Below are 67,844 nucleotides of genomic sequence, written 5' to 3'. Positions count from 1 at the left end.
CATGCAGTCACGTGGTTTCGGTCCATCCTACATTTCATCAGTCCCAGGTAGACCATCACCGGGTGTCGCGCATGATCTCACAGCAACACTGGAACACTTCAGTAGCATTTTGCTCCTTCTGGTGAACCTAGAGACTCAAAGACTCATGGTGAGTAATATAGATGTTTCAGGGATACTAAGAGAGGAAGATCCACCCTCCAGGGCAAGATACAGGCTGTATTCCTATCTTGTGTCAACACTTCAGCTTGTACTGGGGCATGCCCTAGCTGCCTGTAACAAGCTATTTTTCTGTGGCTATACAATTATATCAGGCACCAAAAGGGGTGTCCTGATCTGCCATGGGGACATGATAGCAATAAAGGCTGGAGTGTTGGCCACAGTATCAGTAGGCCATGTACCAATTACCAGAGGGATTACCAAACCTCCCACCTTCAGTAACTTCCCCCAGGGTGCAAGTAGGCCACACCACTTCAGTCCTACCTGCATTTTCCAAGACAATTTTATTCAATGGTTCCTGGTTCTAGGTTCTTAGGGGCAGGGAGCAGAAGATTATTTTCATTGCTAATCTGAGGTCTTACCCAATTATCGGTGCCTGTAATTCAGATCCTAAGTGGGGAGGCCCACGACGTCTGTAACATTTTCAAGGCACTAGATCTGCCATCTCTAGATCTTTCATTCAGCTCTTTGCAGGGTTTCATGGAGTCTCTTTGTCCACCCCTGCAGAGACTGAGTCTGTCTTCAGGGCAGCCTTGAGAATACCTTTATAGAATTCAATAGCGCCTGCCCCCATTGGATTGTATGGCAGGTGGAATCACTATTAAGTGTTGTTGCTTTTTTTTTGTCCAGCATTGTATCATTGCACCAGTAAAGTGAGTCCCTTGGTCACTCTCAATGACTTGAGGTGTCCCATAGGCAGCCATAAATCTGGGAAGTACCTTGATGGTATATGCCTCCTTTGCTTTTGGCACTGGGTAGGTCTGCATTAGCCCACTCACAGTGTTGATGCAGGTCAGGGCATATATCTCGCCCCCTCAGACCGAGAGAGGGGCTCAGTTAATCAACCTACCATTGTTGGATGGGCTGTTGTTTCAGGCAACAACCTCAGTCTCATCTTGGAGCAAGCGTCACAGTCTCAGCATACCTGGACATCAGATAGTTGTATGGGCAGTCCCCATGCTTTAGCAGCTGCCCACATTGTATTTTGCCCAGCATGCCGCAGCTTTTGGTGTAACCAGCAGGCAATGTTCTCAGATGATGAATTCTCAATCCATCGAATTTGGCCAGTGTGTCAGCTTCATCATTTCCTGGTGACTGTAGGGGTTGGTGAGCAGAAATGTGGTAGACACATACAGTCCTGTGTTTAACTATATCCATATGTCTAACTTCATATCTCTACCACAGATTTGTCAGGTGTGGATAAGCCAGTCCTGGGTAGCCCACTGTGCGATCCAAAGAGTGAGCCCCCGTTACACAGCCCAACTATCTGCAGATACTCAGGATACTATCACCACGTTCCTTGGTTATAACCATCCAGACAGCTTATAGCTCTGCCCGTTGGCTACTCTGACCATTCCCCACATCAACAGATTGTGTCAGTGGCAGGATGGTATGCTACTGCTACTGCTCTCCACTTGCTTGGGTTGCCCTTGCTGGACACATCCATGTACCAAGCATATTAGGAATTTTCCCTCCTGGATGGGACTCTTATCTGGTGGAGCGACCAATGTTTCCTTTGGTGAATCACTGTGATAAGTCAATGGGTCTAGGATCTTTTGAAGTTCTTCTTTCAGTGGTGATAAAGACAGACTGCTCCTTTGACTGAGATAAGGCAACCCATCGTGCCACCATCTGTGCCTGGGCCACCCCTGCCTTAGGAAGGTGGGTTAGATCCCTAACCCACCCCTGAATTGGCAGAGTGGTCTTAACTATGATTACAGTTTTTTGTGTTTTTGGCTCTACCACCTGTAATACAGAAGGAACTGGGAACACCTGAACCGTATCTATGATGGCACTGATTACTTTGGTCTTTCCTGGCCAGACTACCCCCAGAAATTTTACAGACAGACCTGGACCTTGCACCTTTTGAGGATTTATAGCCCATCCTCTTTCACATAGTTAGGCAGTTAATGAATCTCCCGAGGCACCTCCAGTGAGTTGGATGTTAACAACAGGAGATCATCAGCATAGTGGTAATGAGATAACATCAGTAGGTTTTCCCCAATTAGCTAGGTCACATACCACTAAGTTATGACAATATGTTGGTGAATCCCACAGTGGCAGGACCTGAAAGGACCATTTTGCAATTCTTCAGCAATGGGAATACCGAAGAACACATTTGCCAAATCTAGGAGACAATGGTAAGTTTTGATTTCCCTACTCAGTGTGTCCATTAGGAAGGCAGTTTTGGATATGGCTGCATGAGTGGGTGGTGTGACTTTATTTAATTCTCTGTAATCCACCATCATTCTCCATGTTCCATCCGACTTTTGCACTGGTCATATGGGGGATCTATATGGGCTGTGTGCTGGTCTTATAATACCCACTTCTTCTAATTCCTGCACCATCCTTGGTTCTGAATGTTTCTGAATACATTGCTTCTCTCATGCCCAGTTCACAGATACAAGTTTGAAGGTCCTCCATATAAGACCATAAACCAGTATGCAAAGGCATATAGATTTTATTTGGTCAGGTTAAGCAGTATGCTGCATTCAATCAATCTATTATGGAATGATTTTCATCGATACATTGAATAGCAGCATATAATGTTTGCCTAAGGGCAGGGTGTGTAGTGACGGACGCCAATCTGGACATTTCTGTCCCATTAACTAAAACACTTTCTGTTCCTGCATCCCACAACCTTAAGAGCCACAATAGTACACTATCTCTAGGTTTTTGACAGAATCAAACTAAGTTCATTAATCCATTTGCCATATATGGACAAGCCGTGACATGCAGATGTGCCATTGATCGGGGGCACCCCACTGATCTATCCTGTACCTTCTTTGTTTTTTTGCATTATTATGGGACGGATCTCAAAGGGATCCATTGCGGATGGAGCTTTGAGATTTGATTTAGAAGTTTTATCTTCTGAATTACCCAGGTCCGTTGCTTCAGGGATCTGAGTGTCATAAATGACTTGGATGTAGGGTTAGAAGATATTTGGAGCAAGTTTGCTGATGGTACTAAACTGGGAGGAGCTGCTGACTCCTTTCAAAGTGGAGGTGCCTTCCAGGGAGAAATCCAAACAAATTAGAGAGCTGGGCAATCACCAGCTACATCTAGTTTAACAAGAGAAACCGCAGGATTCTGCCCCTGGGGAGGGGCAGTCTTGACTGTGCACACACACTGAAATGGTTTCTGTCCCAATGGGAGACCCATGACGTCCATTGGCCACCTGCCACAAAGCCAGAGAGGGGCAGTGGAGCAGTAGAGTGTCCTTTTGCACCCAAGCCGTTCTATAATTCTATGATTCCACGATTCTATGATTCTACAATAATAAACTGAAAGTCATACCTGTCTTCTAGCTGATCATAATCCATGTGTTTTGTGTTCACTGTAACAAGTCCCACATCCTTTTGCACAAGCTATGCGCTACAGAGAGCTCATTTAAGAAACTTGTAGATGCAGTACTTTGGGACATAGTTTAGTTAACAATATCGGTGGTAAGTGGATGGTTGGATGAGGTGCTAAGGGATTTGATTTAGTAGTAGTTGGGTAGGGATAGTGATAGGAGGATGGTTGGACTAGATGATCTTGTAGGTCCTTTCCAACCTTATGAACCTATGAACCTATGGAGCAGATGATCATAGATGTCTTTTCCATCCTTAGTGGTTTTATGATTTTATGGTCTTCAGTCCCAAGATTTGGGCAGATTTGAGATATGAAATAATAGGGTTACGGTCACCTTCCAATGCAAAAATGAAATTTAGTAACCATGACTTTTGAAAAATAGGAAAATTACATCTTGTAAAACTTTTGTCTTTTTATCTTTGTGGGTTTCTTCTAACTCAGGATACTCTGATCCTGTCATTCTGTGAGGAGGAGGAGAAGGGGGACTAGCATTTTTAACCCAGAGCTGCTGTGCAAGTGCTGACTTCAGCAGTTCCTCATAGTGTGACTTGGGATGAATCACCTCATCCTGTGTGCCACTTCCCCCCATGTGAAGGGATCAGGAGATCTCTGTTGTCAAAATAAGAAGAAGCTGCTCTGCCCTCGTGATTCTCTGCAGGCAATCTGTGTCATCCCATGCTCAATGACAGCAGCTCCATTGTCAAAGAAGTGAATGCCCATATACAGGAGGGGGCACATTATTATCTATCCAACATGATTGTAGGGACCATTCTCTGGCACTAAATATTTAAAGAGGAAAAAAAAATCCTAAAGAGAGCAGAGGGACATTCTTCAGATCAGAACAGACCAAGTGCTTGCTACAGGGTAGAGCAATAAAGGTGCCAGATAGAAGAAACTGGATGCGAAGGATTGTGAACATATTTACAGCCATCTGGCACCCTATAATTATCCAAATGATGAGGCTGCCTGAGCGCTTACCAGTGAAGCAAAGAGGAAGCAAAGGCAGTAGTTTGTTTGCACTGAGGATCTTGAATGCTTCATGATTTCAACGTATGTTTTTTGGAAATGTTTTATATCACTTACAAGATTATTTATATTAGTGGAGATACACGGAAATGGTTCCAGAAGAGCATGGAAAGGTTTCTCCTTCTGTATTTTTCCCTCAGGTTTCTAAAAATCAAGCCATAGGAAAGAGCAGGTACTGTTCCCTGGGCAGCACCATCAAGCATGAGCTGGGGAAGGATCAAGAAAGCCCAATTCCTTCTCATATTTCACTGATACACTGTTAGCAGCAGCTGAAGCCTTGCGAGATCTAGTGGAAAATCTGCAACACCCAGAATCATATTTAGGAAAAAAATCCCAGGTTTCAGAACTACGAAGTAAGCATTTGAAAACGATGCCATGGTGCTTACTCACAAATAACAAGGAAAACTGACATTTGTGTTTTTCAACACGGGTATTATACCCATATTGGCCTTACAGACTTTTTTTTCTTCTTTCTTTTTTTTTAATGTCTGGATTTGCCAACATTACGGTTGTGTTACCTTTAAATTGCTTTGTTGTGTTTTCTTTCTGTGAATCAACAGTTTTACTTCTCATGTCCTAGTAAGAGCTTCCAGCTCAACTCCTGCGTATCAACAGCAAAGTTAAACTCTCCCGCATGATGAGAGTTTAAATTTTACACTGTTCTGTAGAAATGCAAGCAAGAGTACAATTTTTGAATTGTAATTATAGTACACCCCTTCTCCTGATAGGAATGAAAAATGAAAAGTGATCATTTATTGTGAAATCTTGAGTATGTTTTTATCTTCTTTTTGATTTAGGAGTTATCATAAAGTCAAATATAAGGCTTAATAATTTTATGACTACTACTAACATCTGCTGCTATGCCTTTTAAGATAAGGGTAATCAAATGCTGCGCTTTGGGGTATAACTGATCACAGCAAGTATGAAACTGTATTTTGCTCTTCTATCGGGAGCTGAACATCACTGAGCTGACCTGCACCGCTCTCATTCAGTCAGGAACTGGACTCTAACGACAAATTGGAGTCATTAATTGTTCTGTAAGGCTTGAATGTAGGATACTGGTTTTAATATGTGATATTTGCAGTTGCTTGCATACCGCAGCAGATACCAAAGTATCTGTTGCGTGCCCTAAGCAATCTGGATTTTTCTTTCTCAATAGCAAGACAAGCACACCTTCCCTATAGCAGTGTTAATGACATTAAGCCAGGACAGTCGTTGCCATGAGCAAACCTCAGGCAGCTTCTGCTTCTGCGCCCTGAAATACAATCGCTGAGATGAACAAGTGGTTTTAGTCTCTTGTAAACATGCACTGCAGAAACAAGAATTAAATCAGAATTCAACATCCAGCACAGAAATGATCATTAGCTAAATAGAGCTCACCAGCTCTGATGGGGAAGAGCAGCTCTGAGGACGGCGTGTTGCAGTTACGGACCAAAGCCATTTGCTTTGGCAGGGAAACAATAGATCTTCATGTTCAAATGTTTTGAATGAGAAGTCAAAACAAGGCTTAAGCACGCTTGTCATCAGGAAACTTGCTGTTGTACCTACTGCAAGAGCAGATACTGCAAACCGCACAGCTTCAAATCACTTATTTCTTGAATTTTCTGTCTTTGATTCTTTCCTGTACCAGATAGCATTGCTTTTCACTCTCCTACCCAAGTGCTTTTCACATTCTTAGTAAGCCATAACTTCTACACAGCATTTTGTCTCACAGTGTCCTTGTCATTAAATCTGTTTGAGCTGGATTCGTGTTTAATATATTCGAGAGGTTTGCATTCGAACTTAGGTAATGCAGTGTAGCTTTATTTTTTTTCCATTTCTGTTACAGTTCCTTTCTTGCCTACCAGCTTGTTTGCCTTTTCTTTTTTGGTCATTTGTGGCATACTGCCAGAAGTGCTGTACCACAGCACCTTCACTTCCTCGATTTCAACTTGGTTTTTTTTACTCATTTGCAAACAAGCAAGCAAGCAAACAAACAAACAAACAACAAAGAAAAAATAATTCTAGATTTAATTTAATTCTTTGTTCATTTGTGTCCAAATCGTTGGTTTTAGTATCATCTTTCAAACAAGAAGCACCAGATCTATGTATGAGGGCTGCTCTGAAAGTAATGCCTCCTAGGCTATGACGTCGGCCCACAGCTCCAAGGGCAGATGGTGGTGGTATGGCGGTAAACAGTGAACCTTCCCAATAATATTCCATTACATTTTGTTGCTGTTCTTTATGAAACAGTGCTATTGTGCTCTTTATATCCATCGTAGTTTCCTTAGAAATAAATGGGAGGCATTTTGAAGAGACCTACATAGCTGATATTATTATCCCTTCTTCTGCTATGCTGTGTCCAAAGAACTGGGTCACCGTTAAGCCATTCGATGCCAGCATTTCCACTTCACAGGCTGATCTCAGTGTTTCTTTACAATGTCACGTGTACGATGTCTGCCTCCGTGTGTTGCCTCTCCTGTAGTGCGTGTATCAGAAACCTTTTGCTCTGATCTGTACAGCACTGCCCATGGCTCTGGGCTGCAGCCCAGTTCCCAGAGACGTGAAGAGCAATGCTGCTGTGGACTGATTGCTTGTATGAGTGCAAAAAAGATGTCACTTACAAAGAAATTGCTCGGTTTGAAGTCCAGCCTTTGCCTTCCAGGGCACTTAGATGACGTATGAGGAAAGTTTTGGCAGTAATTTGACTTCACTCTTCGTCCTGCATGAAGTTTATGGGAAGGTGAATGAAAAGTTGTGTTTCTCTGCCCTCTAATGATGCTTTCGTATTTCTAGCTGTTTGTTATTAGGCATGTCCTGGCTGCATCTCAGAGGCAGGCTTTTATGTTAAAATACATGACAAACATATAGATTCTAAGTGACCACATTTAACAGTACTGATTTTAAGTATCAAGATACACATTTTTGTATCACCCACTTGTTTCCTTGTTGGAAGGAGAATAATAAGGTGCCAAGAAGCTTCCAGGTATGATAGGAAATGGTGTTGATGCTCAGGACACCTGCTACCTAGAAGGACAGATTGATAGCTCAGCACGTGGCACTTTCTGACACGGCAATAATTAACCTGATTGTTTTCATTGCATTAGAGGTGAGTATATGTTGCCCCCTTTGATAACAACTTTCATTATTGCAGTCAGTTATCATTCATTTTCTAGTTTGGCATCCTCCTTCAGGCATCCACTGCTGCTTCATGCTCAGTGTGTGACTACGCATTTTTTCTAATTCTGCTCACAGACCCTGGAGAGGAGAAATATCTCCAGAAATCAGTAGTTCCTAAGCATAAGATTTCATTACATTATTTTAGCATGCATATTCTGGCCCAGATTTTGAGCTGCAGCTGTGTTTTGCCTCAGAAACTGGCTCTTGACTCATTTAGAGCAATGGCAGATTAGGGATCATTATATTTACTATGGTACAACATTACTCCAGCCATAGCTCCATTTTCCCAATAATTAGCAGCAGTTACTGCAGAAAGAAGATGTTAGAAAAGTAGTTACCCATTGCCTGGGGAGACTCCAGGGCAGATAAGAATACACCAGACTGGATCTGGTGAGATGGCTGCTGCTTTATGCAATTAGACAGACCAGGTCTTCCACTGCAACTTACTGAGGTTATTTTGGCCCAAAGGATGTAATTAGTTACTATTATGACTTGTGTATTTAGGAAATCATCCACTAAATTTAGTAAATGCAATAAGATTTGAAGTGTGTTTTCTTGGATGGTATATTATTATAAACAAACTGTAAGCAATCTGTGATAGGACCAGGATATTGAGGAAAGAAGAATGAATTAAAACAAACCCCTAAACCACAAAACCTGGGTACGAGACCAATTTCTGTGTGAAGATATAACTGTGAATGAGGCAAAAAAAGAGATTCCCTTATCACTGTGTAGCCTTGGGGGACTGGAATGTAAACTCTCTCTAAAGATAATCAGTGGGATCGGTAGTAGGCACTGCAAACCCTATCACTTTGGAGAGGCTTGTGGCCTGCCATCATTTATCACTGTTGTTTGGGAAAAGCAATGGCTAATTAAATGATAACAAATTGTTAAATAACAGGAATCTTTTGACTGTAAGAACGGCACAGAAGATGTATGTGGAAAACAGTAAGGCAGAGGAGAATCATTATAAGAGAACTATTCTGATGCTAGCAGAACTGAGAGACTCTCTAACTTGTTGATGAGTGCCGACACATGAACACACCTATATTTCTACCAGAAATAGGAAATAGGAAATGAAAGCAACTGAATGTTTTGGAAGAAAAGTACTGCTGTAAAGCTTTTGGACTAGTAAAAGAAAGAAGTATTTGAAGAAGTCTTCCTAGGAATCGGAATGATATCTGTGAAAAAGTGTGTTAATTTTTGGTACATGTTTATCCTAAAGGATTTTTATCTTAAAGCACAGCTGGGAATTTTACTGAATCCTTTTAATGTAGAACTAGACTGTGCTACACACAAAGCATTCCCAAACATTAGTGCAGCATGCCAAAAATAGCCTTTGTACTTTCAAGGGCAAGTTAAATTGAAGAGAAGTGAAACAATTACAGTATTTTGTAGTCTTCCTAATTAGGCTGCATTAAATGCTTCCTCCCTCCCTCCCTCTCTCTCTTTCTTTCTCTCTTTCCTTCCTTTTCCTTCTTTTCTTCCTTCCTTCCTTCTTTCTTTCCTTCTTTCTTTCTTTTTCTCTTTCTTTTCTCTTCTCTTCTCTTCTCTTCTCTTCTCTTCTCTTCTCTTCTCTTCTCTTCTCTTCTCTTCTCTTCTCTTCTCTTCTCTTCTCTTCTCTTCTCTTCTCTTCTCTTCTCTTCTCTTCTCTTCTCTTCTTTTCTTTTCTTTCTTTTCTTTTCTTTCTCTTCTCTTCTTTTCTCTCTCCTTTCCTTTCCTTTCCTTTCTTTTTTTCTTTCCTTTCTTGGAAGAAATGTGAAGTACTAATTTCACAAAGCTAACACATACCAAACGATGTCATACAGGATCCTACAGGCGACTACATGAATGAGGTCTTTCAGGCCCCGCACACTGCCCTGATTGTTTCCCAAGCTGTTCTTCCTCGTCACTAACACTCAGCTGTCAACTGCAGAGGACTCTGCACCTCGTGCCATTTGTCTGTCAGCTCAAAAAAGGTGGAACTCTCCTTACAGCTGTTCTTTTCTGCACTTCCTACTATGCACTATAGATGAAGACACATGATATCCTGCAGAATTAAACCCCCCCGAGTTTGATGAGCTCCGCTGTCAGGAGCCTCTTGAAGGTCAGCTTTAACCAGTTCAAACTTTCAGAATCCATCACACCTGGTTTGTGCATTCCAAAAAATTCTCCCCATCCTGAGTACATGTTCCTAAGTGAATCCAACATAAATACATTTTCTTAGAACACAGCCTGCTACCACAGCCCCACAAGGGGGAAAACAAATACTTGTTATGTGTAATTCCCGAATGTGGTAAAGACAGAAATTATAGATGAACTTCTGCAGCAAGTAAGAGTGTTGAATACTAAACTAAATCATTTATTAGATTCTCAAGTATCAAGTAGACAGAAATGTGTGATATTAATTTGGCTGCACTTTCATCCTGAGAATAGTGATTTTGACGAAATGAATGCAGCTAATGAGTCCACAGCGAACCAAAATTTGTCACTTTAAGACGTTAACTTGTCTCCTTTATAGATATCTTGATCTGAAATCCTTCAGAAACACGGCGTTCTGCCAGCCATTGCCACATGGATGCTCCCCTCCAGCACTCGCAATTGAGAGGGCCAGATTCTGCCTGTGGGGCCTGCAGACCTTCTGTGTTCATAGAATCATAGAATGGCCTGGGTTGAAAGGGACCAGAATGATCACTGAGTTTCAACTCCCCCGCCACGTGTAGTGCCGCCAACCACTAGACCAGGCTGCCCAGCAGCCTTCCCTGTTCTGTGTGTTAGAAACGCTCTAAGTCAAGAACATAGGGTTAGGCAAAGACCTCAGTGATAACAGCAATCTTAGTCATTACTGCAATAACAGGCACACACCCCCTACTGACAAGGGAGAAATCACCCAACTCATCAGTGAAATCCATTCTCTTATACACCCTGGGTCCGACACAGGTAAAGCCTTTCCTGGCACTCATTGGTCAGGCTCACAATCTTCCGGTGCTGTTGCTACATTTCATTTCCATACGATGTCTGTTACCAACCCCATCATCTTTAGGGCTGTTCTGTACCTTTTACGATGATAAGAGGACAACGTCTTCAATAAATTACACACTGGTCCTGTCCTGTACCAGGCTCTCCCCTACCCTAGTGTCTGATTTGTGGAATCAAACTCTCTAACCCAGAGTTAGGTTATCAGGCAGGTATGTTTACTTGGCGTACGCGCAAGCGTTGGGTGCAACGGGGATAGCTCCACCAAACTTGCACACCTCCCAGCAGAAGCATTACGTATTTATAAGCCAAGCTCATGGATATTGGATATACAGGTTTCATGACACATTTGTTTACATAATCATTGTTTTCCTCCCTCCCCCGGACACATGCGCTTTGGCTTCCTTAGGTGGTCGGTGGATGAAGGCTCAGTGTCTTCCTTTTCATCTGGTGCTTGTTCTTGGATGAAGTAAGCAGTCTTCCTCACAGTGTCCTTTTGAACTCTTGCAGCGATTCCCTTTCTTTCTCTCCTGGTTCTGCTGACTACAGTCCTACTCCTTCCCAATTATCCCTTATTTTTCCTCCTATGGCCCTGCGTCTTACTTCCTTATCTTACTGCCTACAGCTCTGCTCCTTCCTTGAGATGGTCCTGATCCAGTTGCTTGGGGTGGTTTGTGAAAGCGCTTAAACAATGGGTCAAATTCTATCCCCCTTTATCAGTGCCCATGCCATTTTTTCCTAGGTTGGAATGCCCCCATCTCAACTTCACTGTTAGGCAACTACATACGCTACATATAGAAATACTGGAAATTTCCACTGTAAGAACACAATCTACTTCTCCTATGTACAAGATCATTAATAAATGCTGAAGGAAATCAGTGAAGCCATCAGGAGATGTACCATCATGGAACGGGTTTTGGTTTGGTTTTGTTTGGTTGGTTTGTTTGTTTGGGTTTTGTTTGGTTGTTTGGTTTGGGTTTTTTTCATGATGCTTGCTTCCTCTTCCCTCCACCACCTTTCCTGTTCCCTAAGTGGTAAATGACAAAATAAACCTGCTACTGCAGCAAATTGTCAGAGCCTCTTTTCCCAGCACTGCACAAAGGTGTGCATGCGCTCATTGACAGAGAAAGAAGTGCGTGTCAGAGCAGGGAAAGAATAAAGTGTTGGGAGGGTCCCAGCAGCTCGTGTCCCCGCTGCTGCCGCTGCAACCTGCCGGAGCAACCCAGCTGCGGCTCTCCTCCTCCACCGCCACCGCCACCGCCACCACCACCACCACCACCACCACCGCCGCCAGTACGAGCGCAGCGACCAGCACCATTCCCGGCATCTGCCAGACGAGGTCGCCCCGGAGCAAGACGCAGGAGGCTGTCGCACCTCCCCGTGTCTTCCCTGAAAGAGGAAATTAAATGAGAGTTCCAAGTGTTACTTACACTCGTGTGTAAGATGGTGTGGCCAGCAGAAGACAGGACAGTGTCTCATTTGGAAATGTGTAAAATACAGCTCTCGGTGTTGTTTTGAACACTTCCGATTTTGTCAGTTTTACTGCTGCTTTCCATCACTGGAATGATGCAGGACAGCTAGGTTGTAAGGTAAATAACTCCCAATGATGGTACTCTGCAAGGAAATAGTATAGGGGATGGTATATTTTAAGTAGTTCTATATAAACAGTATACAGATAATACAAAAGAGAAGATGGCTCACTTTTATGATGACAAGGCTCACAGGGGACTCCACGTGGGAGGGATCTCCAAGAAGGGATCCTTCCCTGGTGGTGGTCAGCCCTTAAATGGGGTCTGGGAGAGGTGGAGCCAGGCTCCACCCCTTCCACTCACACAGGTATATCACCTTCACCTGTGCCCCCATGGCTGACTCGGTGCTCACCTCAGGTGACCAATCAGTGGTTCAGGCCGTGATTCAGCAGTTCCCATACATGGGTGCAGTATTTGCAAGCGTTGGCACTCCAGTCAGGAGAGCAGTGGCTCTGGGCAGTGCTGCTCTCACACCCAAATAACTCGTCACTGGAACTTTTAGAGCTGCTAATAGTCATGAAGAGATGGGGAAACAATCCTGACTCTATGTTGTGAGCTCCTTCGACTTTCTTCTTTTCTAATCATGCCACTAGAAACATCTGAGAGATAGCAGTTTCCACATACATTTTAGAATAAGTGTATTTTAAAGAACAAAACCAAAATTTTTAAATAACAAAACAACGACATTGCTTGTTAAAGAAAATTGAGTCTTAATAAATGGGTTTGCTTCCACTTTCTTAACTCTGTGACTTTTCTTAGCTTCACCTACTTGTTTCTGAATTCTGAGGGAGGGGAGTGATAGTGAGCCTGCCCATGATGTGTGAGGCAGCATATCTAGGTTAGAGGGACAGGCTGCTAGTGGGATCTCCCAACCTGCTGCCCTGAGATGTGCTGGCCGTACTGCAGCACACTTGAAATCTAACAAGTACCCAGGGACCACTGAAGCAACAGGGAAACTCAAGAGAAATACTTAAAAAGGAATTAAGAAGTTATTCTCCAAGAAGGTGACATGGCTGGCTGCCCAGCTGCCCTTGTCATCAGTGCTCACAGATTTGGAAACAAACAGCAGAGGGTGGAAGATGCTGTGCTGCTAGGAAACAATAGCATAGTTGCTGTCACCAAAACCAGCTGGGGCTGTTCAGCATGGAGAACAGAAGGCACCAGGGAGACATGATAGCGGTCTTTCAGAATCTAAAGGAGGATCATCAGAAAGAAGGGGACAGACTCTTTAGTAGGATCTGTTGTGACAGGACAAGGGGAAATGGTTTCAAACTAAAAGAGAGGAGATTTGGATTGGACATAAGGAAGAAGTTTTTCAATAATGGTAGTGAGGCCCAACTTGCCCAGAGAGGTCGTGGATGCCACATCCCGCAAGACATTCAAGGTCAAGCTGGGCCAGGCTCCAAGCAACCTTCCCAAGCAGTGGGCGACCCTGATCATTGCAGGGAAGTTGGACTAGGTGATATTTAAACATCTCTTCCAACTCAATCTATTCTATGATTCTATTGTCCTTTGTCCATGAGTAATTTCATCAAGTGTGGCCAACTCTTATGGAGACTGAAGATATGTAAGAGTACTACTGCTCCAAATACTACCAACTGCTAAGTAATTTCCAGCATTCAGAGGCAGATTCGGCACAACTTAAGCAGGCTCTTGGAATTTCAGAACAGAGCTCCACATCCATTGCTAACAGCAGAGGATTACAAACATCACAGCCACGTCCACTGGGAGTTCTGCTTTGCTCTTTCTCCTTACCTGCACTACATCTTCTGGTCCCCTGCACCTTGACCCCCACCATAGAATGGAAGCAGCCCATGCCAGTTGCAGATTTTAGGGTGCCAGGTTTTGGGGATCCAGTTGCAAGGCTTTAGGGTGCCAGATGCAGATTTTGGGGTGTCAGGTGCTGGCTTTGGGGTGCCAGATAGCAGATTTGGGGGTTCCAGGTGGCAGATGTTGGACATTTGCAGTGTTTTGTGGTTACAGGTGTTTGGTTGTGGGGTGCCAGTTTTTGGGGTTCCAGTTGCAATGTTTTGGGGGAGCCAAGTGCCAGGTTTTGGGCTGCCAGACTTTGGGGTGTTGAGTGCCATGTTTTGGGTTAGCAGTTGCAAAGATTTTGAGGTGCCAGATGTCAAGTTCTGGGGAGTCAGATGTAGATTTTGGAGTGACACGTTTTGGGGATCCAGTTGCAAGTTCTTGGGGTGCCAGATAGCAGATTCCGGGGTTCCAGGTGCCAGACATCATTGTGATGACATGAAAACTATCGTGATGACGCAGCATCTATCCCAATAGATGATCCAATGGCACTGCATCACCACAATGCAGCATCTGTTGAAATGACACAGCATTAATCACAGTGATGCAGCATTTATCATGACGTTGCATCATCTGCCACGATAACACAGCACGTCACGATAACAAAGCATCAATCACAATGAGTCAGCATCTGTCACAATGACACAGCATCTATGGGGACACTGCAGCATCTGTCACAGTGACACAGCACCCGTCGAGACAACACAGCATCGGGGCTGCAGGTCAGCAGCATCTCCCCCCAATGCTGCACCCCCCTTCCTTCCTCCAGAACTCCACACCACCCCCTCCCCCAAACTTTCCTTCCGCGACCATCCAACCCCATACCCCTCTTTATATTGTCTGATTTCTCGAGAGCCCCTGCTAATTCCCCTGTGCCCCCCATCAAACCCCACGCCGCCCCCTCAGCCTCCCCCCACGTATAGGACCTGCCCCCCAACGCCCTACCAGCAGTGGATGTGATAGGCAGTGCCAGCAGGGTGTCCCCTGCTTCTAAGTACACTTTTCCTCTCACACCCATCAGATTCTCTCCTGCTTTTTCTCTTCTCCGGATCTGCAGAGTTTTTTGCATTTGTACACTGCACCCACGTGGTCGGCGTGTGATACAGAGCCCAAGTGGAACACCTGCCTGCAGAACAGAATAAACTAAGGTCAGCTCTCTCTAAAAAATACTTATAGCCACAAATATTAGTTCCCTTAAAACTATCAGAATACTTCGTCCCTTCCCAAGATAATTCTTCAGTCAGGGGCCTTTTGGTCCCTGATACAGGAGTCAATTGAAAGAATCAGTGAACTTTAATATCTGTTGGGCAATATTCAAGCATTCTCTATTAGAATCATGTGTTGGATCAAAGATGGCGTGTGCCTTTGTCTCAAATGATGCATTGCCATATCTTTAAAGTTCTGATTAGTGGATGAAAGCGGGTGAATGATTCAATAGTACAGGGTCATCCCTTTGCCTGGGATTCCTTTCCAGGTTTTGTCTTGGCAAACTAAGAAAAGGCTAATTGATGGGCTAATATCATAACTGATAATGAAAAGATAAAATTAAACTATAAAAGTTATTTCCATGGACTCCTGCAGTGGAAACATCAAATCCTGTTAAATTTATATTTAATCTACCACTAAAAATAGAAAAAGCAGCACACAGCAATCTAAATAATACCTAATAATTCTACTTCTTAAAGCGACATTGGTAACACAGGAAAATCGCCCATTTTTGTCATTCCATGACCAATGGGTGATCCAGCAGTTTCTCACCACTGACTATGGCATGCATAAGTTATTTACATACAACGATTTACAGAACAGTAAGTAAGAAACACACAGTCCCAGTTCTTATGAGGGCTGGATGCTATTTTCTGCCTTGATGTTGAAGAATTCCTGCAACAGCAAGGTGGACATGAGCTGCTTCAGCTGAGCAACCCAAGCTGCCACAGCGTCTATGGGAAACTTCTGTGATTATGTTGTTCAGCCTGCCCTCAGCGAAGAAGGCCTCACAGACTGCTGATAATTGTAACTACAGGTATTTTTAGAGTAAGCTGTCCTTGGTAGTCTAGTCTGTTTAGCTAGCAGGTGTTCTTCCCTTTGGGCTCTGTTATGTGCTGGCCACGCTGCGTGCACTGCAGAGTACGTGACAGAGACATGTGAGGCTGCCAACCCACTGAGATGCCCCAGCGCAACCGCACAGTTGTGGGTTGGGGAGGAGGAGCAGAGGAAGCCCCCCAGCACACATCACCTAGTGCGTCAGCCAGCGAGAGGTCATCAGTAAGAATGCCCCCAGTGCTGTCAAAGGTGGGCAGCTGTAGCCCCAGCTTCTCCAGCCCCCGCCCCATGTCACTGATCTCCTCTAGAGCAGGAATGGAGATGTCACTGCTCAGCCATGAGCACCAACCACCCCACCCCCAGAGGAACCTGAGAGCCACAGCCCCAGCGCAGGGCCATACTCGAAAAGTCCACCTTCCCAGATAGGTCTTGAATCTGCGGGGCCAGCCCCAGCTTGAACAAGTACAGGCTGTGGGACAGAGCACACCATCAGCTTCCCATGCCCCTCCCCCAGTGCTGGGACAGGAGAGGGCTCTGCAGCCCCATCCCTGAGTGGGGTGGCCCCACCATCGGGGTCACTGGGAAGCCCCATTCCTGCTGTGGCAATTCCCAGGGCTTGGGTGGTGTGGGACCTCCCCCACCTGAGTGCATGGAGGCAGTACAACACCCGTGGCATATTCTTCTTGTCATAGATGTCGGTGGTCTCCGCACAGAAGATCCAAGGGCAGCAGTGAGGTGGCTCCCAGTGTCAAAGTGACACCAAGCAGCCAATGGTGGGGTGTGGGGGGAAGAGGCAGGAAAGGGGACAGCATCAGGATGGGCCACTGAGACCACAGTGCTCAAAGTGGGAGGGGACAGAGGGATGAAGCCTCACTGCAACCCCTCCACTGCCCCCAGTATGCACAAAACCCCATGGGGGCTTCTGCTAGGACCCAGGGATAGGTGGAATGATTACAGTAGGGGGGGACCCAGGGAGGTAATGAGGGAGGGAGATACAGAGAAGACCAGGAGATGGAAGGGGGTGGTCATAGCAAAGTGGATCCAGTGGGGTGTGGTGGGACAAGACACAGGGACACAAACACAGTGAGGGGGAGGACGAAGAAACAGGGACATGGTTGGGGAGGGGGGACTGTGGACACAGTGGAGGGTACATAGGAAAGGGGAAGTGGGGAGGGACAGCAGAAGGGACCCAAGAATGTTGAGGGGGACAAACAGCAGGGGGGGGGATAAGCAGGGACAGGCAATGGTGGGAGAGGGGTGGACGCAGTGGGGGGGATTCAGGTATGAGGGATGGGGACACAGTGGAGGATACCCAGGGATGGGGGGCCCTCATCAAGGGCAGACAAAGGTGGCTCATGGCACAACGCCAGTAGTTGATGTTGTCTGTGTGCCAGAAGTGCAGTCCGCTCACCTGTGAGAGTGGCAGATGAGTCACGATGACACCCACCCCAAATGCCCCCAACTTTGCCCCCCCACCCCCACCCCTGAGGCAGCCCAGATCTCAGGGTCCACGCTCCCCCCCTCCAGTCCCCAATGGTGATGGCACCCATGGGCCTGAGATGCCTACCTCCCTACCCCCAAAACAAAAAACAAGTTGCTCCGCACTGGGACGCTCCCCTGGAGCGAGGACCCTTATGTCACCCCCCAGCCCGTATACCCTGGGTAGGGGGGGAGGGCACCGAGGCACAGCGGTGGCAGCGATGTGGGGCAGAAGGGCACCTCCACCTTCTCCCGTTCCCACTCCACGGCCCTGAGCCACCACCGGGGGAGAGCGGGGGGGCATAGCAGGCAGGAAGAGGTGGAGAGGAAGGTGGCTTTGGAACCGCAGCGTTGGGGGACCCCTTGCCGGGGAGGGGGGGAAAAGAAAGGTGGGGTGTGGTAGCACTCCCAGACCCAAATACCCCTGTTCCAAAATATCCGCAAATGCCTCCCGGCCCCAAAACAGCCCTCATGCGCGCACACATACCCCCTGCTCCCAAATACCCCTTCTCACCCCCCCACCCCGCTCACATTGCAGCCGCTCCGCTCCCTCCATGGCCGCGATTCGAACATCCCGCCGTGTGGTCATGTGATGCCGCAGGGAGGTGTCACGTGGGAGTGCGCCATGCGGGGGCTGCTGGGAGCGGTAGTTCGCGGCGTTGGGACTGCGAGGTGGTCTGGCTTTAGTGGGGTGGTGCTGGAGGGTACCCGGCACAGCTGCAGGCTGGTTGTGTCACCCAGCACAGTTATGTCATTCATCACAGCCACGCACAGGTTGTGTCACCCAGCACAGTTGTGTCACCTGTCACAACCCCAGGCTGATTGTAGCACCCATCACAGCTCTACCATCCATCGTAACTGTGTCACCACCACAGCCTCAGCGCAGTCGTGTCACCCAGTACAGCCGCTGGCGCCGGTCGCCATGGCACGGTGACGGAGTGGTAACCAGAGCCACCGGGGCCATCTCTGGGGGAGGGGCTTTCCCAGGAGCGCACAGTCAGACGGCGCAACATCACCGCCCGGCAGCTGTGGGGTTGGAGTCGCTCCAGGGACCCTTCCCGGGGGGGTGGGGGCTGCAGCCATGATCGCTCCCGTGAGTAAGAGCTAAGGGAAAAGCAGTGCAGGTGGTCGGGGCTGGAGGGGACCCTGAGCGGCTGCTGCATCCCACTGCCCCATCGCCAGTGGGGACACCCATGGCCCCATCCGCCGCTCACAGCCCCGATCTCGGGCGCCTCTGGGGAGGAAGACAGCTCTCCTCCTGTTTTGGCAGCAAATTGGCTATGAAATAATAATGATAATCATGATGAGAAAGTTGGCAGTGGGAGGAGAGGTGATGGGCTTACACCGTGCCAGGGGGGTTGGGTCAGATGTTGGGGTCCATTTATCCTCCAGAACAGCAGTAATTGGAACTGCCCCATTTTTGATGGGGGGAGGGTTACCATCCTTGGAGGTGTTCAGGCACTGTGGAGATGTGGCCCACGGGGACATGGTTTTGGGGGAGCATGGGGTGGGGGTCTTTTCCAGCCTTAATGTCTCCAGGAGTGGAAAGGGTGGCCACGGGCGGATGGGTGGGGCTTGGCAATCTCAGAGGTCTTTCCAGACAGAGTGATTCCACGAGTGGGAGCAGTGGGGGTGGGCTGGATTGGGGTGACCCTGGGAGTCTTTCCCAACTGGAATGATTCTACAGTTCTGCTAAGAGGTGGACCCGGCGGGGACAGGCTCGGTCAGAGCTATCTTCCCACCTTAATGACCCTATGCCTCTACGCTTGTCCCCAGGCGGACGCCGTGGTGCTACCCTCGCAGCCGCTTGGCTCAGCTTTGCCCATGGCTTCTGAGGAGCCCACGGCCCCCGCAGCCCCTGGGAGGAGACATCGGAGGAAGGGGAAGGAGAAGCCTATTTCGGGGGAAGGGGACAACGCAGAGAATGGGGACAACGGCGTGGCTGAAATCGAGGGGCTGACGTGTGCCGGGTGCCGGGCGCTGGGGCTGGGGGACACGCGTGGGGCCCTGGGGTGCTTCAGGAGGGCTATGGAGCTCTCGCTGCGCGCCCCCAGCACCCGGCTGCGCAGGGATTGCGCCTTCCGCCTGGGGGCCGCCTACGTGGAGGCCGGGAAGCCCAGGAAGGGGCTGAAATTCCTCCTCGAATCCCAACCCTCGGAAGGGGAACGGCCGGAGGGGCTCTGTTTCGACGTCGCTGCGGCTCACGAAGGGCTGCGGGATTTCCCGGAGGCTCTGCGGGATTCCGGCGGGGCGCCATCGCGGGCGGGGAGCAGCGTGGCGATGGGCTGCTGCTACCTGGGGATGCGGGAGCCCGAGCGAGCCGCCCGCTGCTTCTTGGAGGCGGCGCGGGGCTACGCGGGGGAACACCGCCCCGAGGCGGCCGCCGTGGCACTGAGCAGGGCGAGCGGATCCATGCTGCAGAGCGGGCGGTTCAGGGCTGCTGAGGTCGCCGGGACAATCGCTCGGTGCCGGGCACTCTGTGAAGGCATCTCCGACCCAAGCCTGCAAGGTAATGCCATAACGGGTCCTCTGTCCCCAGTGCATGGGATGCACGACCCCAACCCATCCCTCTGCTCCCATTGCATGGATGCATGACTGCAACCCATCCCTCTGCTACCGGTGAATGGACGCACAACCCCAACCCAGCCCTCCCCCTGTGCCCCCCAGGGAAGCTCTACAATGACATCGGCCTCGGCTACTCCCAGCTGTGCAACTTCTTGCTGGCTGCAGAGAGCTTCGAACACGCCCTGGCCGCATGTCACAGCGCACCGGGACGCAATGGGGAGGCTGCAGTGCTGCAAAATCTGGGTGCTGCCCGCAATGCACTGCAACACTTCAGCGCAGCCCTGGCCCCACACCGGCGAGCAGCAGCGCTGCATGGTGTGGCATCACGGCTTCGCTGTGTGTGGGGGGGGGGGGTTGGAGGGGCAGTTCTGAAACAAACCCACGGTAACGAATTGCAGGTGCTGCAGGGAACCGGAGGGCGCAGGGGCAGTGCTTCGGGAACTTGGCGTATGCCTTCAGCCAGCTTGGAGAGCATGAGGCCGCTGAGGAGAACTACCTGCACGCCCTGCAAGCCTTCCGTGACTCAGGTAAGGGGAGGCATCCTCAAGAGACGCAGGTGCCACACGTTGGAGCCATGCAGCAGCCAGCATTGCTTGCAGTGAGCCCATGCTGCCAGCAACCCTTTGTCATGCAGGGGATGTGCCAGGGCAGTGCAAAGCATATGAGGGGCTGGGGTCTGCCCGATTCCACTTGGGGGACCCCCAGAGGGCAGTCAGACACTACCAGGAGGCCCTGAGGCTGCTGTCCCATTGCCAGGTACAGGGGACCCTATGGGGATGGACCCTATGGTGCATGGCATGTGCCAACCATCACCTAGGGACAGCTTCAGTGGGGTTTCCTGCACAGGGTACTCCCAAGGTGGACAGCAAGCGGATTGTCACCAAGTTGACCCACACCCTCCAGCTGCAGTTCTGCAACCAGCCCAGCCTGGCCCTGGTGAGCAGCCCCTCTCCCCAACAAGGGCTGGGGTTAGTGGTTGTGGTGGGGTGCAGGGACAGCAGCAAAGATCTGCGTGCTCCTGAGCTGTGCTTGCATGCACCAAGAGGGGTTTGGTAGGTTGGTGGATGGGGATGTGCACGTGCAGACCCCATGCCACCCCATCATCATGCTGTTGCCCCACAGGACCTCATCCCACTGGAATTCTGCTCCCCACTGCCCCACATCAGTGGGATGCAGCTACAGGGATGCACAGTGTAAGATTCTGCCCTGTGCTCCTCTGTGGTGTGCTCCCAGAATCGTCCATGGGATAAATGTGCTCTCCCACATCCCCAGGTCCCCCAGGAATGGTGGTGAGGTTGCACCAGGGGCAGAACCCAGGGGGTCAGGTAAAGAAATGTACAGGGCTGGAGTGTGCAGGGTTGTTGCAATGGGGGATAGAGCCCACCCATGCAAGGGGAAGCGCTGTGTTCTCTCCTACCCTGGGCACAGCCCTGGAAAAAGAAATCTTCCTTCCAGAGATGGGGGTGGGTGATTCTCCCAGTTATAAATGAACCAAAGAGAATATCATGAGAAGTAGGGGGCAGCATTAACCCCTCCTTCAAGCAACGACCCAATGAGAAACCTCCTGCAAACCATAACAATGCATTTCCCCAGCACCAAAGCTCCACCACTCCTTTGCACTCCCACTCTCCATCCCCGCAGTGATAGCGCTGCCAACAGCTCCAGATCACCCCCGCAGCAACAGGGCCAGACCAAGGGACCAGGGGGGCTGCACGGTGCTGTCTCAGCTCTGCAGTCTCCTGTGAGCACTGGGAAGAACATGGAGAAAAGCTGCGTTTCCACCACCCAATGCAACACAGAGCCGACTACTTTCCTTGTGCTGTAAGATCTCCCCCCATAAAGGTGTGTTTTCATAGAATCATGGAGTCATTAAGGTTGGAAAAGACCCCCAGGATCCCCATCCCCATCCCTAACCCTAACGCATTCCCCCAGTCCATGTCCTGAAGTGCCACATCTCTTCAGTGCCTGAATGCCTCCAGGGATGGTGACTCCCTCCCCCCACACACACACATAATGGAGCAGTTCCAGTGACCACTGTCCCAGAGAATAAATGGATCCAAGATCCACCCTGACCCCCCAGTGCAGTTGAGCCCATCACCTCTTGTTCCGACACTGTTACCTGGGAGCAGAGGCTGACTCCCCTGGGGCTGCATGAGGTCTGACACGAGCCAGTGTCCCAAAGGACTTCCGGGCCACATGGGCATAGTGCTGGCTCATGGGCAACCACTGGTCAGCTGTTAGTCAACCACTGGCCAACCATTGGTCAATCATCGGTAAAACACTGGTCAACCACTGGCCAACCACTCGTCAACTGTTGGCCAACCATTTGTTAGTCATTAGTCAACTGCTGGTCAAACTTCAGCCAACTGTTGGTCAACCATTAGTCAATCATTGGTCAACCATTGGCCAACCACGGGTCAACCAGAACACCACTGGCTGTCTGGACTGCCTGGACACAATGCTGGCTCATGGTCCTCTGAGTGTCAACCAAGTTGTGCAGAGAAAGGGATGGGTTGGAGTCATGCACCCCATGCACCAGGAGCAGAGCAATGGTTTGGGGCCATGTACCACATGCATGAGGAGCAGAGGAAGGGCTGGGTCAGGGTCTTTTTCTCCTGGAGTCTCCTTCTCTGCCCCTTTGCTGAGGGCTCATCAGGAGGAAACTGCAATACACCCACTGCAACACAAGTGCAAAGCAGTGCAACACAAAGCAATGCAACATGGTGCAACACAGTGCAATACCACGCAGTGCAACACAACACAGTGCAACACAGAGCAATGCAATGCAGCACAGTGCAACACAGTGCAATACAGAGCAGTAGAACACAACATAGTGCAACGCAGTGCAATACAGTGCAATACAGTGCAATATCATGCAGTGCAACACAACACAACGTAGTGCAGTGCAGTGCAACAGTGCAGCACAGCACAGTGCAATGCAGCACAATGCGGTGCAACACAACAAAGTGCAATGCAGTGCAACACAGTGCAACATAGCACAACACTGTGTGACACAAGTCTTATGAGGAGTGGCTGAGAGAGCTGGGATTGTTCAGTGTGGAGAAGAGGAGGCTCAGGGGAGACCTCACTGCACTCTATAACTCCTTGAAGGGAGGTTGTGATGAGGAGGGTTTTGCCCTCTTCTTTCAGGCAACAAACAGAAAGCGAGGAAATGGCCACAAGTTGTACCAGAGACATAAGGCACAACTTTTTCTCTCAGAGAGTGGTCAGGTTGTGGGATGGCCTGCCCATGGAGGTGGGGGAGACTCCATCCCTGGCAACGTTCAAGAGGCACCTGGATGAGGAGCTACGAGATCGTAGAATCATATAATCACTCAGGTTGGAAAAGACCTTAAAGATCATTGAGTCCAACCATGACCCAACCATTCTGCCCTCAGTCTAACTGCCCTCCACTAAATTATGGCCCTGAACATCACATCCAAATGGGTTTTAAACACATCCGGAGATGTTGACTGCCCCAAGCCTGTAGGGTTGCCTGGGGTTGTTATGACTCAGATGCAGGACCCTGTACTTGGCCCTATTGAAACTCATACAGTTACCCTTGGCCCATCGATCCAGTCTGTCTAGGTCCCTCTATAGTGCCCTTCTCGCCTCAGACAGATCAGCTCTCCCTCCTAGCTTGGTGTCATCTGCAAACTTACCGAGGGTGCACTCAATCCTCTCATCAAGATCATTAATAAAGAAGTTAAATAGAAGCGGTCCCAGTACCATCATGGCCCCTGGCAGATGCCACTTGTGACTGGCTGCCCACTGGAATTAACTCCCTTGCCCACAATTCTTTGGGCCTGGCCATCCAGCCAGAGCACATGCCCATCCAAACCATGGGCAGGCAGCTTCTCCAGGAGAATTTTGTGGGGGACAGTGTCAAAGGCCTTACTGAAGTCCAGGTAGACCACACCAACAGCCTTACCTTCATCCACTAAGTGGGTCACCTCGTCATAGAATGAAATCAGGTTTGTCAGACAGGGTCTACCATTTGTAAACCCATGCTGTCTGGGCCTGATCACGTGGCTGACCTTTAGTTGGTCCATAATGAGAGTGTCTGTTCCAGAGATACGGTTTAACAGCTTGTGGTAGCAATGGGAATGGGTGGATGGTTGGACTGGATGATCTTGTAGGTCCTTTCCAACCTTGTGATTCTATGATATGGGCCCCATAGCATCCACAGGAGAGCTCATAGAGCCCCATAGAGAGCAATGGGAGGACAGGTCAACCCATAGTGACCAGAGGGAGCCATAAGGAACCCCACAGAAATACATAGTGACCCCAGCGACCCTCCCAGTGACCCCATAGTGCCACATAGAGGCCCATAGAGACCCACAGAGGACCCATAGAGAGCAGGGAGGTGGTGCAGTCACTGTCCCTGGCAGTGTTTTAGAGGTCTGGATGAGAAGCAACGAGAAACGGATTATCAGCTTGTGGTAGCAACGGGAGTGGGTGGACGGTTGGACTGGATGATCTTGTAGGTCCTTTCCAAACCTTGTGATTTTGTGATGCTATGATTCTACGATTCAATGATACAACACGGCGCGGTGCAGTGCAACGCAGTACAGCGCAGCGCAGCACAACAATGCAACAGCACAGCGCAGCACAACGCAGCGGAGCCCCTGCGCAGCACCGACCGCTGCGGGGCAGCACCGACCGCCAAGGGACAGCACCGACCGCTGCGGGGCGGCACCGCGACGTCCCACGCAGCTCTGCGCGTGCGCTGTGCGCGTCCCCGATCCTCTCCGCCGCATGCGGGCCCTGGCCGGGGTGGTGTGGGGGCTGCTGGTGGCTGCGGGTTGCCGCTGCCCGAAGCGGGTCTGGGGACCGGAGTGGGGCTGGGGCCGCTCCCCGCAGCGCGACATGCACGGACACAGCGCGGGGGGGCCGCGCTACCTCGGGTACGGAACACGGGAGTGTTTGGGGGGGTGCCGGGGGAGACAACGAAGGGGAAGTCACGCTGCATCGAGTATGGGGCATGGGGGTGCATGGAGGTGCAGGGATGGGACCGTGGTACCTTGGGTATGGGGCATGGGAATGCATGGAGGGGGGGGGGTATAGGGGGATGCATAACGGGGTGTGGGGGGACGGGGGAGGTGAAGTGCTGCCTTAAGGATGGGACAGTGGGGGTGCACGGGGTGTATATGGAGGTGTATAGGGGTTCCGCAGTACCCTGGGTATGGGGCAAGGGGGGAAATTGAGGGGGGTTTAGGGGAGTACATAGGGAGGTGCAGGGGACACAGTGTGGGGAGACAGTGCTTCCTTGCATGGGGCAATGGGGCGGTTATAAGGGAGTGCATAGGGGGAACAGGTGGAGACACAGTGTGAGGGTCCCACACTTCCTCAAGGACAGGACAAGAGGAGTGCATGGTAGGGTACAGGGGGGGCACTACCTCAAGTATGGGACAAAGGAGGGGAGAAGGGAGAGGTATAAGGGCATCCAAAGGGGGGTGCAGAGGAGTCATGCTTCCTCGGGGATGGGGCAGTGGGGGTGCATGGGGTGGGGGGTACAGGAGGTATATAGTGGGTACAGGGTGGAGATGTGCTTTTGCTGGTACGGGGGACAGGGGATGTACAGAAGGGGGTGCGTGGGGGAGGCAGTACTTCCTTGAGCATGGGGGGCACAGGAGTGGGGGAACACGGTGGGAGGAGCAGAGAGTGTGGGATGCAGAGGACCCCCAACTCCACCCCAGAGGTGTCCCATGGGGGGTGGGGGAAGGGGTGGCCACGCTACCTCAGAGATGGGGGGGGGGTGGGTCACAGGCGGCTCAGGTATCAGAGTACGGAGGGCTTGGGGTGTCTGGGGGAAACGGCACAGGAAGAGCAGAGGGAGTGTGGGATACAGAGGGCCCCCAACCCCACGTGCTTTGCGCTGCTGGAGGGAATACTGTGACCCCATGGTGTTGGGGTCCCGCCCACCCCCAGTCAGGAGGAGGCTCAGGCCATCGACCAGGAGCTCTTCACTGACTACAAATTCAGCGTGGACCAACTGATGGAGCTGGCAGGGCTGAGCTGCGCCACTGCCATCGCCAAGGTAGGAGCACGGTGCAGGGAGCTGCGGGGTGAACCCCTGTCCCTTGGCACCACTCCAACACGTGTCCGCCCCAGGTGTACCCCCTCGACTCCTTCACCATGAGCCCACCCGCTGTGCTGGTGGTGTGCGGGCCAGGTAACAACGGCGGCGATGGTTTGGTGTGCGCCCGGCACCTGAAGATGTTTGTGAGTGCCTCAAATGGGGGAACCACCTTCGGAGGTCTGCTCCACACACCTTTCCCAGCACTGAGCCTGGCTATTCCTGCAGGGATACCACCCCACAGTGCACTACCCAAAGCACCCCAGCAAACCACTCTTTGAGGGTCTGACCACCCAGTGCCAGAAGATGGACATCCCCTTCCTCACAGAGTTCCCAGACGAGGTGAGCAGCCACCCCTGGGGCCACACCCACGTCCTACAGCTGAGCTTCACCCTATGCTGCTCCCTAACCCCATACTGCTCCTCACCCCACTGCCAGTCCACTCCCCATACCAGTCATGAGTCAGTCCTAACCCCACTGCTGGGTCCTCATCATCCTACTGGTTCTCACCCCACTGCCAGTCCTCAGCACATAACTGCTCCTTAACACCCTGCTGTTCCTTACCTCACTGCCGGTCCGGTCCTCATCCCATACTGCTCACCACCCTGCTGGTCCTCACCCTATATTGATCCTTACCCATTGCTGCTTCTCATCCCATACTGGTCATCCTCTTACTGTCAGTCCTCACCACCCTGCTGGTTCTCACCCCACTGCTAGCCCTCACCCCATACTACTCCTCATCCCACTGCTAGTCCTTACCCTGCTGCTGTTCCTCACCCCTATCCTGATCTCCCCATGGTGCTGGTCCTCAACCTCACTGCTGCTGGGTGCATCCCATACTGCTCCCCCGCCTGCTGCAGGCTGCACTCATTGATGGGCTGTACGGGCTGGTGGTGGATGCGATCTTCGGGTTCAGCTTCAAGGGAGCGGTGCGAGAGCCGTTCAGGAGCATCCTCAGCACCCTGCAGCGTGTCACAGTGCCCATCGCCAGCATCGACATCCCCTCAGGTGAGCACAGCCACACCCACTGGGGGGTGTGAGGAAAGAGTAGCCTCCCCCACCCCCCCCCCCACTCCAATCATGGACTGTGTTGCAGGCTGGGATGTGGAGAAAGGGCAGGCAGATGGGCTGAGGCCTGACACTCTCATCTCACTGACGGCCCCCAAGAAGGCAGCAATACATTTCTCAGGTCGCTACCACTTCCTGGGGGGCCGCTTTGTGCCCGCAGCACTTCAGAAGAAGTACAGCCTCAACCTCCCACCGTACCCAGGCACTGAGTGCATCCTGCAGCTGCTGTAGGGGCGTCCTGAAGCTGCCCCCTAGCCCATGCTGCAGGGGGCTCAGTGTTTCGCTGGGGTTGGTGCCTCATCAGAGTGCTTCCAGGTACAGACACAATTTGGGCAGCAGGGGCTCACCCTTCAGGATTGTTTGGTACAATAAAAATTTACTAAAAAAAACCCCAACAAAACAAATAAACCCTTTGAAGAACCCAGTACTGCATGGGCTCTGTTCTCACACTGCTCCACCACGGGCTGATGGCAAACAAGTCCCAGCCCCGGGGCCAGGCAGAAGCTGGCATGAGCCAGACAGCAGACATCCCATGGGGCACACACAGCTCAGACCCATGTGTGCCCTGAGCCCCTCTGGGCACCCAGCACACAACAGGAGGGTCCATTCACTCTGCCTCCCTCCGCCTTTTCTTTTTCTTTTTCCTCCTCTCCCTGAGGCTGTACTCAGCCTCCCCTGGCCCACTGGTGTCCTCTGGAGGTACCTCTGTCTTGGCCACCTCATCCTTCCTCCTCATTTTCTTCTTTCCCTTCCCCACTCTCCTCTCCCCCACCTCCTCCTGACCCCTGCTCTGCTCCTGGCTCTGCAGTCCCTCCACATCAGCTCCATCCATTGACCGTTTCCTTTTCTTCTTCTTTTTCTTCTCCTTCTCTGCTTTGGCACTGCCACTGGGGGACTCAGGCTGCCCCCCACCACGATGCTGCATGGCGGTCAGGAAAGCACGCTCCTGCTGCTCCAGCCGTGCCAGCTTGGCGCTCATAGTCAGCCCGTGCCGTGCACCTCTGCAGCAACACCAGGGACACCGTGGGAATGGTCCCCTGCGAAACAGGGAGCACACAGAGCACCACGCCCCTCCCCGCAAAATCAACCACTCACTTGTGTGCTGTACGGCCCCCGCACACTTGCACCAACTCCTCATCTGTCAGCCTGCAGACACAGAGGGGACACAGTGTCACTGGGCAGGAAGTGACAGTGGGACAGCTCCCAGCCGCTCCCCCCCCCAGCTGCAGTACCTCCGGGCTGAAGAGCGGTCCAATTTCTCCTCTTCCTCCTCGCTGCTCTCAGAGCCCACCTGCTGCTTGGTCGGCTCCTCCCCATGTGCAGTAAGTGTGGCTGCCTGCATAGAAAAGGAGAGAGAGAGCGGGAATGAAGGGGTGGTCAGAAGAGAGGGGGTGGAAAAGGGGGGGATAGGGGGTGTGAAAATACGGGGGAGGAAAAGGTGGGATGGGAAAGGCGTGTGTGGAAACGGAGGACGTGGAGATAGGAACAGAAATGGGGGTGGACAGGAAAGCATGGAAATGGGGTGTGTGGAATTGGAGAGATAGGGGAGCATGGAAATAGTGGGGCAAAAAACGTGGCCATGGAAACGGGGACGTGGAAAAGATGGGATGGAAAAGGTGAGTGTGGAACTGGGGGTATAGGGAAGCATGAAATGGGGAGAACGGAAATAGTGGGATGGAAAAGGTGGGTGTGGAAGTAGGGGGCATGGAAATGAGGGGAAGTAGGGGGCATGGAAATGAGGGAAAATGGGAGAAATAGGGAAGTATGGCAGTGGCAAGGAGTGGAAATGGGAGGATGTGGAAACAAGAGACATGAAAATGGGAGGGTAGGGAGCATGGAAATGGGAGGACATGGAAATGGGGGGAGTAAGGGAACATACAAATGGATGAGGAAATGGGGGGGCAGGAGAAGTGATGGAATGGAAAAGTGGACATGGAAACGGGGGAGCATGGAAACGGAGGGAGTGTGGGATGGGGAAGTATGGAAATGGAGAATAGGGAAGCATGGAAATGGTGAGGTGGAAAACCTGGGTGTGGAACTACGGCATGGAAATGGGGGGTGTGGAGAAGGGAGGGGATGCAAGCAGCTGGAAAGCACTGCTTTGGGGGCCATTACCTTGACAAAGCGGCCGTACAGTGCAGTGCCCATGGGGGGGGGAACCTTGTGGGGCTTCTTAGTGCTGACCCCAAAGCGCTGCTCTGAAAGTGTCTCCACACAGACCCCATCCTGGGGGGAAGCAGAGAGGGGGAATGGAGCATGCAGTCCCAGCCCAGAACTGCACCAGCCCGTCACAGAGGGGTTTAGGCACAACAGGAGGTACTGGGAGCTCTGAGAGGCACAAAGAGAACCCAAACAATCCTGTGGGAGCACGTGGGTCTGTACTACAAGGATCTAGGCAGCCCTGGGGGACACTGAGAAAACGTGAAGACATTCTAAACGGCACTGGGGAGCTACGGGCAGTACCGGGGGGAACTGAAAGGAGTTCTGGGCAGTTTCGGGGGGCACTGGGAGGTTACTGAGGGGCTGTAGGCAGCACTGGGCAGTTCTGGAGAGATCTGGGATCATGCTTGGGGTCTATAAGCAATACCGGGGGCATCAAAAGGGGGACCAGAAAGTTATTGAGGGGCTGCAGATGGCACTGGTGGTCTCTAGGCAGTACTGGGCAGGGGAGGGGGACACTGAGGAGGTAAAGGCAGTACCTGGGGGCAATAGGAGGGCACTAGAAGGATATCCAGGCAATACTGGGGAGCACTGGAGTGGTGCTACAAGGTTCCAGACAGCACGGGGAAGTACAGGAAGGAAACTGGGAGCATGCTTGAAGTCTGCAGGCTAGTACTAGGGAGTATGGGGATGGGCTCAAGGAACTACTGGGAAAGGGCTCAAGATAGCACTGGGAATCTATTGAGAGGCTGCAGGGGGCTCTGTGCTTTTCTGGGTGGCACTGGGACTGCACTTTGAGGATGTAGACAGTACTGGGGGCACTGGGAAGTGACCAAACGGCTGCAGATGGCACCGGGGAGCTCAGGAGAGCACAGGGTGGGGGCAGTGGGAGTGAGGTGGGCTCCAGACAGCACTGGAGGCACCGGCAGTTTATCGGGAAGGTCTCTGCACCTCAGAAGGTGCTGCGAACACCACTTTCTCCCCCCTTTTCCCCCCTCCTCCCTCCCGCCCCGCACCTGCCCATCCCGCACGGCGATCTTGGCTGCCGCCTCGTTGAAGACATGGTCCCACCAATGGAAGGAGAACTGCTCGGCCGCGTCGTGCCCCACCTGCGGAGCAACGTGGGGGAGGGGAAAAGGGGGGGTGAGGGTGAAGAAGGGTGGGGGGGTGAGGGTGAAGAAGGGTGGGGGGGTGGGGCGGGGGTGGGTGGCTCATGGCGGCGCTCACCCCCGCGGTGCCGCATTTCACGCTCACGCGGATGGGCTGCGCGATGCCGTCCTCCCGCTTCCCCAGCCCGCGGCCTGCGGACAGAGAAACCCTTCAGCCGCGCCCCGCGGGCCCGGGAGGGGCTCAGGGATCGGGGCTCACCCCGCTTCCACCCGTGCCGCCGCAGTTGGCTCTCGGCGAAGCGCATCCCGGCGCCCAACGGCTCCGCCACGCTCACGGCGGACCCGCTCCCCTCACGGGCGCGGTGCGGTGCGGTGCGGTGCGGTGCGGTGCGGTGCGGTGCGGTGCGGTGCGGTGCGGTGCGGTGCGGTGCGGTGCGGTGCGGTGCGGTGCGGTGCGGTGCGGTGCGGTGCGGTGCGGTGCGGTGCGGTGCGGTGCGGTGCGCATGCTCCGTGAAGCCGCTCTTTTGTGCGCATGCTCGGCGCCTGCACACAAAAGGGGTGGGGGGGTGTGTGGAAAAAAAGGGAGCTGCGCATGCGCACGGCACCCCTGCTTCGGGCATGCAATGGGGGGCACGTAATGGGGTCACGTGTGTGGTAGGCATGAGGGCAGATAGGTATGCAGGCAGATATAGGGTCAGGTAAATGGGCAAATGGATGTGGGGGCAGAAACGGGGAGCAGATAGAGGGTTGGAGGGGACCTACAGGATCGTGGAATCACAGAGTGGTTGGGTAGGAAGGGTCCCCATGGATCATAAAGGCATGGAGTCGCAGCACTGTTGGTTTGGGAGGGACCCCAGAGACCGTAGAGCGATGGCGTCGCAGCACGGTGGGCTTGGAGGGGACTGAGCTCAGTGTCACAGTGCTGGGGACGCGCAGCAGCGATCCCATGAGCAGATCGGTGTCAGCGTGATTTGGGAACACGCTGCACTGTCCCCGTGCACGGATCGGTGTCACGGTGTGTCAATGATTTATGGGCCTGTTCAGCCCGGTTCTGAGACTAACTGCTCTGGGTGACGGCCGCTTGCCTGTTGAGATTCTTGGCAAGAGAACAGGATGAAGATCGACCTGCATCTCTTAACGGGCATCATCTTGGCCATGTTTTTATTCTCTCGAGATGCCCCTGACTCTGTCAGGATGAACCTGGTGGTGGTAATCAGAATCCTCATCGAGGTCCTTATATGGTACGTCTTTTTCTCCCTGCTGAGAGCTGCTTGCATCTGCCTCTGCAGAAGAGTAAGCCGATTACGGGGAGAGGTGAGCAACTGAGATGCATCACGCAGGGAGCATAGTGCAGGGTAGGGTGGGGAGCAGGCAACCACAAAGGCCTTGTCCGTGAAGTGCTGCAAGGCAAGCAGTCTCCCAGAGCTCCATTAGCTCTCTGCAGGGACTTGCCCAGCCGTGGGTCTGACGCCCTGCAGGAGAGCCCTGTGTGACATGGGACCCGCCAGAGGTGGTGTGAGCCCAACGGGTTGCCACAAACGGTGCTGTGAGGCAGGGAAAGCTGCACAGGAATCAGAGCCCTGCAGGGGAACGCTCTGCCCAATGAGTCCGCATCCCTTTCACTGTGCCCACACTCTGTCCCTGCCAGGGAACAGGACCAACGGCCTCAGCTTCAGTGGGGACAGAGTGCAGGGAAAACAATACCGTAAGTACGCACAACCAAGAGGAGGCTGGAATACGCTTCACGGACAGGCATGAGACCCTCTGCCAGTCCCACAGGGAAGCATCCCTGGGGCCTGGGGACAGTCTGAGCGCTCAGGGAGGGCACCTGGCTCTGCTGCAGTTGCAGCGGGGCAGCTGCCACCGTTGTTCACGGCTGCCACAGCTGGCACCAGCACGCTGCAGAGCTGGGCAGCGGTAGTGCTGCCCTGGGGAGACCCCCGGGAGGTGTCTGAGCACACCCCCGGGGAGAGCTCTGCACCCAGCAGTCCAGTGCTGCTTGCTGACCAGAACCTGGACCCACAGCACGTCTGTCCAGCCCCAGGCTCTGTCAGGGACTGCAGGGCAGGATGACACCGGGTACCACTCGCAGACACGAGACAGACAGCTGCAGCTCACACTGTGTCCTAGGGCAAGGGACAAGCAGCGGTGCCAGAGCCACAGCATAGAGGGGCCCAGACACGCCAGGACTCCCAGTACCAGGACATGGCAGCCTTCGTGCAGTGGGCCCGGCAGCAGGAGCAGAAGTGTATGGCAGAGCAGGAGGAAGCGTGCTTGATCTCTGAGAGGCAGCGGAACCAGGCGATGATGGACCAGGTAGTGCTGCTCAGTGCAAAGGGCACAGGCTGCGATGTGCGAGTTCCCGGCCCGCAGCCACATGTCCCCTGCCCGGCCACTCCTGCTCACAGACCCACCCTTCCTCGTGCAGGAGGAGAAGACTGCAGCCCACGAGGAAAAGCTGAAGGAGCTGCAGAGGGCCAAGGAACAGAGCCGGCAGGAGGTGAGCACAGCCCAAGCCTTCCCAATAGGCACCTGTGCATCTCTCATCACCCTTCTCTCTGTTCAACTGTCAGATCTGCTCCCTCCAGGAGGAGCTGCAACAGCTGAGGAGCCAAGAACAGCACTGGGAGAAGTTGCACCGGGACAGGAAGGAAACTCTGGATCAGATAGAAGAGAAGCTGGCTGTTTGCAAGGTGGAGCTGGCTTTCTTCAGACAAGACAGGCAGCAGCTCATCTCAGATTGGGAGCAGAGCCGGAAGGAGGTGAGCACGGCCCAAGCCTTCACATTCAGCACCCGTGCTAAGCCTGCGTGTCTCTCATCAGCCCTCTGTGCCACTGGCAGGTCCACTCCCTCCAGGAGGAGCTGAAACAGCTGAGGAGCCAAGCTCAGCACTGGTAGACATTGCACCAGGACACTGAGCAAACTCATGTTGCGCGTGAAGGGGAGCTGTCTGTTTTCATGGTGGAGCTGGCTTTCTTCAAGCAAGAGCTCGGGAAGGTCAGCGAGCAGCAGCAGGACGCAAACAGAACGAGAGCCAACCACAGCCCAAGGGCAGAAGGAGCGCAACCTGAGCCCCAGGCACCGCTGGAGGAGGGATCTGTGCAGGGCTGACTCTGCCTGGAACTCACCTCCAGGTTGAGAAGTGTCACAAAACATGGGAAGTGTCCTTAAGATAAAATCAAATAAAAAAAAATAATAATAAATTAAAAAATAAAAAATAAATGGAGCTCCTCCCATCTCATTTCTCACCACTTTCACCCCAGGGCTCCTCCCAATGCACAGTACCCCGTTCCGTAGTCCCAGTGCCCCACTCTCTCACCCCAAACCTCCTCTCTCTCCGTCCCGGCTCTCTCCGTCCCCTGTTCCCAGAGCTCCCTTCTCCCACTGCCCTGCTCCGCTCTCCCCTTTCCTCCACCCCTGAGCTCTCTCCCCATCCCTACAACCCGATCCCCATTCCCAGCTCTCCTACTGCGGGCGGAAGGAGGGCGCTGCGCATGCGCACGGGCTCCCTGCCCCGGGCATGCTCCACTTCCCCCCGCGGTTGTGCGCGCGCCGCGGTCACGCGCTGCGCTTTGTGTGAAGGTATCCGTGCGCGGGGAGCGCGCGCTGCATATTGCGTGCAAGTGTCCGTGCACGATGAACTCAGCTGCATTTGCATGCATGCATCTGTACACCACAAACTCGTGCTGCAGTTTCCATGCATACATCCACGCACTATGAGCGTGCACTGCTTTTGCACATGCGTGTGTGTTCCTGTGTGCCATGAACACACCGTGCATTTTGCAGGCATGCATGAACCCGTGCTGCACTTTGCATGCATCTGTGCACCAGGAATACCTGGTGGATTTTATGTGTGTGCATGCATGTGCTGTGACCGTGCACTGTATTGTGCACATGTGTGTGTGCACCATGAACACACACAGCATCTTGTATGCATGCATCCATGCACTACAAAGACACACCACATTTTGCATGCAAGTATTCATGCATCATAAGTATGCACTGAATTTTGCGTATACACGTCTTCACACCACAGGCACACACTGCATTTTGCACATAGATTTCTGCATACCATGAACATGCATTGCATTTTGCATACGTGTGTCTGTGCACCCACATTTCCTATGCAGGCAGGAATTGCATGAACATGCATTGCATTTTGCATATGTGTGTCTGAGCACTCCACATTTCCTATGCAGGCATCCATGCGCCATGAACACACCCTGCAATGTGCACGCATGTATTTCGGCACCATGAACATATGCTGCATTTTGTACACAGGCACATATGCACTATGAACACACACTGCATTTTGCATGTGAGTGTCCATGCACAATGGACACATGCCACATTTTGCATGCATGCATCTCTGCACCGTGAACAGATGCTGTACTCTTTGATGTCCCCATTAAGCCCCTCTGCATGGTGTTGTTGCCTCCAAGGGAACTGCTTCCACCCCATCCATCAGCCCAGTGATTTGAAGAAGCAAACACATGATCTATTTTAGTGGTGCCTTTGTAGAAACAGAGCTGTTGCATCACTGCATTATGTGACAAGCAAATAATTACAGGTGGGGCACTATTAACTTGAAAGGTGGGTTATAGGGCATTCGGTTCTAACAAGGGACCTTCAAGAGAAACACAGTAATGGAAAAGAGGAGCAGTCAGGGCCTCCGCCTGAGGCTGAGCTTTCTCATGTGAAGATATTCCCCTCCATCCTCCTTATCTCCCACCACCCCAGTACATATCACTAAAGGAGAGGTGGCCAAATTTCTCTCTGCCCGAGGATGAGCAGATGCTCAGAAATAAGGGCTGAGTGCTGAAAGAGCAAAGACCTGGTCAGGCTGAGAGCTGGGAGGAACCTGATGGGGTTCAACCAGAGCAAGGGGAGAGTTGCACCTGGGGAGGAATAACCATGTGCACTGGTACAGGTTGGGGATGAGCTGCTGGAGTTCTGTGCAGAGGGACCTGGGGGTCCTGATGGGTGACAGGCTGGCCGTGAGCAGTGTGCCCTGGTGGCCAAGAAAGACAATGGGACCTGTGCTGAATTCAAAGGAGTATGGCCAGCAGGGCCTGGAGGTGATCCTCCTCCTCTACTTTGCCCTGGGAAGGCCTCGCCTGGAGCACTGCGTCCAGTTCTGGGCTCCCAGTACAAAACAGACTGGGATCTCCTGGAGAGAGTTCAGTAGAGGGCACAGAGATGGTACAGGGCCTTTCCCTGTGAGGAAAGGCTGAGCAACATGGGGCTGTTCAGCCTTGAGAAAAGAAGGCTCAAAGGGCATCTGCTCCATGTCTACAGAAATCTGAGGTGTGGAAAGCACAGGGATGAGGCCTAGATCTTCTCAACAGTGTGTGGTGATAGGATGTTGGGCATCAGCCACAAACTGCAGCATAGGAAGCTCAGCACCAATGTGTGTGTAAGAACTTGTTCATGGTGTGGTGATGGAGCACTGGGACAGTCATGCAGGGGTAGTGGGGTCTCCTCTGAAGATATTCGAGACCCTCTGGGACGCTGAGCTGTGCAACCTGAGCTGGGGAGCTGCTGGGCAAGGGGTTGGACTCAAGGATCTCTGGAGGTCTCTTCCAGCCCCAACAATTCTGTGAGAGGTTACAATTTCGGTACCCACAAATTACTGATCACTGGCATCCTCTTACTGAGCACGCATCCATGAGGAGAGCTCATCCAGAAGGCGAGCGAGGAAGAGCATGGGATGAAGGCACAGGCTGCGGTTGGGCTGGCACCATTCTGAAAGGACACCAGGCTGTCCAGGCCCTATGTGCTGCCCCATCTCATGCAACCTCAGCTTCACCATTGTGGTAGTGCCGATCACTCCCATTCCCGATGCGTTTTGCTCTCCAGCTGTACAGAGCACCACTGCTACCTCTCCCCTTCCCTCTCTCTGCCCCATCCCCCCCTACAGAAAAAAAGGAACGAATAAATGAAACACAGGACTGCAATGCTGCAGCAAAGGGAAAGAAACCTGACGGGGTGGGAGCTGCACCAACCCCTGCCCTCTGACTGAGGGTGAGAGGGACTCATGAGCTAATGAGGGGAACTCAATCAGCGGCAATCAAGGAAGATACACAGAGCGCAGGGAGAGGGATGGCTGTGCGCATTTATTATTTGCTGTCATTGTTTTCTCGTTGGTAAAAGTTGCCTGCAAATTACACGGCCGTGTAGGCCCCAGGGAAAGTGTTGCCCTGCTGCTTCTCAGGGCCACAGTGTTCAAATGCACCACAACAGGGGGAGCAATGAGGGTGGCTCTAAGTTGGGAAGCACACAGCTGCCAACGCTTTCCAGTGAATAGATCTTATTTTTCCCATCTCCTTTTGCTTTTACAGAGATTGAACCCACCAAGCACAAGAGTCACCAAACACCTGACATGGCAGCACAAGGAGCAGAGCGCTGGGGCAGAAGCATGTCCCTCAACACCATTTTCTGTGCAGCACCTTTAGCTTAGGGTCGAGGACAGCAAGCCCCAGCCCTAAAGGCCACTGGGGCTCCTTTACACCATCCCAACCGCACAAAAAGACCACAGTTCACGTGTGGTTTGCACATGGGCCAACCCTCGAATGGGAGATGGGAGCCCCCTGCGTGCTTGGGCCCGATTTGTCCCATGGAATTATTAAGACAAACAACATCAGAAATTTCCAAGTTGCTTCGATTTTTCTTTTGCTCTATTATCCCCAAGAAGATGCCGGGAGAAAGAACCGGAAACCAAACTTGGCTCAAGTTTTAAATATTTGCCTGAAAGGAGGGCTAAGGGAGGGAATCATGTACAATTAAAATCAAGCTACTCAAAACACGATCATTCAGGTAAATAACTAGAGTATCGCCTCTACCATCTAGAGAGAGAGAGAAGAGTGTCTGAGACAGAGGGCATATTTAGGAAAAAATACACATCTGAAGTCTCTGTGGCCACGATGAGAACTGGAATCCACATACAAGCCAGTTAAAGAGCATTTCAACATGAAATCTTAACTTAGTAGGAAGGTCAGGGGTTAAGCTGTATCTTTTTTTGTTTTAAATACATGGACAGCTGTCAGATATGAAAATGACGGCGGGCTTTCCTGAAAGATCCCCCTGCACGTGTGTATGGATGCATGTGCTGACATCTGCGGGCAGCGTGACGGGAGCTTAGGAAGGCTGGGAGCCCAGCAGTCTCTCAATAGCTGCATTGATGTCCCCTCCGGTGGCGATAAGAGCCTGGAGGTTGGCCTCACGGTTAATGAAGCCCATGGCATTCAGCTGCTCCAGCTGTTGTTGGAATCGCACTTCAGGACTCTGCGCCTGCAGAGGAAAGGACAAAGACCTTAGCGGCAGATGGCAGAGACTGCATCCAGCGCGGGTGGTAACTGCTGAGCAGGGCCCTGATGTAGCAGCACTGAAATTCTCCAGATACACTCAGCGGTATTATTCACCTCCCAGGATTATCAGCAGCTTTGGCAGAGCAGTCACTCTGCACACAGGGCCGGTTCCACACCTGCAGCAAGCAGAATCACCGGCACTCTTCATTTCAAGCCTGAAGAACTAACCTGGCCTGAGCCCAAACCCAGCAAACTCAGCAGAAAACACGAGAGACAAGAGAAACCTGTGCAGACCTGTGTCCCTGGAGCATGGTGGGACGAGGGCAGTTAAGCTCACCCTGGAGATGTCCCCAAGAAGCCCACTCACATGCAACTGGGCATCGAGGACTTGAAGGGACCTCGTAACTGGAGGGAGAGCAACTTTTTAGGTAGACATATGGTGACAGGACAATTCAATTAGATTCAATTAGATGCGAGGTGGAAATTCTTTACTCAGAGGGCGCTGGGGCTGTGGCAGTGCTACCCAGAGCTGTGGTGCTCCATCCCTGAAGGTGCCTGAGGCTGTGGACGGGCCCTGTGCTGCCAGAGCTGGGGGGTAGGCAGTCCATGTCACGGGCTGGAAGTGGATGATCTTTGAGATCCCTTCCAACGTAAGGCATTCTAAGATTCTACAGTTACATACTTGAGAGCTTCCTCCGGCCAGCAGCTGGATCATCTGCTGCATGAGCTGCTGTTGGGGGTTACCACCCCCACCTGGAGAGGCACTGGCCGGCGTCGAAGCAGAGGGAACGGGGTTCTCCGGGATTGTGCTTCCTCCTGTGGAGGACGGGGGCATTCGAGGCATACCAAAGGAGCCGAGGCTGCAGAGGAAGGCAGGGTTTGCTCAGAGGCAAGATGGCACTTCTGGCTGTCCCCTACTTGTCTTGTGAGAGTGAGGCAGCACAGGGAGCCAGGAGGCTTAGCCAGGCCGGCCCATGTTCCAGAACTGGGTGCGCTCCTATCCCAGTCTCACGTGCCACTGGGAGCAAGCCATCCTAACACAGGCACAGCCCGAAAGACTGCAAAGATTGAACGTGACCCATGCTGACAGACAGCAGAGAGCCTGAGGGTGCCCAGCAGCCCAATGTGTCCCAAGTCACCCACCCAGCCCTGTGCTGCGCATCTCATACCATTCCTCAGAGGTAAAACTGAGTCCACCCAACACTAAACACTTGAAACAGAAGAGAGGGACCAAACGGTTCCCAAATCTTCCCCCTTTCCCCCCTCAAAAAAAAAGAAGCAAACAAACGGAAAGTGCTTGTCAGCTGGAGCCCACAGAGTCCTGCAGGCACACACACAGTATTCCCCAAGCAGAACTGCTTGGTGAATTGGAGCCAGGCTGCCTACTGGCACCAAGCATGCTGGCTCTGCCCACAGCATCCCACCCTTGAGGAGCACTCGTTACCTTGGCACTAGTCCGGGGGCCTCTGTTTGCAGCGTCTGGAGTCCCTGCTGGATCTGGAGGAGTGCCTGCATGGCGCGGGGGTTGGTGAGAATGGACAGAGAGTCTGGGTTCTGCATCTGGAAACAAAGGAGAGAAACACAGCAGTAGCTAACAGCAGGAGCTCCTGCAGCCAGTGCTCCAGCAGCCTGAAGTCTGAGCAGCCATCAGCACAGAGCTGCACACAGAGCAAACCTGCGAGTCTGGGTCCTCCTTCAAGTGCCCAGACCACATGGCTCATCTGTGCAGACACACTCCAGGAGTTTAGATCAGATATCCTACATAAAGCAGGCAAATCAGATTAGGACAGGGCATGCGTGCCTCCAGAATTAAAGCCATTTTGATCCACTTGAGCAAACCAGCTGCTCAAGCGCAATTAGCCTTTTTAATTTTTGTAAACTCATTACTGAGAGAGACTGTCCACACAAGGGTTTCACGCAGCGGAACTTGTCTCATTTCAAGTCAACCTTGAGGTAATTTAGATTACCTCATTTACACTGCCTTGTCCAAACAAGCTCTGCTCTCCTTCCCTTGCGCCAGCCCCTCACTGTCACAGCCCAACCCACTCGAGCCCACGTGACAGCACGGCTCAGGCGTTCCCTTTCTCACTGAGGATGGAGGAGCTCTGGAGCCCAGGGCTGAGGACAGTGCAGGGCCACGCAGGAGCCTTTACCTGCTGCAGGAAGACTGGGAGTTGAAGGCGGAGCTGTTCTTGAAGCTGTGGATTCCCAGCAAAGAGGGGGACATTTACCATGATCTAGCAAGAGACAGCACACGTAGGGAGGGTCAGAGCGTTGCTGCCGATGGCTGTTACACCCTACATAACTAGCCACAAAGAACACGTCACTCATGTCCCTGACTTTCTCCCTGGGCTTTCATTGTGTTTTTCAGCTTATAGGAACTGAAAGACCAAAATAAGACAGCTCAGTTCCTGGCAGCAGCGCTGAATGGGACCCTGCTACAGTCCTCTGAAAGCCACCTCCCTCCTGTTACGCCTCTACTAAAACACAGGGCTCAGCATCTTGGCTGCCTTCAAGCTATGGAGCAATGAAACAGAACTGTCTACATCAGCTCAGCTCTCAGCAAGAAAGACCTCTCCAACTACAGAAGCAGACCGGCGTCATCAGTGCTGTACTCAAGTCCCACCTGACAATAAACAGCAGATACAACTGCAAGACTTTCACCTGTGCTGCAAAGTCTGGGTTCTGGGCAAGAGTCTGCATCATGCTTCGCATATAAGGCGCAGAGATCATGTTCTGCATCAGTTGAGGATTCTCAGAAATCTGCTGCAGGAGTCCTTGCATCTCTGGGCTGTTAAACATGCCTGCAAGGGTAAAGAAAAGAGGAAACAAAGGAAAACTTACAAGGCTGACCACTGCAATAGTACCTGAAATACAACAATACCTTTACTACACCCATGTGCCAACAGGGAACACAGTCCCTCTCCCCTGTGCTCTCAAGGTCTACAGGGACAGTGGAGCTCCCAAGTAATCCTCCAGCAGGCACACAAATAACCCAATTCTGGTACAGTTGCAATCAATGACATTTATCATTTATTTATCACTTATTTACCATTTATGTCTGAAAGGGACGTAGGGGTGTTAATCGATGCTCGGCTGAACAGGAGCCCACAGTGTGCCCAGGTGGCCAAGAGGGCCCACGGCACCCGGGCCTGCATCAGGAGCAGCGTGGCCAGCAGGAGCAGGGAGGTGATGGTCCCCTGTACGCAGCACTGCTGAGGCCGCACCTCGAGTGCTGCATTCAGGTTTGGGCCCCTCACTACAGGAAAGACATGGACGCCCTGGAACATGTCCAGAGAAGGGCAACAAAACTGGTGAGGGGTCTGGAGCACAAGTCTTATGATGAGTGGCTGAGGGAGCTGGAATTGTTCAGTGTGGGGAAGAGGAAGCTCAGGGGAGACCTCACTGCCCTCTAGAACTTGCTGAGGGGAGGTTGTGATGAGGAGGGGTTTGGCCTCTTCTCCCAAGCAACACAGGACCCGAGGAAACGGGTTTAAGTAGTACTAGAGGGGGTTTAGATTGGACATAAGGAACAACTTTTTCTCTCAGCGAATGCTCAGGCTCTGGGACGGCCTGCCCAGGGAGGCGGGGGAGTCACTGCCCCGGCAGTGTTCAAGAGGCATCTGGATGAGGAGCCATGAGATATGGTTTAACAGCTCGTGGTAATAATGGTAATGGGTGGATGGTTGGACAAGATGATCTTGTAGGTCCTTTCCAAACTTGTGATTCTATGATTCAGTCTGGAGAGCAGCCCCTGCTCCCTCTCTCACTTACATACCTGCCCCGAAGCTGGCAGCATTCAGCCCAAAGGGGTTGGACACAGTCGGTGTGCTTTGTGTGGTTCCAGAGCCAGTGCTTCCTTCACTGCTGGGCACCTGGCTCTGGGAAGCAGGGGGACTGGGGCTCCAGGGGTTCGGTAATGGCTCTCTGTTCTCTGTCCGCAAAGGCTGAGAGCTGGAGCTCTCAGAGTTTCCCGTCAAGGAAGAGAAGGGGTTGTTGCCAAACTAGGGGAAAGAGAAACAGCCCTCATCAGTCAGACCCAGTGTGGAAAGCTGGACTCACCTCACCGCTGCATGAGCTGGGAAGCAGTCAGTCATACTCACTGAGTTAGCTGAACACACACCAGAATTTGCCTCCTGAGAAACGCACAATCCACAACACACTGCATTCAGAGAAACCCCCAGCTCAAGACACGGGCAGGTTGGGCTTCCAAACACCCACATGCAATCAGCACCCAGGCATACCCATAGGCAATGTCAGCCTGGATGATGTCTGCACAGCCCTCTGCAGACATGCCTGCACTCACTCACCCCTCCTGTGCTCCAAAGCAGCCTGGATCCCAACCAGCCCCGACCCAAAGATGTGAGGCTGGAGCACACAGCAAGCCCCACCACACTAATGAAGCCACAGTGCTTTCAGATAGGCAATGCTGGGCATCCTGCCTGATCAGAGAGAGAAGGAACAGCACTGTCTCCCCTCACACACCCCAACCCATGCAATAGGAGCAAACACCACCGCACCGCATCCTCCTACCAGCTGCATTCAATATCTACAGAATGACAGGACCAAGAGCAGTGATTGGAGAAGGTAGCCCCACCCTGCAGGGTTGGGAAACGACCAGCTTCCCTGCTCAGTGTGTTATGCTGTGCTTACAGAGGTGCAGTCTATACCTGCTCCCTGGCCGCGCTGAACATGGGCTCCTGGATGTCCGTGTACATGCGGCGCAAGGCGTTGTACCCTCCTGGAATGCTCTCAAGGTTGCTCAAAGCACGGTCCTGGTTCCGCATCATCTCCTGCATCATGGCAGGGTTACGAGCCAACTCCATGGTCTGCCAGAGAGAGGACAACAGGGAACAGTTGGGTCTACAGGCACCACAGGAGAGCAAAGTGGACCCAGAGGTTTGCGAGCAGCCCTGCAGCACAACACTGAGCCACCAGCTAGGCACTGAAAGAGTTAACTCAGCTCCCAGAAGGAAGAGTATAATTAAACCCATTTCACAGCTAGGGAGCAGAGAGATCATTTATCCAAGCAAAGAGAGCCGAGGGATCCTAGCTCCTCCCACCTTGCTCGGCTCTCTTCCATTGTAACCCCAATTCAGCTGGATGGGATTGTTTCATTTCTAAGCAGTACTGGGACATCCAAACACCTAACACCCACACATTCCCACTCCAAGTAGGTGGATTGCATTCAAAAAAACTAAGAGGATGGAAGAGCTGGGATCCTTCCTGCTTAAGGAAAACCAAATAACTTGACAGCTCCAGACTCCTGATGCTCAAGTTCCTTCCTGCTCAAGGAGCACCCAGACATCCTTTGAGCTCCATAATACAGAACATTCACAATTTTGTGTGAAAATCAGCAATTTTACATAGGGCCAACACAGCTGAAATTAAAAAAAAAAAAAAGATAGTGGAAGTGCAAGGAAACTCTGCTTCTTCAGCAGCCACCTGGAAACACATCCCAACCTCCCAGTCCTCCTGGGGAGGCAGCAGAGCTCAGTATGTAACACTCAGGCTCTCATTTTCTCCTCACGCTGCCCTCCTTTAAAACCTGCCTCCCTGCAGGGTGTGGACCATCTCTGTTCAGGGTCTATACAGAAAACACAGCCCTCTAGGATCCCAGCCCATCATCACTGAAATACCTTACTGGTACCAGAACAGAACTGTACAGCTCTGTAGTCTGTATTAATCCACCAGCAGAAAAAGCGAAGAACAGAACACATTTGCAGTAGCTTCACTTCTCTGTGACTGCTTTTGCTCCTATGCATGGACCATAACACAGCAGCTTTGTGCGTGGCACACTATAATGAATTCTTTTTTGCCCAACACGTGATAGATTCAACTCTGAAAGGGAGATAAGAGCCACAAGCATGTGGGCTGAGTAATTGCTATTTACTTAACTCAAGACCACCATATGTTTGAGAGGAATTTACAGCAAGAAGAAAGAGATCCCTAAATTCACCATTCTGGTATTCCCACACTCTCTGCTGAGAGCAAACTCTGGTGCTGGTCTACCACAAAGCTCTGGGACGCACTCAGCCATGGATCCCAGTGCACTGACCCACCTGCCTCATCAGTTCTGGGTTGTTAAGCATGTGGCTGATCTCTGGATTTCGCTCCATCAGCTGCTGCATCTGCGGGTTGGCCATGATCATCTGCCTCATGAGGTCAGGGTTGGACATCATGTTCTGCACCAAGGGGTTCTCCATGATCTGAGAGAGCATCTCTGGGTTGGACATCAGCTGTCGCTGCATCTGCTGCTGGAGCTCCATGAAGTTGGCAGAGCCCATACCAAGGTTGCCCAGCCCAGTGATGCCACCAAAGCCAGCTGCAGAGGGAATAACACATGGGGAGAGAGCTGTGGGTCAGCAACAGCCAGCAGTGGTGAAAGAAGGGCACGCACATGAGCTGAACTGCGCACACACTGATCCAGGGGTGCCCTGTTCCCACATCAGGCAGCTCTGAGGGAGGGAATCCCCTGCACAAAGGGATCTGGGGTTATCCTGAATGCTGAGGAAAGCGACCCGTGTGAACAGGAGAAACAATCACAGGGTTGTGACAACCCCAACTCCTATGTCTACACCTAGGAAACACTTCTTTCCTGACTTTTTTGTGGTCACCACTTACAAAGGATTGACGTAGCACTGTTGGGGCCTCCATCTCCAGAACCTCCCAGAGTACCCGACCCACTGCTCCGTCGGCTGCTGCTCCCAGCATCTGGAGCAGCACTGCTGGATGTGGAAGGCTGAGATGGGGCAGCAGGAGAAGGGGACGTCGCGGCAGGGGCAGAAGAAGCACTGGGGGCAGAAGCAGCAGATGCTGGATCTTGGACCCTATGAAGAAATAGAATGAGCCATTAAGCTCCTGGGATTTGGGAAAGTTGAGCAATGATCTCTGCAGGGAATGCAGGGTGGTGCACCCCACGCCAGCATGGCTTCCCTTCGAGCTCGCTGTCCCAGCAGTGGGCAGCCCCTCCAGGCTGCTCTCATTCCCGTCTGCATGGATGCACGGCTGTGGTTCCCAGCTGCCTTCTATCTGCCAGGACCTGCCTCCCACCTTGATGCACTACAGTCCCTCACATTTCATCCCACCCCACATGAAGAGGCCTGACTGGTCTCACTCTGAGCTGTACGAGCCCCAGCCCAGAACCACACCGAACTATTTACCCCCGCCATATCCTTGAGCAATGAGTTTGTTCCAAACAGGAAAATCCTCCTGCTGCTCCCACAGAAACCACAGGAGGTTAAAGGTGGGCTACTGCTAAACAACAGTTGGCTTGGCTGCAGCTTCTCTTGTGCATTGAATGTTATTACAGTGCTCACTGGGGCAAATAAGGTCCTGTCTTACTGAACAGACAGAGAACACGGAGCACAAAGCAGCAAGCATCCCATGAAACTACTGAGTACTTCTGGCCGGGTGACCAGAATTAATTCACTTCTGCTATCGGCTGTACCTCATAAAGGAGATTTCTCATTTCAGCACAAGTTTAGCACAGCTTTTTACAAGATACACGCACAGCTGCAGTGCAGCAGATACAGGGACATCAGCTTTGCTGAGTAAACCAACCCCGAGCAGCGCTGCGTAATCACAGCTCTTCCTCGGGGCTTTTACAGGCCTTTAAAAGAAGGGCTTTTAAAGGGTTCTCTGAAGCATCTGCAGTCGTGACAGTCCCGGGTTCAGCAGTACTGAAGAGCTTCCCAATGAAACAGAATCACAACATTCCCTTTACTCACCTCAAATAAGAATCACCATTATGTCACCTCCAAATAACCAAGAGTGCATTATTTTCCTCTTTCCCTCTCCAAAACCAGAATTCCCTTCTCCATATCCCTATCCCTTTCCACATGCATTCCAGGACTTCTGAAAACAAAACCCACAGGACTCTGTGCATTTTCCAGACCCATGTGACCAACACTAAAAACTACTGAACGGGAGTAGGGGAAAAAGCAAATAGGAAGCTTAGCCAAAAAAAGAAAGAGGCTGGAGAACGAGCAGTTGGTTTCTCTCAGCACAGGAAGAGGCTGTAATGTCTTCAGTGAGCACTTCTCTTCAGCGGGTAGAGAATGTAATGAAAAGCCAGGACAGCTTCCTCATTAGCTTTGGAGATGGTTCACAGGTACTGCAGTGTGCAGGGTTAGGGTACATGGCAGGAAGTGAAATAAACACTGGGTATTAAAGCTGAAAGCAATAGAAGCTTGCTGAGAAGGTAATTTCTACTAACAGTGAGTCATCGTTATCAGACTGAGGACAGAACCATGCTCAAACGGTTTCTTCCCAGATTGCTATGTTGTAGAGGCTCAAGAGATCCAAAGCCACATATGCTAACTGCATTAAGGATGAGCTCCTCCCTCCCCCCCTCCCCGCCAAGAGCTCTCACAGGTGCATAACCTGGGGAGAAGACAGGCCAAGGGATAAACCCAGAGCTGTACAGCAATGCTGTGGCAAGAAGAGTTCACACCCTGAATCACCACCCATTCACTTTCAGTATCCACCATGATGGAAAGCTTCTTACTTCTGTGGAGTCTTAATGACCAAGTGCACGGTCAGCCCATCCTTGATCCCGTGTTGGTTTAGAGTGTCTCCATCCTTCAAGATCTTCCCAGCAAAGATCAGAACCAGCTGATCCTGTTTGGCTTTAAACCGCCTGGAAATCTCTTCTTTGAACTGAAAAACAAACACAGCACTTTTCAGGCAGAAGAGCGAAGCTGAAGGGAATCTGAAGATAACATTCCACATATCGAACATTCACCATTCAAACGGCAAAAGGAACCAACACTTTCAGCATCCACCAAAAAGGAGCCATGCAGGGAGCAATATGCCCACCAGCTGGTGGGAATGCCTAAGGCAGGAGGGAAAAAGCAAAGTGGAGCACTATGTTGCTCCAAGAAATGGGGAGCAAACTACAGAATGGGCAGAACAATTAACTCTAGGTGAGCTGAAGGCTTCCAAAACAAGTGTACCCCTGAGGCCAAATCCAAACACACCACTTATCCTCTGAATGACTGGGTTTTATTTGTCTCTGCTCATCTTATTTCTTCCCAAGGAAAGCCCAGCTCTGATTTAATACAGGACAGAGCTCCAAGGAAAAGTCCTCTATCAGCCAATGGATGTAAACTAGGTCTTTTCCAACTCCTATTCCTGTGACTGTATTCTCTGTGAGCATGCACACCACCCAGTACTGACATCTCCTCTATACTGTGTGATGGGGGGAATCAGCACCGGTCAGTAACACTGTCCCTGCTAGCTCAGCTGGGGCATTCCTGAGTTGATAGGTGACAAAAAAACCTTTGTATTTGGAAGCCACAGACCACAAGAAATTCTCATGGAAAGGTCAGGACCAGAAGGGCACACCTTTCTTGAGGCAGCTTGCAGCCTTGGTGACAGAACTCACCAAAAACTGGGGCTGGGAGAACAGGGCCCTGAAGCTGAGCTGATCCCGCCTGCACAGCTTTGCCCACTCCTCTGCACACTCACTTTACGTGGATGAGCTCTCAGAAGTGGGCTGGGAAGCATCAGGAGGGCCACACAGCCCATAGCTCCTGCCCAGCTCCCAGCAGCTCCAGCACACTGTGACCTTGTGCCCTGAAGCCCACATCAAAGCACACAGCAAAGAGCACACGAAGCCAAGATCCACAGCACTGACACCTTGCCCCAGAGGGCACTGCCACTTGGGCAGCACTTCTCATAAATCCCCTCCTGCTCTCTAAATGCACTGAGCCCTGAGGAGCTCCCTGCCAGGAGCAAACCCGCAATCATCCAATGTTCCCTTCTCTCTGCCTCACTCTACCTTTGCTCCAAAGACAGACCCAAAAGGAGTGAGAAGAAGGGAGGGAGGGAGCTGCTTTTGGCCTCAGCCCCACCAAGCACCACTCGTCCATTTGCCCCACAGCACCCATACATCATGCATCCCACACCTCTTGGCAGCACAGCCCCGGGGCTGTGCCCATCTCCCCCTATCTGGAGGCGCCTCCTGGCCTGAAGGGAGCTTCTCTCCGGACTCAGCACCACAGTACACACTTCCCCACAGTACCCTGACACCTCCCTGAAGCACAGCCCCAGAGCCGTGATGCCATGCACCCCAGGCTGGGGCACCTCCCGGCCCCTGCATCCCGTTCCCACGGGCTCGGCCCCTACTTCCCCCCTCCCCTCCCCTCCCCTCCCCTCCCCTCCCCTCCCGCACAGTCCCGAACACGCCCAGTCCTCACTCCTCTGCAGGTTTCAGCCCCCATCCAACGCCTGCCGTCACAACTGCAGCCCACCCGTACCCCACCGACCCCAGAGAGTCCCCAGCTCCGATCCGCGCTCCGCACCCCTCCCTCCCCTTACCCAGGGCTGTGCGGCCGCTCCCCGCCCCCTCACTTTCCACTCCCCCCCGCCCCGGCTCCTCACACCCCCTCGAAGTTCCTCCCATTCTCAGCCCCCTCCCCTCCTGCCTTACCCCCCCCTCACAGCGCCGACCCCCGGGCCTCGGCCCCGTCCCGGGTGCCCTCCGGCCCCTCGCAGCGCCCAGGCCTAGGCCCGATCCTCCGTCCCGCCCCCACCTCGCGCACAGAGGCGCCGTCCGCGATAACGATCTCCTCCTTGTCCTTGGGGGTCTTCACCGTGACGCGTATGAGAGCCCCGCCGGAGCCTCCCAGCTCCGGCCCGCCGGGGCCCGGCCCGCCGCCGCTCGGCTCCGCCATCTTCGCCGCCCGCCCCGCCAGCCCGGGCCGACAGAGAAAGGCGAGGACGGAGCGCCGCCACGGCCCGCGGTGCCGCCGCGCGCCCCCTCGCGGCGCGGAGGACCGAGAGGTGACGGCATCGGAACGCGGCACGAAGCGGGGCGCGGAGCGGCCTCAAACGCCGCCCGGTTCCGCCGAAGGCCGCTCCGCGGGACGACCTCACCCCGCTCTGCACGGGAGGCGAAGGGCCGCGGCCTACACCGGGCACGGGCCCTGAGCTCCCGGCGTGCCCCGCGCCTCCATCCGCTCCGCCGTACCCTGCGGGTGGCCATGCTGCGGCCCAAGGCGCTCACGCAGGTGCTGAGCCAGGCCAACACCGGCGGCGTCCAGAGCACGCTGTGAGCGGGGCCGGGGGGCGGCGGGGTCGAGGCGGTACCGTCGCCGGTGTGATCCCTATGATAATGAGCGAGATAATTAGTGAGATAATTAGCGCCTCCTCCCTTCCCCCCCCTCCTCTGTTTCAGGTTGCTGAACAATGAGGGCTCGCTGTTGGCCTACTCGGGTTACGGGGACACGGACGCCCGGGTGACGGCGGCCATCGCCAGCAACATCTGGGTGGCCTACGACAAGAACGGGCATCATGCCTTCAATGAAGACAACCTCAAGTTCATCCTCATGGACTGCATGGTACTGGGCCGTGCTCCATCCCCCCCTCCCCCCCCCAACACCCCGGGGCCGCTGCACTGTTGGTGGGTGAGGGTGGTCATGGTCAGGGGAACCGCCAGTGGGCTCTGTATGGGACCCCCAGCGGGCTCTGTGTGTCGCCCAGTGAGGTCTGAGCAGGACTCCCAGCAGGCTCTCTGGGAGTGTCCCCCAGTGGGCTCAGTGTAGGACCCCCAGTGGGCTCCATGTGTCTCTCAGCGGGCTCTATGCCAGACCCTGAGTGGACTCTCTGGTGTCCCCCAGTGGGCTGTGCGTGTCCCCCAGTGGGATCCATGCAGGACTCCCAGCAGGCACTGTGTGTCCCCCTATGGGCTCAGTGTGGGACCCCCAGTGAGTTCCATGTGGGACCCATAGTGGGCTCCTCTGTATCCCCCAGGAGGCCCCATGTGTCCCACTGTGGGCTGTGTGCGTGGCTCCGTGTGGGACCTCCAGTGGGTTCTGTGTGTCCTCCAGCATGCTCCATATGAGACCGTCCATGGGCTCCAGGTATACACCCGGCAGGCTCTATGCCAGACCCCTAGTGGGCTCTCTGGTGTCCCCCAGAGGGTTCTGTGTGTTCTCCAGCAGGTTCTTTGTGGGACCCCCAGCAGGCTCCGTGCTGGCCTGGTGCTCTGCAGCATCTCTCTCAGTGTCTCAGCATCTCTCTGAGTGCACCCTCTGTGGTTTGCATTGATGTAATGAGGAAAGGGCAGCATCCAGAGGGGCTGGGCAGGCGGAGCAGTATAGCCAGTGAGGTGCAGCAATGCTGAGGGCACAGTGCTGGGTTGGGGCAGCCCCACGTATGTGCTCAGACTGGGAGAGGAGCTCACTGCGAGCAGCCCTGGGGGTCCAACTGCGTGGCAACCTGTTGTGAGAGCAGTGTGTACTTGGGGCACAAAAGCCAACCATCCCCAAACTCCATCGGGGGTGTCAGTGGAGCACGTAGGGGACCATCACCATGTGCTCTGCCATCACGAGGCCCCATCTGGAGCAGTGCATCCCCAGTGTGGATGGACATAGAGCTTTGGTGGTGGGGATGCTCTGCAGCAGAGGGGTTTGGAGGCATTCAGCCTGGAGAGGAGTGGGCTCTGGGAAGAGCTTGGCCATCCTGCACTGCACTGGGGGCTGGGGATGGGAGGGGAGCAATAGAAACATGGGGTGCTTCTGAACGAGGAGGGGAGGGGCAGGGGGTGTGAGGAGGGAATTCTGTACCCAGAGGGTGGGGGACTGGGGCAGTGCTGCCTTGAGCTGTGGGTGTCCCATCCCTGGAGGAGCCCAAGGCCATGGGGGGACCCTGAGCAGCCAGAGTGGGGGGTGAACAGCCCACAGAATGGAGTTGAAATATTGTTGCCGTCCCTTCCAACCCATCCTTGCTTTGGTTCTCTTTGGTCAGGAGGGGCGTGTGGCCATCACCCGTGTGGCAAACCTCCTACTGTGCATGTACGCCAAGGAGACGGTTGGGTTTGGGATGCTGAAAGCCAAGGTAAGGCAGTGGGGAGGGAGCTGTGGGTTGTGTGTCCCTGTGAGGTGTGAAAGAGCCACAGGGTTAATGCTGTGAGGAAGAGGATGGGAGTGGGGGAGGAAGCAAACGTGCTGGGAGTGCCCTTCCTCCATGCAGAGGTTTTGAGGTGTCCCGCAGCAGCTCAGCCACAAAACTACACTTTTTTTAAGACTCCGTGGTGAAATTTAAATCAAAATGAAAACTGTGTGTGCTGGCCCCACGTTTGCCTGTAGCATTGGGGTGGGACTGGGGAGGAGGGCATTTTCCACAGCATGCGGGTGCAGGGGGCTGTGGCCCTGTGTGCTCAGCACCCTTCACGCCCATTGCTGCCCACAGGCACAGGCATTGGTGCAGTACCTGGAGGAGCCGTTGACACAGGTGGCCGCATCCTGAGCAGGGACCGTATCCTGAGCAGGGACCGTGGTGCCACGGCTGAGCCTGCATGAGGGGAACCATCCTGGGAGCCTGGCCCTGCTGCTGGGCTGAGCAAGGAAGGGGGAATAAAAACACGTCTGGTGCTTGTGTTCTTCTGAGTGTCTCTCAAATTAGTGAGGGGTGGAAGGGTGGGACAGGGTCAGCTGTGGGCCTGGCAAAGTGGGATGAGGGCTGGGGGTCAGTGGCACAGCACTGCAGGAGCTCCTTCCCCACCCCCTCCATCCCCTATGTACCCATCTCTTCTGTGATGGCAGCAGAGGTGAGGAAGGCTGTTGATGCCCAGCCAGCTCTGCACTGAGCCCAGGGCCCCACTGCCCCAGCCTGCCTTGCACCACGTGGCCTTGGCAGCCGGGATCAGGCCCAGCTCCTCCTCCAGCCACCCCGTGACTGTCCCAGGGGTGACATTACCTGCCCAACCTGCACCGCCACCGCCGCTCCCAGGCCTTGAGTCAGCCGGCCTGGGCCTCACTGCTCCAACAGCACCGCACATGTTACCTTCACTCCTGGGACACCGCTCATTTCTGGGACCCTGCTCGCACCTGGCAGCGAGGAGACTTTGCCGACCGTGTTGCCTCAACACAGCCCGCCCCACTCCGGGTTCTGTGGAGGGAAGGAGGAAAGCTCGAGCAGAGGGCAAAAGGAAAGCGGGCGGTGCCAGCGGCAGCTGGGAAATATGAGCAGCGTGGAGGAGGACTACAATTTTGTCTTCAAGGGTGAGGGGGGTCCCCAAAAGGATGGGGCAGGAGGAGGCAGGGGACCCTGGCTACGGGGGCCCTACCCAGGCTGCGGCTTTCCAAGGTAGAATGGAACCAGGGCTGTCTCCATTGCCGATGTGGTATTGCAGGGGGTCCTGGGACTGGGGGACACATGCTGGCCTTGGCCATGTCCCATAGGTGGGGGGGAGCTGGGGTGTCCCATAGTGGTGGTGGTGGGGTTGGGGTGCTGCCTGGTGTTCCATAGTGATGGGATCAGTGTGCTACCTGGTGTCCTATGGTGGTGGGATTGGTGCTGCCCGGTGTCGCACAGTGGTGGGGTCAGGGTCCTGCCTGGTGTCCCATGGTGGTGATGTCAGGGTGCTGCTTGGTGTCCCATGGATGTGGTGGGGGGTGGGATGCTGCCTGGTGTCCCGTGGTGGTTGTGGTGGTGATGTTGGGATGCTGTTTGGTGTCCTATGGATGTGGTGGGGGGTTGGGGTGCTGCCTGGTGTCCCATGGTGGTGGTGATGTCCCTTTTGGCTCAGCAGTAGCCTTTCCCCACTCCTGCAGCTAGGACACCCTGAGCAGTGTGGGGGTATTGCCAATGCACAGGGGCTGATCAAGACCCCTAAGAGGAGCTGAAAGCTCCCAGCATGGAGGTGGGGACCACATATGCTTGAGGATCAACAGCTCTGGAACTGGACCTGTCTGGGCCTGCTCTATGGTCATGGGGATGGGGCCATTGGGGGCAGAGGGCTGCTTTTCTCCTTTTTCTTCCTTTTCTCTCCTTTTCCCCTTTATTTCTCAAGGCTGGCAGGCTCCTTGGTGCATCCATGGCACCCCATGGCAGTGTGGGATGCCCCATCGCTGCAGTGTCATGGTGGTGGGATGCTGGTGGGTCAGGCTCAGGCTGAGAGGGTTTATCTGAGCTGATCTGAAGTCCAATGGGATCTCTCTTCCCTCATCAGTGGTTCTGATTGGGGAGTCTGGCGTGGGCAAAACCAACCTGCTGTCCCGCTTCACCCGCAACGAGTTCAACCATGACAGCCGCACCACCATTGGGGTGGAGTTCTCCACCCGCACCATCCTGGTGGGAGACTCTGTGGTGAAGGCACAGATCTGGGACACAGCCGGGCTGGAGCGGTACCGTGCCATCACCTCTGCGTAAGGATGGATGGTACCCAAGGGTGCCCTGTGGATAGATGGGTGCCCTATGGATGGTTGCCCCATGGATGGATGGGTGGATGGATGTCATATGGGTTGATAGTTACCCTATGGATGGATGTCCCATTGAGTGCCCTTTGGATGGGTGGGTGTCCGATGAATGGGTGTCCTGTGGATGGATGGATGTCCCATGGATGGATAGGTACCCTATAGATGGACAGGTGCACTATGGATGGGTGCCCTATAGATAGATGAATATCCCATTGATGCATATCCCACTGGGTGCACCATGGATGGATGGGTGCCCTGTGGGTGGATGCCCCATGCTCACATCCCTGTGAGGATGCTCCAGGGCTTTCTGGAGCATGAAACAGTGATGGGCTTCTCCCCCAGGTACTACCGTGGAGCTGTGGGTGCTCTGGTTGTCTTTGATATCACAAAGCACCAGACATACGATGTGGTGGAGCGCTGGCTGAAGGAGCTGTATGACCATGCCGAGGCCAGCATTGTGGTCATGCTGGTGGGCAACAAGAGCGACCTGGCACAGGCACGGGAGGTGCCCACAGAGGAGGCGAAAATGTTTGCAGGTACGGTGTGCCACCCAGATGTGGGAACCCTGGGGGGACCCCAGCGGGGTCTGCAGGGTCTTGGGGACCACTGTCCTTGCAGAGAACAATGGGCTGCTCTTCATTGAGACGTCAGCGCTGGACTCCACCAATGTTGAACAGGCGTTTGAGACTGTCCTGAAGGGTGGGTGCTGCTGTGTCCCTCACTGGGGATGTGGGGCCTGGACGGGCGGGGGACGCTCCACATCCCTCTTCCACCCTGCTCCACCTGAGCTCCTGCCCAGTTTCGGTGTTGTCTTTCTGGCTGGTTGGGTTTCCGGTGCTTTGTGCTGGGCATTCTGCTCTGGTTTCGTTGCCGGGGCCCTGGGCAGCCCCACGGGCGCCTTCTCCCCCTGTAATTCACTGTCCTGGTCCGGATGCACCACGGAGAGTTCCTGACTCACTGTCTCCAGCACCTGCGGAGCAACCCGTGGGGACTTGGGGTAGAGAGGGGTGGTGCTCAGGCATTTGCACAGGAATGGAAGTGTAGGGCAGGAGCACTGCAGGATGTGCTGCGCTGTGCTTTGCTATGCTGTGCTGAGCTGTGCTGTGACATGCTATTCCATGCTTTGCTGTGCTGATCTGTGCCTTTCTGTGCTGTGCCATGCTGTACCATGCTCTGCCTTCTTGCTCTGTGCTATGCCGTGCTGTGCCCTGCCTTTTTGTGCCATGCCTAACTGCGCCTCGCTGCGCTGTGCTGTACTGAGCTGTGCCATGTAGTGCCGTGCTGTGCTGTGCTATGCCATGCTGAGCCGTGCCATACTGTACAAGCCCCACGAGTTGCCAGCCTTGATCCCTGCTGGGCCCAAGAGAAGCTAAGGGAAGCAGAGGGAGTTGCAGGGCGTTCCCCATCCCCCCACCTCAACTGTGGAGATACAACCTGAGGGAGCACTGCGTCCCCCCACCGAGCAGCCTCCTCTATTTCTCACATCATCCCTCTACACAGAGGAGAAGGGGACCTCCATTGCTGTGCCATGCTAAGCACTGAGCCACGTGGATGTCCCACACAGACACACAGATGTCCCCAGCGCCACTTTGTGTTTCCGCAGAGATCTTCAGCAAAGTGCAGGAGCAGAAGCAGAGGAGCAGCCAAAGCAGCACAGTGTCACTCAGCAGCGAGAGCCCAGACAGCGCAACTGCAGCACAGGCAGAGAAGCGCCCGTGCTGCATGGCCATCTGAGCTCATCCCAGGGCACATGGCCACTGGTACAGCTCTGTGGCAACCAACCTGCTTTGCCACCCGTCGTCCTGGTGTCAGTGGCAGCCCAGAGAGTGGCTGTGTTCTGCCGTAAGCAGCATGAAACATCAGTGCAGCTCTGACTGGTGTTGGTCTGCCTCCATGACACGGATGTGCTGAGGTGCCACCACTGCCTCTTCACAGGACTACACAGCTGTGGGAGCTGCTGCCATTGTGCCATTGCTGCTTGCTGTGCCACTGTCCCCATGCCATGCACCACAGATGTGCCCATCCCCACTGGGAACTGCTTGGGGGTCACTGCATCCCAAGCCCTAAGGGGCCATTAAGGGGGGGAAGCAGCTGTGCTCACCACCCTACACACCTCTGTCCCCATCTCAGTGTGTCATAGGCCGATCTGGCAGCAGGATGCAGCCCATGGCCCCTCTGCTTACCTGGTGCAGCTCTGTGCCCAGCACAACCATTAAAGGACTTATGAAAGGCAGCTGTGCTGGGCTTTGATTGCTGAGTGCTTGTGGCCTCACCCCCCATCCTCATCCTCCACGTGGGCTCACAGCCCAGCCCCACTTGGGTCCCTGTTGCCATGCAGCCTGTCCCTATTCCCATCTGCATCCCACCCCCAACCCTATCCCGTCCCTATTCCTGTGCCCATCCCATCCATATCCCAAACTCTATTCCCATCTCCATCTCATCCCATCTCCATTCCTATTCCCATCCCTATTCCAACCCTATCCATATTCCCATCCCGTCCTTATCCTGTTCCCATTCCCATCCCAATCTCTGTTCTCATCTCATTCCTTTTTGTTCCTTTCCGCTCCATCTCAACCCATTCCATCCCTATTCTCATTCCCATCCCTATTACAATCCCTGTTCCCATCATTTTTCTTTCCCACTGCATTCCACTCCATCTCATCCCATCCTCATTCCCCTCCCCAACTCTATTCCCCTTACCATCCCTATTCCAATATTTATTCCTACCCCACCCCCATCCCATTGTATCCCATCTCTATTCCCATACATATTTCTAATCCTTGTTCCCACCCCCATCTCATTGTATACTATCCCCATCCCTATTCCAAACCTTATTCACATCTGCATCCCATTGAATCCTGTTCCCATCCCTATTCCAAACCCTATTCCAGTTCCCATCCCTATCCCATTGTATCTCATCACCATGCCAATTCCTATCCCCATCCCATTTCTTTCCCTTCCACTCTGTCTCATCCCATCCCTGTTTCCACCCCCACACCTGCCTCAGGTGAGCACCTGGGCAGTGATGAGCAGCACCGACAGCCAATGGCTGCAGAGGAGAGAGGACTGCTGGACTAATGGTAGCGTGGGGCTGCCCCCTGGGGTGGAGTGGGGCAGAAATCCCCCCTGTTCCCTGTGTGGCCGCAGCACAAGGCAGGATGCAGGGCAAGGATGAGGAGTGCGACTTCCTCTTCAAGGGTGTGTAGAGGGATGGGGCTGGGGTTGGGGATGAGGTTGGAGCACTGGGATGGGTTTGCAATTGGGGTCAGGGTTGGAATGGAGGGGTTGGGATGGGATTGGGCACAGAAATGGGGTTGGGGATGGGACTGCCAGGGACAGCACTGGGGATGTCCAGGAGCTCACAGCAGGACTGGGGCAGAGGGAAGCCACCAACTACTCCCCCCCATTGCCCCCCCACTCCCCCTGAGCAGCAACAGCCAGGGGTGACTCCTTCCCACTGTCAGCCCCTTCTATTGAGCTAGGCAACCCCACCACCATGCTACCCTCCCCTCTCCCCCCTCAAGGGAAATCCTCTATATGGGACCATTCTGGGGATCTTCCTAGGCACCCCACACTTTCAGGGCCCTCTGCTGCTCACTGAGCCCTGTGTCCCCACTGTCCCCATGCTGTGGGGCTGCTCAGCCCCACTGCAGGGGGCTGCGAGTCCTGGTGAACCCTCCCCCATCTAGTTTCCTTCTGGATGCTGGGGAAGGAATGACACAGGCAGTCGGGGAATGAAAAGTAAATAAAATCAAAACCTGTTGAGTCACCAACTCAACAAACTTGATAGGGGAGAAACATGATCAACGTCCTGGAGCCTGTTCTGCCACATTCTCCAGGAATGGCGCCAACAGTGCACTCACCTGGCCCACACCTGGATGTCCCAGCTTGGGGTGCTGCATCCAGACCACAATTTGGGTCCTCAGTTGGGTCCCCTCAGGGCTGGAGATGGGCCAGAACCCCACACTGGTTTGATGGTATCCTCACCCAGAGCCCCACACTGGGTTGATAGGGTCCTGACCTTGAGCCCCACACTGTTGATGAGGCCCCCACCCGAAGCCCCTTGTTGGGCTGATCCCAACAACCAGCTCCATTGGCTGATGGATCCCAACCAAGTTGGACTCCGGATGGCGATGCTTCGGGGTGACTGACACTGTGCTCATTACCTCCCAGTGGTGCTCATCGGGGACTCTGGTGTGGGGAACAGCAAACTGCTGTCCCGCTTCACCCACAATGAGTTCAACATGGAGAACAAAAGCACCATTGGTGTGGAGTTCGCCACCTCGAGCATTCAGGTGGACAACAAGACGGTGAAGGTGCAGATCTGGGACATGGACGGGCAGGAGCGGTACTACGCCATCACCTCTGTGTGAGTGCCCCCCTGCCCCACTCCCACACCCCATAATTTGGGGGCTGACCCTGCTCTGCCCCATCGCTGCCCCCTGGTACTGCCATGGGGCAGCAGGAGCACTGTTGGTGTATGACATTGCCAAATACCTGACGTATGAGAATGCCAAGCGTTGGCTGATGGAGCTGCAGGACCACGCTGATGCCAACATCGTCATCATGTTGCTGGGCAACAAGAGTGACCTGAGGCACCTGCGTGCCGTGCCCACCAACAAGGCTCAGAGCTTTGCAGGTATTCCCCCATCTCCCAGCACATGTCACCAGCATTGTCATTGGGGCCCAGTTGGATGGGGCCATTGGGTTGTCTGCAGGGGGACAACCAACCCATGGCAAGGGGTTGGAGCTGGGTAGGCTTTAAGGTGTTCTCCAACACCAACCATTCTATGGTTGCACTCCCATGAGCTCTCCCTGTTGCTGCAAAGAATGGTCTCTCCTTCCCTGAGACGTCAGCTCTGGACTCCACCAATGTGGAGATGGCATTCCACAACATCCTCTCTGGTAAGGACAGGGTGTGGGGTTGTGCCCTCCCAGTATTCCTTCTGAGAGCTGTGGGGGTGGGTACTGCACACTTCCATGGTGAGATCTGGGTACTCCCAGTTCACTCAACCTAACCCAACCTTAATTCAAACCCTAACTCCAACCTCAATCCCAACAATAACCCTAACCGAATGCCAATTCAAACCCCAAACTTAATCCCAATCCTAATCCTAACCTCACCCCCAAGCCTAACCCCAACTCAAGCCCCAGTCTTAACCCTAATTCCAACCTCAGTCCCAACAATAACCTTAACCCAAACCTTATTCCCAACCCTAACCTGAGTTCAACCCCTAACCTGAGTTCAAGCCCTAACCCCAACCTCAGTCTCAACAATAAACCTAATTGAACTCTAACCTTAATCCCAACATTAATTCTAACCCCAACCCTAGCCCCAGTCCTAATCCTAACCTCGACTCCAACCCTGACCCTATCCCCAACCTTATCTCCAATTTTAACCTCAATCCTAACCACAACTCAAGCCCTAATACTAACCTCAACCTCAGTCCCAACAATAACCCTAACTGAAACCCAATCTTAACCCCAACCCTAACCCCATTTCTAATCCTAACTCCTGCCCCAATCCTAACCCCAATCTAAACCCCTACCCTAACTGTAACCCCAAACCCAACCCTAACCTCAGGCCCTACTCTAATCTAACTCTAACCCTAAACCCAACTCTAACTCCAACACCAAACCCTAATCTACCCTAACCTAATCCCAACCCCAAGTCCTCCCCAACCTAACTCTAAACCCAACTCCAATCCTTACCCTAACTGTAACCCTAACTCTAACCCCAACTCCTATCATAAACTAACCCTAACCCCAATCCCACCCCCTACCCTAACCTAATCCCAACCCCTACCCTAACCTAACTCTAACCCTAACTCCAGTCTCAATCCCAGCCCTAACCTAACTCTAACCTCAGCAAGTTTGCGGATGACACCAAGCTGAGCAGTGCAGTCGATACATTGGAAGGAAGGGAAACCATCCAGTGGTACCTGGGCAGGCTGGAGAAGTGGGCCCATGGAAACCTAATGAGGTTCAATAAAGCTGAGTGCAGGGTGCTTCACTTGGGTCGGGGTAACCCCAGGTATTTCTACAAAGTGGGGGAAGATCTCCTGGAGAGCAGCCCGGAGGAGAAGGACTTGGGGGTCCTGGAGGATGAGAAGCTGGACATAGGCCGGCAGTGCGCGCCTGCTCTTGTGAGGCCCCATCTGCAGTACTGCGTCCAGGCCTGGGGGCCCCAGTACAGGAGGGACGTGGAGCTGTTGGAGCGGGTCCAGAGGAGAGCCACGAAGATGATCAGAGGGCTGGAGCACCTCTCCTGTGAGGAAAGGTTGAGGGAACTGGGCTTGTTCAGCTTGGAGAAGAGAAGGCTCCAGGGAGAGCTGACTGCAGCCTTCCAGTACTTGAAAGGAGCATATAATCAGGAGGGGGAACGCCTGCTTTCAAGGGTGGGTAGAGATAGGACAAGGGGGAATGGTTTTAAACTGCGGCAGGGGAGGTTTAGGTTTGAGATGAAGAGGAATGTTTTCACACAGAGGGTGGTGACGCACTGGAACAGGTTGCCCAGGGAGGTGGTGGATACCCCATCCCTGGAGGCATTCAAGGCCAGGCTGGATGTGGCTCTGGGCAGCCTGCTTTAGTGGCTGGTGACCCTGCACATAGCAGAGGGGTTGAAACTCGATGATCATTGTGATCTTTTTCAACTCAGGCCAGTTTGATTCTATGATTCTAACCCAACCCCACCCCCTAATCTCATTCTAACCCCAGCCCCTACCCTAACATAATTCTAATGCCAAATCCAATAATAGCCCCAAACCCCTGCCCTAACCTAACCCCAACCCTAACCCTAAACCCAAACCTAAACCCAGCTCTAACCTAACTCCAACCCCTACCCTACCTAATCTAACCCTTAACCCAACCCCAATCCCAACCCTAACATAACCTCAACCCCAACCACAACCTAACCTCACCCTTAACCCAACCCTAGCCTAACCTAACCCCAATCCCAATCCCAACCCTAACCTCAACCCCAACCCTAAACCCAGTCCCAGCCTCAACCCCAACCCTGAGCTGCGCACTGTGGAGTGGGCAGATCCCCTATTGTGCCTCACACATATAAGAAGTGATGCTGTTCTCCTGCTCTCCCTTTTCTGGGTAGAGATCTGTCGCAGAACAGCACAGCAGCAAATGGCTGCGCAGCCGGAGGCGCAGATCGGCCCCAGCAGTGCCTTTCAGCCCATCCAGGTGCTGCCCATGCAGGACGGCCACCAGGCACAGTGCTGCCAAAGCATCTGAGCCCTCTATGCTGGGGAGCAGCACTGTCCCCACCAGCACTGCTACTGCCCCCACCCCTCCCTCGGCAATGCTATGGCACCTTCCTCCCTGTGTTTATGTAGGACCTATCACAAGGGAAGGGAAAAGCATCCCTGTTCTGTCCCTGTGTTTATGTAGGACCTATAGCAAGGGAAGGGATAAACATCCCTATTTTGTACCCATATTTATGTAGGACCTACACAAAGGGAAAGGAGATGCACCCCTGTTTTATCCATGTGCTTATGTAGGATCTACACAAAAAGGAATAGAAAAGCATCTCCTCCTTGTCCCTGTGTTTATGTAGTCCCAGGGTTTGGGCTGTGTCACCCCCCCATGTGTCCCTGTGTCCTTCTGCCACAGTCGCAGCAGTTCCAGCAGTCCCTACAAATGGAAGGGCTGCACTGCCCGCTGGGTATTCCCACTGGAAGGGGGTGGGAATGAGGTGTCCCCTGGAGCATGTCCCCATCATGGAGTGTAGGTCCCTCTGTCCCTGCTCACCTTGATCCCCCCAGGCAAGGCATCACCTGAGGGCACAGCTCTTGGGTGAAGTGGAAATTTGGGGCCCAATGTGAAGGCAGTGTGGGAGGATTCTGCCAGATCTTATGGTTCTGGAAACTCCTGCTGGTCCTTACAGTCCTGGAGGCTCTTTCTGGTTCTTACAGTTCTGGTCAGTATGGTCCTGCAGGCTCTTTCTGGTCATTATGGTCCTGGAGGCTCTTGCTGGTCATTATGGACCTGGAGGTTCCTGCTGGTTGGTACAATCCTAGAGACTCCTGCGGGTCCTGGAGACTCCTTCTGGTCTTTATGGTCCTGGTCATTATGGTTATGGAGACTCCTGCTGGTTGTTATAGTCCTGAAGGCTTCTTCTGGTTGTTACAGTCCTAGAGACTCCTGATGGATTTTATGGCCCTGGTCGTTATAGTTATGGAGATTCTTACTGGCTGTTACCATCCTAGAGATTTCTTCTGGTCGTTACAATCCTGGAGACCCCTGCTGGTCATTTCGGTCCTCGTTTGAGCGCAGGCACTACAACAGCTCTGTGCCCACACAGGAGTGGGGCACGAGGAGAAGGTGGAGGGTGGGAGGCTGTGGCTTCTGGGGCTGGAAGCAGCTGGAACCGCCCTCCCCCAGCAAAACGGACAGATGAGAGCAGACGCTGACTTTTTTAAGTAATAATACTTTAATAAAATTAAGTTCTTAATGTAATTTTAGCACATTTAATACATTAACCCTTTCCCTTCTTTGTTTTCTACAAGTTGTGCAACATCATTATTTTATTTTTTTATTATTATTTTAATTATTATTATTTTTTTCTTTTTCCCCTTACACTATATGCCTCAAAACTCAGACAACAAGCCTACCTCTACTTCTAGGTTCAGTTATACCTCTCTCGGGCCTTTATTTCTTTGTGTTAACGCCAGAGAGATGGGAATACCTGGATGGAACACGTGATCGGTTTCCAATAGTAACAATCCCGACTACAGTTTTACTATAACGTTAAAATAAACGGTAATTAAAATAAAATAAGGAAAATGCAATCTAATGTAACAAGGAATGGGTTGTACATGGAGGGGCAGCACCATGGGGCAGAAGGGTGCGTGAAGCCACTGGAGAGCGTATGCACAACACCATGGAGTGGGCTCAGAGCCCTCCATGGTTGGGTTTTTGGTTTGGTTTTTTTTTTCCCCTTTTTAATGATTCTGGAGCACAGTTCATAAGGAAAGATGAAAAAGTAGTGCCGCTGGTCCCATGGCCAAAGGGCTGCAGTCACACCTGTCCACCTTGCTCTGATGGTCCTAAGCATGGAACCATCATGACATGGAAGGAACGCAGCACAGGATGGCATGGAAGGATGGTGGCACAGGAGGTGACATAAAAGGAAGGTGGCACTTGAAGTGACACAGAAGGAAGGTGGGATAGGAGGTGACATGGAAAGAAGGTGGTGGCATAGAGGTTGGTATGGAAGAAAAGTGGCATGAGAGGTGACACAGAAGGTGGCCCAGGGGGTTATACAGTAGGAAGGTGGCACAGGAGGTGGCATGGGGTGGCACATGGGGTGGCACACGAGGTGACATGGAAGGAAAGTGGCCCATGGGGTGACACAGAAGGAAGGTGGGATGGGGTGCCATGAAAGAAAGGTGGCACAGGAGGTGACACAGTTCTTGACTTGGAAGGAAGGTGGCACAGGAGGTGGCATAGAAGGACGGTGGCCTAGAGGGACTGCCATAGACCAAGATGCTATTGGCCACTGGCCGCCCAAAGACCCGGTGCCACTGCCTGTGTGATTTCCTTTCTTCCCCTCAATCCAATGGGATGACTCCAGACTTCCCATCAGCGTCACTCTCCCTGGGGTGCCCTTCCATGTGCACTTCAGCTCCTGAAGGTCATGACCTCCCCACCCAAATACCCACAAAGTGCATCCGCCCTCTGGCCTGGTGCACCACTGCCCAATGTCGAGCACCAACTCTTCTTCAAGTATCAACCCCACCACCACCCCCCAAAAAACAAAACAAAACAAAACAAAACAAAAGAACAAAATGAGGTAAAATGAAGAGGAAACAGGCCGCTCGCTGACCCCCGGGGGGCCTGGCGGGGTGAGTGCAGCGAGGGGTGTTCGATTCACAGTGCTATCTGCAGAAACCGAAGGAGAGCTGCCTTCGCTTCCTGCCCTAACTCTACTGCATGGCTTAGCTGAGTGCAGGGAGCGACCGCCCCGTCCTCCCCTCCCTCCCCTCCCCCCCCCGATGGTGGCAGCGGCTTCAAAAAGCTTTGGGACTCCCGGAGGGGGAAAAGGGGAACCTCCTGAAATGGAAGACAGCGCCCGCCACGCCGTGACACAATGGATCTGGGCAAGAGGTGAGCACTGGGTCAGCGTGTCCCCTGAACCACGGGAAGATGGTGGGTGAGTTACCCCAAAACCGCGGGATGACAGCGGGTGGGTTCTCCCCAAACCATGGGATGACACCAGCTGTAATCTCCCACAAACCATGGAACAACACTGTGTGTGCTCCCCCAGAAGCACAGGATGACAACAGGTGTGATCCCCTTCGAACCATGGGATGACACAAGGGCATAGGTTCAGCGTTACACAGAGTGCAGTGTAGCAAAACACAGCCCCAAAGACATATACTGAGGGGGTTCTGAAGTCCTTCCCCACAATGGTGACACCACCAATGTCATAAATCCTAACCTAAAAAGCAAAGGGAATGAACTTGTCCTAACTCACCTCTGAGCATGGGGCAGGATGCCGATGCATGGCCCCCATCCAACTCTCAGGAGTTGGACAAGATGATCCCTAAGGGTCCCTTCCAACTCAAAGGATTCTTTGTCTCCATGACTCCAAGGGAACCAGCTGCACACTCTGGTCCTTCCCATTGGATGGAGCGCTTCAGTCAGTCCCTTCCAACTGGACAAGGTGTAGTGGTTGATACTGGCAGTAGGCAGATGGTTGGATTTGTTGGAAAAGACCTCCAAGCTCATCCAGTCCGACCCCAAGCCATGGCCACCACGACTCCTAGGATCCTGGAATCATTAAGGTTTGGAGGAGACCTCTAAGATCACCCTCAACAGTGCTGTGATCCCATGAATGGGTGCAGAGGTGGGGATGGATTGGGGTTGGACCTGACAACCCTACAGATCTCCTCCAACCTCAATGACTCAACGTGTTGGACATAGGGGGGGGTGGGTTGGGTTGGTGGGTTGGTGACCCTACAGGTCCCCACTGACCTTAATGACTTGATGCATGGGCACTATGGGGATGGGTTGGGGTTGGACTTGACAACCCTACAGATCTCCAACCTCAGTGATTCAATGCATGGGCAAGGGTTGGGCTGGATTGAGTTGGACTTGATGACCCTACAGGCCCCTTCTGACCTGAATGATTTGACATGTGGGCATCGCAGGGATACACCAGGGTTGGACAGGATGATCTTAAGAGTCTCATGCGACCCAAATGAGCCCCAACACTGCTGGGGGTCCCACTGGCACCAGAACGATGACGGAATTCCCACTCAGAAAGCTTCACTGAAAGCTCCATTGCCGTGCTCCAAGCTCAGGGCTGGAGGTGGGAATAAGGCAACAAAGAATGGCCTCAAACCTTCTCATTTCTGCTCAGCAACAAGCCAAATCCTCCTATTTTTTCATAAGGAAAAAAACCCCAAAAACAACAAAAAAAGACTGCCATCAACACAAAAACCAAAATGCATCTTTAAAAAAAATACACATTATTAGACCCCGTTATTAATTATTAATGCTTTTTTTCCCCCTCTAAGAAAAACTTCAGGACTTTGTCAGACGGTGCCACCCAGGGTCAGCATTATGCTCAGCGTCCCTCAATCCATTCTGAAAAATAGTACCAAAAAAACCCCAAACAAAGCAAAATGGTGGAGTTCCTGGGGAAGATCGATGTGATCGCGTTAACGGGTTCTGCGTTACATTCTGTTCTGTCTGGGATCACTTAGATCTATAGATTAAACAATATGGATAACATCTACTATTTGAACTAGTTAATTTTATTTTACTCTTTACTCTAGGATTATATGAAATAAATGTGAGCATTTCTTCATCTTATTATTATCAACTTTTTTTTTTAATACCCATCAACTCAAAACTTTTTATTTCCTCCTCTTTTTTTTTTTTTCTTTTTTTTTTTTTGGCTCAAAACAAACAGAAAAAAAAAAAAGATATTATTTTTGTATCCTATCCCTCGAGGCCGTAGTTGTGGTGGGGGTGGCAAAAAACAAAGTGTTTTTTTTCTTTTTTTTTTTTGCTCCCCTCCTCAAAAAAACAAGAAGAAGAAGAAAAACAAAACAAAAAAACTTTTCCTCCCCCAAACGGCAGTTTTGCTCCTCTGGTTGGGAGTGACTTATTTTTTTTTTTTTTACTCTTTCTTTTGGATTCCTCAAACACATCTGTCGGTGTCAATGACTCCTGGAAAGGGCTCTATCTGCACCGTAACTATCACCGTGACACACACACACACACACGAAAAAAAAAAGAAACATATATTAAAAACACTTTGTAAGCAATACTCTGGATACAAACGTATTATTATTATTATTATTATTTTTTAACCTACATATATTCTAAACCTTCTAAACTTTTAAGGATCACTTTATCATAAAATAAAATATCCTTTTTTTTTTCCTTTTCTCATAATAAATTACCTAATAAAAAGTATTTTTATGAGCCCAGTTCCTTGCTACATTTACATGTAATAAATGCATTTATTAAAATAGAATATTAAATTATAAAGAAATGTTCTAATTTTTAAAATCTTCATCTTCTTATTATTAATTTTTTCTTATTTTAATTTTTTTCCCTCCTCTCTCTCTCTTTAAAAAACACCAAAATAAACCCTTTTGGACACCGAAGAAGCGGTGGGAGCATTCCGGTCCAACGATATAACAGTCTGAGCCTTTGGACGTATGGAGATTTCTTTGTTCAGAAAGGAAGAAAAGAGAAAAAAAATCACAGATACCCCTCCAGCTGAAAAATACATCTGCGAGCAGGAGTGAGGACAACATATTCCTATAGGATCTGCTCATTAAATGTAAGTCCAATTTTGATTCTCTCTCTCTCTCTCTCTCTTCTTTTTGCAACACGCACTGCTCTACGGCTCACATTGACAGGGATGATGTGACAGCGCAGGACCCTCCATCTCCCTCCATCACCATCCGACTGCTCTCCTCCAATTCCCATTGCCCAGATCACCCCGGGCGGGATGAGCCCCTCCACCCCCATCAACACCCACTGCCACTGGGACCATCCCAGCATCCCATCCCGAAGGGGCCGTGGAGGGCTGAGCTTATCGGATCGTTATTGCTGGTGAATAGAGCCCAGTGAATCACCACGCCACCACTCCCCGGAAGATCCAAGTCAGAGCAAATGCTTCATTAAGGTCATGGGCATTTTTTTCTTTTTTTTTTTCTTTTTTTAATTTTTTTTTTTAATTTTTAAAATTTTTTCTTTCTCTTTTTTTATTTTTTTTTATTTTTTGAAATATATATATACATATATTAAAAAAAAGAGACCCCCCCCAAAAAAAATTGTAGGTAAATTTTGTTGTCAAAGCCCCCACAATTGGGTCTCCCCTCCCCCCCACACCAGGGCCAGAGGTATTGTGGTGCACTACAGCGCCTGGATTCCTTTCTTCCACAGTTGCTACATCAAAAAGAGGGAAGGGGTAGGAGTTGGGGGGGGGGGAGGGGGAAGGAGAACCCAACACAAAACTGGGGGACCAACCACTTCTATGTTTCAAACTAGAACTGCTACATCAAGCTTTCTTTTGAAATATATGTATATATATGCATATATATACACATATAAATATATATATATATGCATATATATATAATGGTTATTGGAACTGAAGGTTTTTATTCAAGGCCAACTGAGAGACTTGAGGAGGAACCCCCGGGACACACTGAATGTCACCCCCAGTGCCAACCAGCCAGTGCGGATGTTTGTTTGGGTCGTTATTCCTTTACATATTCATTTATTCCATTTTTAAATCTTGACTTTATTATTATTATTATTATTATTATTATTTTAAGAAAGGTCGTTTATGTTTTTTTTTCCATCTTTTTCCTTTTTTCTTCCTTTTCTCTACTATTATCTTTTTTAGCATGCAAGAGTCTTTCACATTGTTTTCACTTGCTAGGGGAAGGGGAGAGTTAAAAGGAGCAACCAAGGACCCACTTAGCTCCCCCCATCCCCATTCCCTAGGGTCAGTGCTAGCACAGGTCCCCCCCTCCCCAGGTCTCTCCTTCCCCCCTCCCCGCTCCCACCCACCTCTTCACAACCTGGCATCAAAGAAAGACATGGACCAAAAACTTGCTCACATCACCACAAACAGACTTCACTCAGCCAAGAACGACTATAGTCACTCAACTAACAATGTGGCCCCCGGGTGCTTAGCCGGGGAAACACTTAAGCCATCATTACATTTCCAGCTCCAGCCCCTCCGGTACCAATGAACGCATCCAAATGCCCCTCAGAACAGTGGCTGGAGCCCCACAACTCAACCACTCTCTTCCCATCAGCAGGAGAATGTGGCACAATGCATGGCTCCAACGCAACCACTGGGCTTCATTTCAACCATTGGGCTTCAATGAACTACTGAGCTCCAGTGTAACCACTGGACTCCAACACAACCACTGGAGCTCCACGGTAGTAATGTGGCTCCAAAGAACCATGGAGCTCCAACGCAACCATTGGGGCTCCAATGTAACCACTGGGCTCCAACAAACCATCAGACTCCAACAAACCATCAGACTTCAATGCAACCATGGAATTCTGATGCAACCACTGGGGCTCCAACACAATGTCTGGGGCTCCAATGTAATCACTGGGGTACTAATGTAATCACTGGGCTTCAACCAACCACCTGACTTCAATGAAACCATGGGGCTCTGAGGCAACCACTGGGGCTCCAATGCCACCATGGGGTTCTGACACAACCACTGGAGCTCTGATGCAACCACTGGAGCTCTGATGCAACCACTGGAGCTCC

The 67,844-nt window shown here is 52.5% G+C and overlaps 7 protein-coding genes across 9 annotated transcripts; 5 read left to right on the top strand and 2 right to left on the bottom strand.

The window, feature by feature from the left end:
• The first annotated feature begins 18,198 nt into the window (after positions 1-18,198).
• On the top strand, positions 18,199-21,335 carry TTC24 (tetratricopeptide repeat domain 24). Its single transcript, XM_065750174.1, has 7 exons — positions 18,199-18,219; positions 19,350-20,082; positions 20,241-20,453; positions 20,537-20,665; positions 20,773-20,894; positions 20,985-21,074; positions 21,261-21,335. The coding sequence occupies exons 1-7, from the start codon at positions 18,199-18,201 to the stop codon at positions 21,333-21,335; spliced, it is 1,383 nt and encodes a 460-aa protein (XP_065606246.1).
• Positions 21,336-24,885: 3,550 nt separating this feature from the next.
• Positions 24,886-27,709, top strand: NAXE (NAD(P)HX epimerase). The gene is made up of 6 exons (XM_065750169.1): positions 24,886-25,045; positions 26,070-26,178; positions 26,253-26,363; positions 26,446-26,559; positions 27,078-27,225; positions 27,314-27,709. The coding sequence occupies exons 1-6, from the start codon at positions 24,897-24,899 to the stop codon at positions 27,514-27,516; spliced, it is 834 nt and encodes a 277-aa protein (XP_065606241.1). The 5' UTR covers positions 24,886-24,896; the 3' UTR covers positions 27,517-27,709.
• LOC136057443 (G patch domain-containing protein 4) lies at positions 27,613-30,922 on the bottom strand. Its single transcript, XM_065750168.1, has 7 exons — positions 30,814-30,922; positions 30,673-30,746; positions 30,462-30,554; positions 29,401-29,511; positions 28,518-28,621; positions 28,381-28,431; positions 27,613-28,286 (listed from the first exon to the last, which is right to left on the bottom strand). The coding sequence occupies exons 1-7, from the start codon at positions 30,857-30,859 to the stop codon at positions 27,893-27,895; spliced, it is 873 nt and encodes a 290-aa protein (XP_065606240.1). The 5' UTR covers positions 30,860-30,922; the 3' UTR covers positions 27,613-27,892.
• Positions 30,923-36,658: 5,736 nt separating this feature from the next.
• On the bottom strand, positions 36,659-48,562 carry UBQLN4 (ubiquilin 4). Of its 2 annotated transcripts, XM_065750159.1 has the most exons (11): positions 48,401-48,560; positions 46,372-46,523; positions 44,487-44,692; positions 43,925-44,187; positions 42,533-42,691; positions 41,641-41,866; positions 40,527-40,666; positions 40,016-40,099; positions 39,307-39,422; positions 38,545-38,722; positions 36,659-37,845 (listed from the first exon to the last, which is right to left on the bottom strand). In XM_065750159.1, the coding sequence occupies exons 1-11, from the start codon at positions 48,539-48,541 to the stop codon at positions 37,693-37,695; spliced, it is 1,818 nt and encodes a 605-aa protein (XP_065606231.1). In that variant the 5' UTR covers positions 48,542-48,560; the 3' UTR covers positions 36,659-37,692. The 2 variants fall into 2 exon arrangements, with proteins under 2 accessions (XP_065606231.1, XP_065606232.1); XM_065750160.1 differs by lacking the exon at positions 38,545-38,722 and having other exon boundaries at positions 37,708-37,845; positions 48,401-48,562.
• A 140-nt stretch (positions 48,563-48,702) lies between these two features.
• Positions 48,703-51,128, top strand: LAMTOR2 (late endosomal/lysosomal adaptor, MAPK and MTOR activator 2). Of its 2 annotated transcripts, XM_065750171.1 has the most exons (4): positions 48,747-48,918; positions 49,045-49,207; positions 50,616-50,705; positions 51,060-51,128. In XM_065750171.1, exons 1-4 carry the CDS (start codon positions 48,851-48,853, stop codon positions 51,114-51,116), a joined length of 378 nt encoding a protein of 125 aa, XP_065606243.1. In that variant the 5' UTR covers positions 48,747-48,850; the 3' UTR covers positions 51,117-51,128. The 2 variants fall into 2 exon arrangements, with proteins under 2 accessions (XP_065606244.1, XP_065606243.1); XM_065750172.1 differs by lacking the exon at positions 50,616-50,705 and having other exon boundaries at positions 48,703-48,918; positions 51,060-51,122.
• Positions 51,129-51,607: 479 nt separating this feature from the next.
• RAB25 (RAB25, member RAS oncogene family) lies at positions 51,608-55,318 on the top strand. Its single transcript, XM_065750158.1, has 5 exons — positions 51,608-51,871; positions 52,822-53,017; positions 53,411-53,604; positions 53,687-53,767; positions 54,672-55,318. The coding sequence occupies exons 1-5, from the start codon at positions 51,832-51,834 to the stop codon at positions 54,800-54,802; spliced, it is 642 nt and encodes a 213-aa protein (XP_065606230.1). The 5' UTR covers positions 51,608-51,831; the 3' UTR covers positions 54,803-55,318.
• Positions 55,319-56,145: 827 nt separating this feature from the next.
• Positions 56,146-60,313, top strand: LOC136057436 (ras-related protein Rab-11A-like). Its single transcript, XM_065750154.1, has 5 exons — positions 56,146-56,266; positions 57,242-57,436; positions 57,513-57,707; positions 57,878-57,973; positions 60,177-60,313. The coding sequence occupies exons 1-5, from the start codon at positions 56,146-56,148 to the stop codon at positions 60,311-60,313; spliced, it is 744 nt and encodes a 247-aa protein (XP_065606226.1).
• The last annotated feature ends 7,531 nt before the right edge of the window (positions 60,314-67,844 follow it).

Source organism: Cyrtonyx montezumae, unplaced genomic scaffold (assembly GCF_038088225.1).
Source record: "Cyrtonyx montezumae isolate F1298 unplaced genomic scaffold, pur_monq_1.0 scaffold_66, whole genome shotgun sequence".
In the NCBI taxonomy this organism is placed as follows: Eukaryota; Metazoa; Chordata; class Aves; order Galliformes; family Odontophoridae; genus Cyrtonyx; species Cyrtonyx montezumae.
Note: the sequence above shows the minus strand (reverse complement) of the source record. Positions and strands in the feature narration are given on the sequence as shown.

Coding starts and splice junctions, on each gene's coding strand:
- TTC24 (XM_065750174.1), top strand. CDS start 18,199: ATGCGGGGGCTGCTGGGAGCG. Junction 20,895..20,984: donor GGCTGCTGTCCCATTGCCAG/GTACAGGGGACC, acceptor TTTCCTGCACAG/GGTACTCCCAAGGTGGACAG. Junction 21,075..21,260: donor ACCAGCCCAGCCTGGCCCTG/GTGAGCAGCCCC, acceptor GTTGCCCCACAG/GACCTCATCCCACTGGAATT.
- NAXE (XM_065750169.1), top strand. CDS start 24,897: ATGCGGGCCCTGGCCGGGGTGGTGTGGGGGCTGCTGGTGGCTGCGGGT. Junction 26,364..26,445: donor CCCGGCACCTGAAGATGTTT/GTGAGTGCCTCA, acceptor CTATTCCTGCAG/GGATACCACCCCACAGTGCA. Junction 26,560..27,077: donor TCACAGAGTTCCCAGACGAG/GTGAGCAGCCAC, acceptor CGCCTGCTGCAG/GCTGCACTCATTGATGGGCT.
- LOC136057443 (XM_065750168.1), bottom strand. CDS start 30,859: ATGCGCTTCGCCGAGAGCCAACTGCGGCGGCACGGGTGGAAGCGGG. Junction 30,747..30,813: donor GCGGCACGGGTGGAAGCGGG/GTGAGCCCCGAT, acceptor CTCTGTCCGCAG/GCCGCGGGCTGGGGAAGCGG. Junction 29,512..30,461: donor TCGCCGTGCGGGATGGGCAG/GTGCGGGGCGGG, acceptor GCTTCCCCCCAG/GATGGGGTCTGTGTGGAGAC.
- UBQLN4 (XM_065750159.1), bottom strand. CDS start 48,541: ATGGCGGAGCCGAGCGGCGGCGGGCCGGGCCCCGGCGGGCCGGAGCTG. Junction 44,693..46,371: donor GTCATTAAGACTCCACAGAA/GTAAGAAGCTTT, acceptor ATTTCTTCATAG/GGTCCAAGATCCAGCATCTG. Junction 41,867..42,532: donor TCAGCGCGGCCAGGGAGCAG/GTATAGACTGCA, acceptor TCTTTCCCCTAG/TTTGGCAACAACCCCTTCTC.
- LAMTOR2 (XM_065750171.1), top strand. CDS start 48,851: ATGCTGCGGCCCAAGGCGCTCACGCAGGTGCTGAGCCAGGCCAACACC. Junction 48,919..49,044: donor GGCGGCGTCCAGAGCACGCT/GTGAGCGGGGCC, acceptor CCTCTGTTTCAG/GTTGCTGAACAATGAGGGCT. Junction 49,208..50,615: donor TCATCCTCATGGACTGCATG/GTACTGGGCCGT, acceptor CTCTTTGGTCAG/GAGGGGCGTGTGGCCATCAC.
- RAB25 (XM_065750158.1), top strand. CDS start 51,832: ATGAGCAGCGTGGAGGAGGACTACAATTTTGTCTTCAAGG. Junction 53,018..53,410: donor TACCGTGCCATCACCTCTGC/GTAAGGATGGAT, acceptor CTTCTCCCCCAG/GTACTACCGTGGAGCTGTGG. Junction 53,605..53,686: donor GGAGGCGAAAATGTTTGCAG/GTACGGTGTGCC, acceptor CTGTCCTTGCAG/AGAACAATGGGCTGCTCTTC.
- LOC136057436 (XM_065750154.1), top strand. CDS start 56,146: ATGGTAGCGTGGGGCTGCCCCCTGGGGTGGAGTGGGGCAGAAATCCCC. Junction 57,708..57,877: donor CAAGGCTCAGAGCTTTGCAG/GTATTCCCCCAT, acceptor CACTCCCATGAG/CTCTCCCTGTTGCTGCAAAG. Junction 57,974..60,176: donor ATTCCACAACATCCTCTCTG/GTAAGGACAGGG, acceptor TTTTCTGGGTAG/AGATCTGTCGCAGAACAGCA.